Raw genomic sequence first — 72,089 nt, 5'->3', positions numbered from 1 at the left:
ATGCCTTAATTCACTGAATAATGACTATGCTTTTATGGCAGAAATTCAAGTCAGATGAAGGACTGTAAGAGTACTCTGTGGGAAGTAACTGTACTTCCCCAGAACTGATGAACTTTGGAACTGAGGTAAGTTGAGGGAAAAAAAAAAAAATGGAAATCAGGCATCCTACTGTATCTGTAGGAAGCACTCATACTGATAATGTAATAGATATTGATGCCTGCCCAAAGAGATAAATGGTTGAAGAAGAAAAGAGACATTTTTCAGCAATTCTCGATTTCATATTATTCTTCGCTTAAGTACTGCTTGAAAGCTAGGAAAATGATTCAAGAATACCATTACCTCTGGAATGTATCTAATTGGATAAATGGCAGCAGGTCATAGTTCCCACTGATGGAGAGGTACTTACAGTTATGTCATAGTTTTGTTTAAGGAAGCTTTATAATGCTCACTGAATTTTGTTATTTTTGAAAGACTACGATAATGATGCTTTTATCCTTATTTCTTGAGACATATATTGGCACTTCAAGCACTGTATCCAAAACCTATCATATTCCATTACCAATGGAAAAAATATAGGATAACACCTACTTTCAAATAACAAAAAGAAAACAAAGCCTTTCTGTGTCCTATATGTTTATCTAATACTGAGTTATTCTTCAGAAAACAAAACTTTAATAACCTAATTTTTTCAGCCACGCCCAGGGCATATGAAAGTTCCCAAGCCAGGGACTCAAACTGACCTGAGTTCCTGCAGTGACAACGCTGGATTCTGCACCACAATAGGACTCCTAACAACCTAAGTTTGGTCAAGTATGCATGACACTCCATTTCAAAATAATTATTTTCTTATGATAATCTCTTGATAAGGCTAGAGAAAGAGGACTTGTAAAAAATACTTTGAGAGTTCCCATTGTGGCTCAGCAGAAATGAACCACACTAGTATCTTTGAGGATGCAGATTCAATCCCTGGCCTCGCTCAGTGGGTTAAGGATCCCGTGTTGCCATGGGCTGTGGTGTAGTTCACAGACATGGCTCAGATATGGTGTTGTGGCTGTGGCTGGCAGCTGCACCTCTGATTTGACCATATTCTGGGAACTTCCATATGCCATGCGTGTGGCCCTAAAAAGCAAAAGCAAATAAAAAATAAAAAATTAATTTTGGACAGGTGCTCTATTTGTAACTTCACATATTTAATAAAAATTTACTTTTGTGGTTAAATTTTTAATAGCAAAATAAAAGCATTCTTCACTACAAATCCAGTCAGAATATACTATATAATGGAAGAAAATGGACAATAACTATGATAAAATGAAGAATATTCTAGATTTTTATGGATTTTTATTCCATTTTAGTTTTATGTAATTTTTTTATTACTCAATCAATTTTATTACCTTTATACTTGTACAAAAATCATCACAACCCAATTTTATTATCATTTCCATCTCAAACCCTCAGCGCATTCCTCCCACCTCCCAACTTGTCTCATTTGGAAACCATAAGTTTTTCACAGTCTGTGAGTCAGTATCTGTTCTGCAAAGAAAAGTTCAGTGTATCCTTTTTTTTAGATTCCACATGTAAGTGATAGCATATGATCTTGGTGTCTCACTGTCTGACTAATTTGACTTAGCATGATAATTTCTAGGAGCATCCATGTTGCTGCAAATGTCATTATTTTAATGGCTGAGTAATATTCCATTATGCATAGGTACCACACCTAGTCTTATGTCATTTTCTGATTGATTCACAAGCTTTGCTGTCTTTTGAATTTGATACTGTTAAAACAATTACATAAAGAAAAGGAGAGTGGTTATTCTTCACTTTCAAATGGAACACATTTGTTTTCACCTCTAAATATTATAATTTAATTGTAAAATATTATGCTACACATAGTATTTGAACAGTACGCATGATATTCTAAAGTTAATTTAAATCAAAATATTCTAATTTAAAATTTGTGGAGGTGGTTTCATTCTTGATACTTAGCAATGTGTGATTTTGTATTTGGATAGTACTGTGTTCAAAGGAAGCAAATGTTTATTTATTTATTTATTTTTTTTCTTTTCAGGGCCACACCTGCAGATGTGGAAGTCCCCAGGCCAGGGGTCAAATCAGAGCTACATTTGCCAGCCTACAACCACACAGCAATACCAGATCTGAACTGCATCTGCAACCTACTCCACAGCTTGTGGCAATACCAGATCCTTAACCTACGGAGCAATGCCAGGAATTGAACCTTTATCCTTACAGACACTGTGTTGGGTTCCTAACCTGCTGAGCCACAAAAGGAACTCCTCTGCGTGATTCACATACAACTATGCTCAGAATTTTTTGACAGAATTCATCTTTTGTGTGTACACATGGAAAAGGGTAGCAATGTGCCAAATTTCACAGTGAAGACCTACAAAATCAATCACATTATAGTTATACCTAAAGAGAAATTATATATTTGGTTATTTTATTTTGAATTTGTAAGCTGTTTTAAGTAGAACTAAAATTTTATTCTCTTGTGAAATTATACAAAGGAAAATTAGTGTGACAGTCACTCAGTCTTACAAAAAGAGTGTTATGTTGCTTTGTTCAAGTTATTTATGCCTGGTGAGTGAGTGGACCCAAAGCCAGAATTCTACCATCAACCAGGAGGAGTTAGGAGGATATAAAGACAGCTGAGAAAGGGAAGTTGTGAATTTCTCATTATCCCTGCTGTAACCTGCACTGCACATATATGGTATTGATTGTGCTTATGCATTCATGGGAAATGCAGGGGGCCAAGAAAATTGTATCTCTGTCTGGGAGCACTTTATTTATTTATTTTTAAATGTCACTCAGTACTACAGATATGTTTCCATATCTTCTACCTTAAAGGAAATCTATAGTTCGACTATATCCAACGCCATTTTTTCCATCAATACTGTGACAGACCCACATTGAAAGTTTTATATGTTTTATGATTTAGAATTATGATTAATATAATCTTAATAAATAGGTGGTCTTTTAAAGTAATTTCCATGGAAAGTTCTTTTAAAATTTCTGTTCTATATTTTGCCAAAAACCCAGTCAATATTTCTCATATATGTTTTTAAATTGGTAAGTTAGTATATAATAAATGGAGAATTCAATTTCTTCCAAGAAATTAATTGAATATCCTGCTTTCTCCCCTTTTCTCATTAACAAAACATAAATTTATAGATATTTGAAGAAGTTCTAGAAATCCTATGTGTCACATAATGAAAACTGAAGTTTCCTAATTTCATAAATATAAAAATTGTATACGTTCTTGAGCTTGAATATTAGAAGCTGCTCTTCTTGTACAGGTTACAATGATCAAATCTAGACATAACACGGTAATTAAGGGTCAACATTACAGATTAACAAACCTTGTGAATATTTACTAAATTTGCCAAACTTTTCAATGAACTAAATTAAAAATCTCACTACTAACACCCGTCATATGAGTGTAAATCACCTACATTGCCAACAAAATAATTTAAGCAAATATACTAGATACATATTTGTTTTAATAGGTGGTATGTCTTTGGATGTGATTTACTCTATTATCATACATATGATTTATATGATAATTGAGTAAAAAGTCATGATAAAATATATGTCAAAACCATTAATTACTAGCACAGGAGTATATCTTAGAGTCTAGAACTATGGAATGCAAAGGAGCATTACAACAAGATCTGGGGTTTTGGAGATTTATTAAAAATAAAAAATAGTTTCACAATAAACTTGCATTCTATGACTGTTTTTTCAATAAACCTGTATTCCTACAAATTCTGTCTTTTAGGCTCCCATCTTAGCTTGGATATTGTATTTCACAGAATCACCACCCTGGAGAGGACCAACATACAACTTTAGTGTTGTTTAATTTGTTATAGTAGTGTAGATTACAGTCATGTTTAAAAATGTACAGTGTACAACTAAATTCCACCAACCTATGTTCCCAAAGATCACAGCCTCAATTTTTTTTGATTGTTTTACCCATCTTTTCCTCAACACTTCCTTGTACTCCAACTAGATAGTTGCAGTTGGTTTGAATAAACAAAATGACCTTGAAAAGTGAAGAACAGTCTTAAACTAATTCTTCTTTCTCCATGGAAGAAAATTTTAAAGAGATCAAATGTCATTGAATGTACTATGCTTTCTGAGGAAAGAGTGGCTAACAAACATTTAATTCAACAAGAATACTACATACAGAGATGTTTATTAATATTTTATTATACTTTAAAATGATAAATATTCAATTTTAAGTATCTTTCTTACTCTGAAGATTATCAAAGCTCTTATTTCCATAAAACTGCAATTTACAAATTTGGCAAGTGAAAAATGCTGCATTCACTAATCAACAGACTTTAGTACTTAGAATCAAAAGCCACAAATTTTGTTGATTATGGCCAAACTTTGTACTTTGGAGTTCCATCATATACTTAAATATATTATTTTCTTGAGCAGAAACTCCAGCAGCAAAGCCCTATTGTATTAAATTACTCATAATTGCTTACGTAGCACTCAGTACCACCAAGGTTTTCTTAACATGAGGTACTTAATAATTTAACATGTGGTATTTAATTCCATGTACCAATGGAATTAACCTCCTTCCAACGAAGGAAGCCCTTACAATTCAGCCTGTCTCTAAAAAGTTTAAGAGTGTGGACTATGACTTAGGGTAGAGTACGCCATGCTTCAGTGACAGGCAACCTACAGAGCTCTATAGCATAGGGCTCTGTTTTTTTTAAGACACTCAGGCATCCAGGCTGACAGCAATTCTACCACCTTGCATGGCAATATCTGAAACATGTGTGCTATCTCAGTTGCTGCAACAGGGAAAGAAAGGGAAAATTGAATGTGTATTCTTTACCGTGTTCTTCTGCAAGTGACATACATCATCACATAGAGGTTACTGGCCAAAATAAGAAACAGGACTTTGCCTAACTACAAGGAGGACAAGAAAATACGCTGAACAAATGGAATAGTTTTTAAGCATTGGCACTGCTATAATTTGTATGGGGAAAATGGAAACTAAAACAGATTGGCAACTGACTATGATATAGATGTTTGTATACAAGGAGGCAAAATTATTTGAAACAGAATGAACTGCCTATATCCCAATCTAGCTAAGAGTGGTGTTTAAATAAATTAAGTTTCATAATATGAGCCCTTTCACATATTTCAAATGATTTTCTCAAAACCCCTGAGCAGAAAGTTAAGTATTTATCTGTTTTCTGTGATTTAAGAAGCTCTCATGGAAGCAGTTTTCCCCAAAACTCTCCCATAATTCTCACAACACTAAACTTTCCATATTTATAAATATGAATATACATCATTTTCTACTCAGTTTACAGTTTACAAGTTCAAATTTTTTGTTTTTTGATTTTTTTTTTTTTTTTTGCCATTTTAGGGCCATACCCACAGCATATAGAATTTCCCAGGCTAGGGGTCTAATTGAAGCTGCTGCCCTACACCACAGGCACAGCAACACACGATCAGAGCCATGTCTGTGACCTACATCACAGCTCACAGCAATACCAGATCCTTAACCCACTGAGCAGGGCCAGAGATCAAACCTGTGTCCTCATAGATATTAGGTTGGTTACCACTGAGCCATGATGGGAATTCCTACAAATTCAAATTTTTATTTTACAAATTTACAAGTAAATTCACAAATTTTATCCAATATTACATTATAATTGCTTTTGATAAAGAAATGAACATAATATGAGCTCTTGAAATTGTGACATTCATGTTTGTGGTAAATAGCTTACACTTATGAAAAAGCATCGAGCCAGGTAAGCAGTGGGAATGAAGAGCTTTGAGAAGGGTGGAGAAGTACGCTAATATGAAAAGTCACTAAAACAGACTTAAAGATTGTTATTAGTCATTACTCACTGAAAAAGTAATGCAAAGCTGCAAAATTGCAACATCCTCTGAACTTCAATAATAAAAGGTAAAGAAAAAAATGCTACACAGGGAAAACAAGCTATCATTTCTACCAGTATAAATTTTTAATGTTTTTTGGGGGGAGGATTAATTGCAACATTGTATATCAAAATTCCTAAAACTATGCATTAACTGGTTCTAATACTTCTTGAATATTTGTAGAAAAAAATGTACGAAGTTGTGCATCACTGCATTGGTTTTTATACCAAAATGTCACAAACAACCTTAAAAAGGAATAAATAAATAAATTATGAAGCATGTATTCTATGAAATACTATGAAGCTGTTAAAAGTAACTTTATGTCAATTCATAATAAGGAAGACTCTGCTCTCTAAGGCATAGGTTAAGTGGTAGAAGTATACAGTAAAATTACTATTCTAGGTAATATTTATTAGGTTCTTTCTCCTTGTCAAATATTGTTATAAACATCTCAAAAGCATTACACTTACATTCTCACAATAATTATGTAGTGTAGGTACAATTCTATTCTTTTTACATATGAGGAAACTGAGTTATCAAAAGTTTTTTGGGTTTTGCTCGAGAGTGTGGGACTAGTGAGCCTGGTGAAATATGAAAACAAGCCAAGGCAGCCAATTCCCCATCCTTTGTTATTTCTACTGGGAGATTATACACACACACACACACACACACACACACACACACACACACACACACACACATCCAGTAGTGAGTGTGTATGCAGGTGTGGGCATGTCAAACACAGATAAAGAGAGAAAAAATAATTCTATTTATATGAAGAAAAACACATGTACTCTAAACCGACGCATATGTTTTAAAAAGAATGGTAGGATGAACATCAAAAGTCCACCTGTGTGGAACAAAAACATGGGCTTTTTAAAAGCTGCTGCTGTCTATCTGTTTTGTATAAAGCTTTCTAGCAACAAAGACTTGTTGGGGTTAAGCATTTGATAAAAATGTTACTGACATAATGAGTGATGGGCTGACAGGCTTACCTTGGTATAAAGGGATGCACTGGGGGGAAGCACAGTGGAACACTTTACTTCTTTTATGTTCTTTGAATTATTGAAAATGCGACTATAACATTACTCATGTTTTACGCTATGATAACAGATTTTGAGAATCATCTCTAGAAAAAAGTTAAGTTTTCCAAGTCTTTTAGGTTCATGCCACCTTAGCTTGTCAGAAAGATTTTCAGGCTATCTCTAGTTTCTTACTTAAATAATGCTTAGAAGTTCTGCTTTGTATTAAGTATATGGTTTACTAAATTTAATAAATAGTTAAGTCCAAACTACTTAATATATTAGTTTATATTATTTTGGCAGATGTCTCTGTATTTCCTTTGAAAGTTTAAAATACTCTGGGGCACCCTTGCATTTCCACCCAGATTTCCGGGGGGTACATTTGCATGCATGTCGAAACCACTGTATTATAACAGTATTATATTTAAATTCCTTAGTTGGAAAAAAATTTTTCAAATATATTCTCTAATTCCAAATGCAAATTGTTTTAACTTAGATTTGTTAAAATCACCTTAAAATTATAAACTATTTTTATTATTGATGTTAATACCTATGCCCTTGGTGTATTTTTTTAAGTTTTAATGATAACCATTTTGTTTAGGGGTATGATCCTTTCCTGACCTATATAGTAATTGACTGTTTTTTATGAGATTCTTCTGTTTTTAGGAAAATAAGTTAAACATATAGTTCTTTGAAATGCTGCTTATGGTTTCCATGACCTATTCATTTCTATATTGATAGTGATGTTAACACGTCAAAATGAAGTATGAGCTTGATGTCATCTATAATAGCTGTTTGAATACTGACTGTTATAAAAATAAAGACAGAGGGGTTAAAGACTCACATTTTATCATTTTAAAAATATATTTTGTTTTTCTTATGATGTGCCATATTTTTATGATGTGAGAAAGCCATAAGCCTGTCACCACATTGTCCCCACAGAAAATAAATTCTGCATATATTTACTGGTGACACTGACATAAAGCAACATTTTTGAAAACTATGTGTGTAAGTATATGTTTTCAAATTATTTAACATTCTAAATTGAAAGACAACTAAAAAACATTAGAGATACTGAACTACTTGATGCATAACTTAATGGTAGTATAACCATAAATGAATTAATTTCTCTTTAACAACTCCGTGAGCTATAAAGTAACAATAGCATCTTCCTCAAAAGTCAAAGCTGGGGTCAACTGAGCTAAACTTTAGCACTAATGTCTGGCACAACATTAAACTAATACATACAGAATTTAAAAGCTTACAGTAATTAAATCACTTTTTAGAAAGTTGCAAGTTTTGTTTCTGAGAAATTAAATTGTTCATCTGTTATATTGCTAAATTAGTTGACATTTCACCAATATTTGCTTGAAAAACATTTACCAATATTGCTCTATAATGTGTCAATCATTGTAGTCAGCACTGGAGATGCAAAACTGAGCAAGATAAACAAGTTTTAGGCCACAATGGAGCTTTCTTTATCAGAAAGTGACTGAGAGGCAGGGATATGCAAAATTACTTAGAAAATAAGGAAAGATGGTATTTCAGAGAGCGATCAATGTGGTGATGACTTGGCATGAGAAAACCACTGACTTCTATTTGAACACGGAATGGAAAGACTAATGAGGCAACTTCTAAACTAAGGACTTAATGAGGGGAACCACTGCTATATCCTAGGAAAATACATTCCCATGAAGAGGAAACAGCAGTAAAAAGACCAAGACATGAGAATATACCAGGCCTAACTGATGAAAAAGAAAAATGCTAGTATAGATACAACATAGGGAGGAATGCTACAGAGGTTTCATTGAAGGAGGAGGCAGGAATCACATTTCTAAAGCATGACAGGAAGGTAGGATTTGTTCTAATTCCAGTAGAAAGCCTTTGGGTGATTTAATCAAGTGGTTGACATGATTGAATCTATTTAAAACAGCAATCCAAATCTAACTAATTGTTAAGCTCCTGTATTAATCTAAGTAGGAGATAATGGATGTGTAATAAATGGAATTAGTGAAGATAGAGGAAAATAAGCTCATTTAGGAAATATTTTGGAGGTAGAAGTAAGAGAATGGATTTTTGAAAGCCATAAGGGAATAGATAAATCCAGGATAATTTATGCCATACCAGAATGCTGGTGCCATAATGTGAGAATGGATCACTTGAGAACTGATGAAGGGAGTGGAGTGGGAGCAATTCAAGTATCTTCTTTTAGACAGATAAAATATGGATACCTATTGCATTACCACAAAAAGATTCTGAGTGTTCTTTTGGATAAATGAACATATGAGTCTGAAACTCATGGAAGATAGTAAATCTATAACCATAAGCCTGACAATCATTGGAATATAGATTATTTTAAAGTCTTGAGGCTAAATGTCATTATGTAATATGAGAAGAAAATAGCCCAAGATGAAGCTCTAAAGCACTCTAGCAGTTTGATGCCTCTGTAAGGAAATCCTTAGCAGTGGGTTTAAGTGGGGCTAGGAAGGAAGGAAAATCAGGATACTCTATTGTCACTGATTCCTAGGAATGGGTTTTTTTTCCAAGAAATTGGGAGTGATGTTCAATCAAATTCCAATGAGAGGAAAATTAAGATAAAAACATAGGATTAACATTGTGTAATATGTAAGATGCTGGTGTACTTCATAAGGATTCTTTCATTAGCATGTTGAAAAAGAAAACCACAGTAAACCAAAGAAATTCATAAGGATTGAAAAAAATGAGACAGTTATAAATATTATAACAGTTATAAATTTTAATCATATGGTCTTAGGGAAAAAAATGGACTTTAGATATAGTTGTGGCACTTAAGAGTTTTTTTAAGTAACACTTTAGTCGTTAATTATATTATTTGGCATATTAAAATATAGAAATGGCAACATTTTATTACTTTTTCCAGTTTTAATAAAATAATGTTCAAATTCTTTGCACTTCTTTAAATCCTCATTGACCAAGGGGAAATTTATGGTCATAAAGCTTATCTGCAAGTCATTTAACTTGAGCAAAATAGAAATATAATTTAAACCACTTTTTGAAATAAGCTGGATTTAAATTCATTTTCAAGAAATGTATATGTTTATTGATTATGCGCTTATCAAAGCTCAGTTCTTAGTAATTCAAATATATTAGTACTATCTTTTTTGTAATTAAAAAAAGTATGTATATGAGCATCTGTGTATGGAGACATACACACACACATACATACACAGGAGAAAGAAAGAGGGAATGAGCTTTAAGAACCAATCTCTTAAAATTATTATATGGAGTTGCCATCATGGTGCAGCAGAAACAAATCTGAGTAGGAGCCATGAGGTTGCTGGTTCCACCCCCGCCTTGCTCAGTGGGTTAAGGATCTGGCTTTGTCTTGAGCTGTGGTGTAGGTTGCAGACAGGGCTTGGATCCTGCATTGCTGTGGCTCTGGTGTTGGCCAGCAGCTGTAGCTCTGATTTGACCCCTAGCCTGGGAACCTCCATATGCCGAGGGTGCGGCCCTAAAAAGAAAAATAAATAAAATGATTATATATATCAGTTATATAAAAACATTAATATTTAACCACAATTTAAAAAAGAAGATACTTTTACTTGTCCTTCCCTACTAAATATAAGTCAACTTTTATATGTAAATGATATACTTCTTAACAAGCTGTTAGACTGCAGAATCCAGAAGATGCTAATGGACAGGGCTATATTGTATCAGATGCTAACTATGGAGTACTAATTGTAGAGTGTATTTCTTAGAAAAGTAAAAGAAAGACTAATAGTCATATTCAATAATTCAATGGAGGTCCATGGAAGTTAAAAAATATTACTTTTTCAAATATTTGGAGTAATACCTTATATAAAATTTGATTTGTATTACTCGAAATGGTCCAATATGCATAGTCAAAAAGGGATGGTTGCTTCTTGAAATTTCCTACTGCTAATTGGGTATGCAGCCAGATTAGTGGATTCTCAGTAGTAGATTCTTAGATTCTTAGGGTGTAGATTACTTAGAAAATAGAATGCTTTTTCTTAATGTTACTGATCACTTCTGTTAGCATAACATTTTGTATTACTAAATTGAATTACTTTTGGTGGTAACAGTTGGGAGACATTAATGAAGAAAAAAGAAAGCCTCATGATACCATACGTTATTCCTCATTGAAATTTATGATAATAAAATTAATCAGAGCTTTTAACCACTGAGCCAGTGTTGGGGGAGAGAGAAGAGGAAGAGGCTATGTGAAATTCTTAAACCTGAACTACATTTATGTTTTAGCCTAAAACTTTTTATAAGCTTAAGAATCTATGAAGAATTTGAACTTTCTGTAAAGAGAAGGAGACTATTTCCTATTATGAAAATATCTGAACAGAGAAACAGTTGGAGAAAAAGGATCAAAACTTTAAAAGTTGAGCTACATCATTGAAAAATGAAATATTCCAATTCCAAAGTGAGAACATAAATAGTATTTTTTAATGAATAGAAAAACAATGATGCAAAGTAAAATTAAAGGTCAAATTTGTTTTATAAATATTTGTTTTATAAATTGTTTTATAATTTTTTTTATAAATGGAGAAATCAAATACTAAAATATTTTGGGAAAAAGTCTCAGTCTTTATATATAATATGTGCATACAACAGTGTATTAAAGAAGATTAAATCAAATTAAGATAAATAAATATCTGGATTTTAATGTATTAATTATACCTACCATTTGTTTGTTTACATAATCCATTATATCTTTATAAACATTATATTTTAAAGCCTTTTGTCAGTTTCTCAAAGCAAGATTTTTTTTCCCATTTAAAAGGGAAAAAGACTCAAAATTGGATGATAACATTTGAAAAGACACACAACCAAAGCAGTATCTTTTCCATTTCACCACATACTGTTTCTTATCCCCCAACCAAAATCTCTAGCAGGCACATATTGATTTTTTGGGGGGAGTTTATGTATTTAAATCCAATACTGTGTGATGTAATTATGTAGGAAAGATGTTTCTTATTTCACAAAGTATTCTGAGTAAATAAAAATTAATTCATTGTTTTTTGAAAGTGATGTTTTAAGTGCATGGTATGTTTGCCTTTGTTTTTGATTTTTGAAAAATAGATTAATTGGTCATAGTTGATAATTGAAGGAAAGGATCTCCTCTTGATGTGACAAATATAATGCTTTCTTACTTAGGTTTGGGAATTAGAATACTCTGATATCAAGGTTTTATCTTTCCTGTATATGTTATATGAAATGGATATCATATATAGGAGAAAATATGGAACCATATATGATATATATGATATAAATGGGTACATTAAAAGAAAATTCTTGTCAAAGTAAGTTTTAAAAAATATATATTTTTCCTTCAAACACTAGATCTTCAAGTCTATATAAAATATAATTCCTTCATCAAATTATGTTTATTCTAAGGCTGGTCATAACAATCTATTTGCATAAAATATATTTATGTATTAATATAATTGAAAACAATAGTACATATTGTTCTACAAAGATGATGTGATGTGTAGCATGTGAATTATATAAATTATATAACAAAAAATATTTATCTCATGTGCCCATTTCAGCAGATATTTTCAGCTTTCCAACAAAACATCATCTCTCACCTTGACCACCTGAATAAATTTGTAAATGATCCCCTTACTGTCATTAAAGCTGTTACTTCTGCTCTCTTCTCCAAATGATATTTTTAAAAAGCAAATTTATTCTTGTTTCTCTCTAGCTTAATATCTTTCGCTCTACCCCTATTAAATTTAGAATGAATTTCAACATGCCTAGCAGATATAGCCTCTTGCTTCATTCTTGGGCTTAATTTCATTGCACTCTCTGCCTCCTCATTCATTAATCTCTAGCCACCCTGCTCGTTTGTCTCTAAGGGCCATCACTGCTGCAAGGACTTTGCACATCCTTTTCCTTTATTTTGAATACTTGTTCCCCTTTCCTTTGCCTTGCAGTCATCAGATATAACATCTTTTACTTCAAATTAGATTAGTGTTCCACTTTTTGGTGCTTCTACACATTATTATCCTTATTATAATTTTAACATAATTTTGGAAAAAAAATGTTTTCTTTAAATATTAGAGTATAATGGTGGTTGCCAGAGACTAGGGGGGGTGGGAGAATTGGGGATAAGTACAAACTTGTAACCTGTAGATAAATAAGTTCTGGAAATTCCATGTAGAGCATGGGGGTTACAGGCAACAATACTGTGTTAAAATTCAAAGTTGCTAAGAGACTAGATCTTAATTGTTCTCATCACAGAAAGGAAATGATAATTATGTGGTGGTAATCAAATTGCAATATATAAATATATCAAACTAACATGCTCTATGACTTAAAGTTATACAATGTTAAATGTCAAGTATATATTTTAAGTCCTTTTTTTGGTCTCACCCATGGCATGTGGAAGTTCCTGGGCCAGGGATCGAAACTACACTGCAGCACTGACTCAAGCCACAGCAGTGTCAATACTAGATCCTTAACCCTCTGAACCACCAGGGAACTCCAATTCTACCTTTGTTTATTTTTTTATGGACACTCCTGCAGCATATGGAAGTTCCCAGGCCAGGGAATGAATCAGAGCCATAGCTGCGAACTACACCATAAATGTAGCAATGCTGGATCCCTGAACGCATTGAACCAGGCCAGGAATTGAAGCCATACCTCTGCAGAGACCCAAGCCACTGAAGTAGGATTCTTAACCCCTGTGCCACAATGGGAACACCAATCTTAATTCTCTCTCTCTATCTCTCTATCTCTCTCTCTTTTTTTTTTTTTTTTTTTTTCTTTTTAGGGCCACACTAGCGGCATATGGAGATTCCCAGGCAGGGCTCTAATAGGAGCTACAGCCGCTGGCCTATGCTACAGACACAGCAACACCAGATCCGAGCAATGTCCGAGACCTCCACCACAGCTCACAGCAACATCGGATCCATAACCCACTGAGAGAGGCCAGGAATCGAAGCTGAAATCTTATGGTTCCTAGCTGGATTAATTTCTGCTGTGCCATGATGGGAACTCCTTTTTTTTGTTTGTTTTTTTTTGTTTTTTATGGTTTTCTTTGCTGTTTTGTTTGTTTAGTCCTTCCGTTTATGTTCTTGTTTTTTTGGAATGTCCTCATGGCTATTTCAAAACTCAAAATGATAAAATGCAGTTCTCAAAGCCTGAAAAGTACTTAGGCAAGTGCCAGTATTTTCTATATTTCTCTCTCCAAAATTGGTGCAAAGAATTATAGTATATAATGAAAATAGCTTAAAATCCAATTAAAGATTTTCCCCATAAAGAACAAATTAAATTTGTATTCACTTTACAATACAGAGGTAAACTTATTTTTTTTCATTTTGGCTTCTATATACCACAGCAGAGACAGTAGCATTAAAGAGAACTAAAAAATAATTTTTGAGGTCAATTTCTTTAATGATACGATTTATCAGGCTTAGTAAAATGTAACCCTGTAGGAAAAAGTACAGTTGACATAGCAATATTTCATAGGCATTACAGCCATTGGAAAATTGCCTAATTTAAAAGTAAGATATTTTGGTTATGGTTGATTAAGCTATTTAAACTACCTCTGCTATTATATGCTGCTTGTCCATAGATAATCTAAAATAAATATATAAAACAAATATAAAATAATTACATTTTGAGGTGAATATATATTCTTCTGATATACTTCAGTGTATATTTTTATTGTTTAAAATGCATATTATTTTGGTTTTTAATTCTATTCTGGACAGAAACTGAGTATTTTACATAGAATTTAGTCACTTCCCATCTGTAGCAGTAGATTGATTCACAATCAAAAAGCAGCTTTTTCTTTGGACTTACTGTTTTGGTTATATTTCAGTATTAGATTATTTATAAATGCAAATTTATTTGACCTATAGAGTTGAATCTAAAGATTATAAAGGGTTATATGTAACTTTAAATTAGCCTCATCAGTTCCAGAATTATGCTAAATAATATAATGTTTATGATTACTATTTTAAATTCTTAGATGGAAATTATATTTCTTTGTGCATCAATTCAAATAAATATCTTTGATAAAAACTATAAATTGCAAATTCCAAACAGTCTGTCTTCTTCATTTCAGTGACTTCATTAACATGAAGAAAATCTTTAAGTCTATAGCAAGCAATAGATAAGACTTGCCATCATATTTATTTTTGTACACTTTTATTCAGAAGACTTGTTATTGTTGTATTTCAATCACACAGTGGCTCCTCCTATACTTTCGGCCTAATTAGTACTCACAATCCATGCATCTATATGTTCCTTAAGATTCTTCTAATACAAATTTTTTCAAATACAAGTTTAGGTTACTAAATGCAGAAGTTAAAAAAAACAATCTTACGGAATTAATGTGGCTTTTACTTTTCATCACATTTTATGTTAAATTCTACTCTAGGTTCCCGAAGATTTTGTAGTTATTTATCTATATTTTTGGAGGCAAGCGATACAAAAATGGCTTTGTGTGGGATGAGTCACTCCAAGGAAGATGACTAGAGACAGCATATTAGCGCTGCTTCACAAAGCACCTTATTATTCAAGCACTGAAAGGGACAAGAAATTGTATTTGAGTGAAAAGGAAAGGAGAGGCAGAAGAGGAAAAACATCAGTACAAGCTATAACAACCAGAAAATTGGATGAAAAGAATGAAGTCAAAGGAGGAATACCAAATGCAAGTATAGCCTGCTGCACTACTTATCAGCTGCACACAGGCCAAGCTCCTCGAGGAAATCCAATTTGTTTAGAGGAAGTGACCAAAAAGATACAGCTGGGCAAATGATCTGATGTGCCCTGTAACAAAACATACTGGAGAAGAGGCTTTCCACAATTCAAAATGTTTCCCACTAGGCTTTGTCATTTCTAAGAAACCACCCACTTTGAAATGGCACAAAGAATCCTTAATTTGGCCAGTTATTATTATGTATCATATTTTTAAAAAAATCATGCAGTGGGGAAATGTACTGACTGCTGGAATAGTGAGTTCACATTTTGTTAATCGCCGAATATTTTAAAACCTTTAATATTTTATTATAAAATATTTGAAAATATAATCTTGATAATTTAAAGTCCAAACCTAAATAGGGAAAATAAAAATAAAGTAGTTTGGCAAAAGTGATTTCAGATGAAGCTTCAAAAATGAAAATAGGTTTTATGTCCTTTAGGTTAATGCTATCCTGTGGCCCAAGTACTACACTTAGGGGAATGTGAATGGTACAGCAATAACCTATAAAATAATTATAGAAGTTGAAGGAGGCACAGTAAACATTGTCCCAGTCATCTTGGACATAAAAAAATGAGGTATAACCACTAAACATGACAAATGCAGGCTTAAAGAAATAAAAATAGTTTGCATCAGGAGGTAATTAAACTTTTCATGGAATCACCAAATTTCAAGGCAAGTTTATCTACAGATATCACACTGGGTTAGTATAACCACTGGAATCTTACAACTGACTTGTATATATTGCTGTATATTTTTTTTCTAGTTCTATCAGTTTGGAAACAAAGCAATAGAATTTGTGCTTTGAATTCCCATATCAGTCTTCATATATTTACATGCAAACCAGAATGATCTTCCTCTACTCCAGGTTTCTTTCAATTGTAATTAACTTTGTTCACCATTTCTGTATTTGTTGTATAACTGCCAGAATGTTGCCTCTATTATTGTTAGCTGCCTATGTGTGCAGTAGAAATTAATTGCATCAGAGTTGTTTAAAAGTATTTCAGCATCAAAAATTCTTGAAAGCATTTGCAAGCTTAATGTTGGGCAGAATGACCTGTAGCTATAGCTATATTTAAGCCTATGTTGTTTTTATGCTGAAATAGAACAATTTTTCAGCCTGATGGAAAAATGCACTAAGTACTCTCAAAGTATCATTTTCTAATATGTATGAGTTAATATTCTGACAATTTCCCTTTATAGCAGTTATATAGTTTTTCATGTTTTCTTTCTCTATATTTCCACTTAGAGTCTCATTTCATGTGTGACAGTATGCAAAACCACTGAATTTCTCCTTATATAATGGAAATATATTCAAAATTTCTAATGTAATATATTCCCAAAGCACTTGAAGTGATTAAATGGAGTAAATAGGGTGGCTGTTAGTTTACATGTATTCTTTTCAAATTTTTTCAACAATTGACCTTACTTACATATATCCAATCCAGTCATATTTATTTGTTGCCTATTATATACCAAGCACAGTTTGAAGGTATGGGAATGCATCTCTGAACAAGACAGACAGTTCTCTCTTTCCAGAATGCTGTTGTTCTTAGAGGAAAGGACAAATAAAATGAATGTGATCAAATACCTAACTGAACTACCCATGGTAGTCTGTACCTCTTACTTCCCACTATCTTACCCCTCCCTCATCCCTTGTCTCATCCCTCACCTTACATGGGGCCAATGGTTTGTTCTCTGGATCTGTGAGTTTGCTTCTGTTTTGTTATATTCTTTCATGTTTTTTTTTTTTTTTTTAAGATTCCACTTATAAGTGATAACATATAGTATTAGTCTTTGTCAGCCTTATTTCACTAAGGACAATATCCTTCAGGTCCATCCATGTTGTTGCAAATGGCAAGATTCCATTCCTTTTTTATGGCTGAAAAATGTGTGTGTGTGTATATATCTATCATGATGACTACTTTGTAATGAAACTAGCTGGATGTGGGGGTGGATGTGGGGGTGGATGTGGGGGTGGTAGTATTGATAAAATATTAAGAAGGAAGAAACTGACATTATTTATCACCTAAAATGTTTTAAGTACACTCAAGTATTTTATGATATATCAAAAATATTCTGATATATAGGCATTATTTAACCTATTTGCAGCCAAAATAAATTAGTCCAAGACAATTTAAGCAAATTTTTCAAAGTAATTAGTTAGGGGAACCAGGAAAGGAATTGGAACTTCTTCACCTGATTTATTATATAGTGCCTATCTGTACAAAATTAACAAAATGGTAATAACTCAGTTTTTTTAATAAACAAATCAACCACTTTTAGTAAAAATATAGCAGTGAAGATTAGTTAATGGAGAACATATGTGGATATTAAAGAATTTTAATAGATTGCCCTGTGATCAGTTACCTACCCCTGAAAGAATATTCCAATGTAAACTATTTCTTAGTTTCAGTAATTCAAAATTTTCTTACCTATAAAATTGAGATTACACTTCTGTTACAGGATTAAATGAAATATTACATATAATCAGAATTTGACAAGTATTAAATATTAGTCATTATTATTTTTAATTTTTATGTAAATAATAAACTTAATGAAGATGGACTATTTTAGTTTATCCAAATTATATGGCCATAAACACGAGGTCATCAGAAATAAGATTAATCATTTTTCCATTACTGAAATTACTAATCTAATCATATATTACATATTTATGGAAAAAATTATTTCCTTACATGTGGTTTATTCAAACATGAATACTGCAATGCTAAACACAAACTAAAATATTTTTCTGGTACTAAAAGAGAAAGTTATCCTTCATATATTTTCTCTTCAGCATTTCTTAAAATAGTATTTGTAAATTGTTTCTATCTTTGAGATGTCGATATCTAGATATCTTTTAAAACTAAATGAATCTCTGCCCAGTTTTATATTATTCTAGACTTCTCTTTCTTGGGGACCTTGGAGACTCATATTTGAAATGGAAATTAAAGGAGGGTGGCACTCCTCTTGCAGGTTAGCCTAGGTACTTAGTTCCAAGCTGTAATTTCTGCCTGTTGAAAAATAAGAAGTTTATAGCTCATTTGGATAATAGATTATATCTGGCTATATAAACAGAATGCTTCTTTTAGTCTTTCTAATCTCTTCAGCAGGTTACCTGTGATGAACTTTACATTCTAGTTTAATATCTATTTAGGGATAAACCTATTTCATTATATATTTTTTAATTTTGTGAATAGGTTTACTTGGTTGTTAGGATATTTTATTTTTAATTATATTTCTCCAACAATTTGACAATGAGGACAGGATTGGTCTGGCAGTTCCTGAATTGAGTGGACTGGCTGAGAGTTTTGTGGTAACACATCAATCAGGTAAGAGACTCAATTTATAAAAAATCTCCCTTCTGGCTCTCACTTTTGGAATGCAACCAGACAAAACATTCTGTCCAAATTCAAGATTTTGTTATGCAGTAAGCATTGATAATACAAGATCTTAAATTCTGTCAAAATCACTATTAGTTTCAATGGACAAAACTATGGTAAGCCAGGAATGTATCCTGCAGGTCTTTCTCTTAAATAGCTTACCACTCTCCATCACATTTGGAACAGGTGTGCATGTAGGAATCTAGTCTTGCAGTAAACCAGAGGACGGTGCCCCTGATTTAGATACACTCATCGGAGTTCTTGGCAGGAGTTTTCTCCATATAGATGGAACGCTGCTAATTGTGGGGGTGAATATCATTCTAAGAGGAAAGTTGAAAAACAGCCAGAAGAAAATATTGAGAAAACTAAAGAAAATGTGATAATTAAAGTTACTTTCTCTTTCACAGAACCTTTCTTCTTTCCCTCTCTTCTGTAATCCTGCATCTCTTAGTCTCTGTGTTCCCCAAACTCAACCCCTGGGAAGAGAGGGGAAATGCTCTTTTGTATGAGTACTCCGAGTTACAGATGCATAATATCTTTAGCTGGTAATGAACCACTTGCTTTGAGGACACAGGTTTGTGAATCTTATGACCTAGCTGGGATCACTTCATATATTAGCCCATATTTAACCTCCAAGTACCATGTGGCTAGGAGCTAGAAAGCAGAAATGATAGAGATGTGATCAGAGGATAAGGGAAAACTTGAATAAAATGTTGTGCCCTTATGTGAAGTTAAGATGGTTAGCCATCAATGCACTAGTCACGTGAAAAAGGCAAATAAATATTAGGTAGAAAAATTCCAACATAAGGAAAAAAATCAAAATGCCATAAATTGTACTTTTTTATCATAGTAGAAGGAAAATCAGCCCTTCCTTTTCAGACTGCTAGTGGAGCTGATGCCGCTGGGAAGCTACCCAGGGCTCCTATATAATCCACCTGCCTTCCTTACCTGCTGTTACTACTCATTTTAAGTTTTTTCTTCTTCTTCTCCCTGCACCCTCTTGCTGACTGCTCAAACTCAAGTGAGCAAAAAAAGGGTAGGATGCCAAAAATAGACTATGATTTAAATCTTAGCATCAGATACTCAGTTTAGGGAAAGCATAAGACACAAGACAAAGAATAAAAATTTAAAAAATACAGTATTTTCTGCTGAGTTAGAATTATTTACTCAATAGAAACCTTACTCTGTATCCTCTGAAAGGAGGTAAGGAGAAAAGAAACACTGTATGTCATCACTGCGAGAGGCTAGGATACTATAAGATGGATTATAGAAAGAAATGTTGAGAAACACTGAAATGGCAGGAACAAGGGATTCAGGAAATCCCAGAAGGCCAAAATCCTCAGCTAGGGAATAAGTGGCAAATCAAATGGTTTACAATTGATGGATTGAGGGAATCTCAGAGGTTATACCTGGTGAAATATGTTTCAGTAATTTTCCTTTATGCTGCCTTATTGCTTTCCTTTTCTAGTACAGACTGGTGCTATTTATTCTATAGAAGATTTTTGCTTTTGATCTGATGATAAATCAGTATCAGTTGTTGGTATTTTCAGTCAGACTTCCATTTTGTTTTCTTTTTTTAAAATTTTCCTTTTCTTTAGTGGTTTTCATACAAATATGTTGATTAACTGAGGAATATGCTTTTTTATTCTTCCTGCTTCACTTGTAAACCAACTAGGGAGACATTTTCCATGCAACTTAAAGGCCTTCATAGTCTGTACTCCAGATGGAATGCTTATGAAAACACCCTGGGTAAATAAGGAGCATTTCATTTGGTTATTTTTGTCCTTTCTGAAAGAAAAGGGGTAAGCGTGTCAGTCTCACAATGTGCTGGAAAAATACCCTCAATGGAAAAAAATCCATTTATCACTTAGGACCCTGGAGAAGAATGATACTAGTTTAATTTGATATATAAAATAAAATAGCTAATAAAACAATAAGCCATGATGAACAAAAAGTATAATATTCTTTGCAAAGTCCTCAATTAGGAGTGACAAAGTTATAAAAAATTAGAAAACAAGGGATAAATAAGGGAAGTCACTCTAATACTCCCACACTTTTAGTAAAGAAGTTAAATTTGATCAACGTGATCACCACTCAACCATTGAATGGATTTGTGTAAGATCTTAGGAAAATTAATTTGTTGTCCTAATCTAAACTAATAACTACTATAGTTCCTAACCCTGCAACTACTGTTATTTTGGTGCCATTATTTGCATAAAAGTTTTTCTCTAGTGGTCAGTTTTTTGTTTATTTGTTTTTTACTTTTCCTCTATTCCTCTAGTGAATGACCATTAAAGTTTTGTTGGCTTTTGCTTATAAATGAGTCCAGTATTTATGGCAAAGGAGTTTGCAACATTTCAGGAAAACTTGAAGAAATTTGTCCCACCAGAGAGATGTATGAATTATTTACTATGTAGATGATTTGCTGGTGCCCTTGGAAACTGAATAGCATTGCAAAACTGAATTTTGGACTCAGCCACAATTCTTTGCTTCACAGGGGTATAAGACCTCACTAGACAAATTACAATACTGCCAAAGTGAAATAAAATATTTAAGGCATCTGTTGTCAGCTGAAACCAGCAAGTGTTACAATCTAAGAATCAGCTAATTCTTCATATGAGATGGGCAAAAAAAAAAAACCAAAACAAAACAAACAAAATCCCAAGTAGAAAATTTGGAAAGCAGTAGGGTATTATAAACAGTAGGTCCCATCTTATACAAAAGCTGTATAACCACTGATGGAATAATTATGAGGTAATTCTCTAGATTCTTTGGGTTAGGTTCCTAGGAGCTGAAGAGATTCTGAATTGAAATGGACTATATAGTCTCTCTCTCTCAGCTTTGAGGATTCTAAGACTTTGAGAAGTCTTCCCACTTTGTTAGGAAAATAAAAGTGCTGCTAATGTAATTTTAACTTAAAACTTGTGAATAGACTAGAGATGAGTAGCCTATTTCTCCCTTCTTCTGCAAGTAGTGGTGCCAGCAATGCCCAGATGACTCCAAGAGAGTAAACAGAAGTTACACTTTTGAAAAAAAGTCAAGACCTACTTTGGGTTACCTGACAGCTACCTTACAGATGCAAAGACCCAGCATTCATCAATGTACTGTCAAACTAGTAATGAGTGAGTGTTATTTTCAAAGTATATAATTTCCTTAGGAAATGCAGTTCCCTAAAACATTTTTTTTAATCAGATCCTGATCAAATAGATGATCATGACTGCACAGTGATAATAAAGGGCATTAACCCCTGACTGGAATTATCTGATATTTCTGTTACAAATACACATTATGTATTGTGTGTGTGTGTATGTGTGTGTGTATATATGTGCACTTGGTATCTATCAAGCAACAGGCAACATTTGGAATTTTTTTTTTCCCCCATACTGCAGCATATGGAAGTTGACAGCTAGGGCATCTAATCAGTTGCAGCTACTGGACTATGCCACACCCACAGCAATGCCAGGTCTGAGCTGCATTTGCAACCTACACCACAGCCCTCAGCAGCAGTAGATCCTTAACTCACTGAACAGGGCAAGGGATTGAACCCATATCCTCATGGATACTAGTCAGGTTCGCTGACACTGAGTCATAAAGGGAACTCCCGGAAATACTGATTTTGATGGAAGCTAAAATGTCTCATGTAAAATTCATAGCTGATTTGTAGGAGGCTTTGCAATTAATTGCCTGCTTAGATAACAATCATCTATTGTAGAGCTTACATAAGGCAGAATAACAAAATTTCTAAAGATGATGATTTTACTGACAAATCTGGAAAAAAAGTTAAAACATGGAAGACTCCAAACTTAGAAGCCTCACTTTTAATCTAAGAATTTCATATATTTAAAAAAAGTTTCCACAAAGGAATTAAATGGATTTAGAAAGAAAATAAAAGAAACTCAGTGAGTAATGTGAATTATCTGATGAAATAATTCCTGTATCACAGTTTTTATTTGATTTGTTAAAATTGTAGTGTCACCAATAAAACTATCTGAGTAACGACTTTTAGTATACCTACCAAAAAGTGAAATTATGTCACTACAGAGATATGATATTTGTCAGAATTTTTTATAGGCCACTTCTAAGATACAAGCAAGAATTTTCCTCACCAACTTTACAAGGAACCTGGTAGCAGTTGGGTTTCATAGAATCAACATTTGTGGAAGGTAAGCGATTTGGTCTAATTATGGTATATGATGTGTCTGGATGACCTAAAATCATTTTTCTTTTCAAAAGCTGATTATCAGACAGTAGTAAAAGATCTCCTAATATATAAAATTCCTACTTTGGGAATATCAGAGCATATTGAATCAGACAAAGAAATTAATTTTATTTCCACTACAGTGTAGGAAATACACAAATATTTGTGGATACCTATTAGCTATCACATTGCTTTATTATCAGTATTTGGATAAACAGAATGCATGAACCAGATTCTAAGAAGGAAAAAAAACCCAACAAAACAATTCAACAACCCACTGGCTAAGATTCAACAATCTTCCAAGTTAAAATGGCCTGGAGTTTTACTACTATACTAAACCTTGGTAAAAAGTATAGTAATCCTACCAGCAAGAAAGTATCTCTCCCACCTCTCCCTTTGAACATATGTTTGACAGGTCTAGAAACTTAGATCCAAGATCTAGTGCTGTGCCTGATTCAACTGAATCCTCCATAATTGTTTTAAATATTTAAAAAAGTATCTCCCTTTCCCAGCAGCCAAACACAAAGTTATAAAGCCTGGAAGGATCAACAGGGAGAAGTTGGTCACTTATATTGGGAGATTTCATCTCTATAAAAGCATTCCAGAGGAAAGGTGGGCTGTCCCATGCTGAGGGATAGTTTCAAGTGTTGCTGATCATTCCGAAAGCTTTTAAAGTGAAATGAATACCCTGTGGGATTCATGTTCCCTATGTGAAGTCAGTACCTCAGGAAAACTGATTATGGCTCTCGTGAAATACTTGAAATCTAAGTTTCCCAGAGTAATTTATACTTGTACAGAATTCAACTAAAAAAGAGGTATTCTAGAGAACTTACTATGATTCTATTATTTTATCTTAATATATGATTCTTATATTTACCTTAATGTCCTATTCAGTGATGGTCTTATTCATAGAGATAGTTAATGTCAATGACTTTAAGGATCAAATTTATAACATTTAACTTGCTCTACTCATATTCTTTCTCTACTTTCAGCAACATAAACAGAAAGAGTCAATTGAGTATGGAGACTATGAGACTACACCAGAAAAGGTAGAAAAGAAAAGCTTTTAATTAATACATCTGGCAGATACAGAGAGAGGCTGAGAAAGACAGGTCCAATGTCACCCAATTAACATTGGAATGTAAGTTCTTGCTGGTAAAATTATAAACAAAGGTGGATGCTTGTTATTTATGGAGACATGATTAACATCATAATATAGCTATTGATTTTGATCAATGTGAAAAATGGCCAACGGGTTGTATTTGTTCTAATGACTTAAAACAATTAAAGCTATGTACATTAAACACTGGGATTTCAGTCTGAACACTTCACTGACTGCCTTGTAATAAGACTTTGAAACTGGCTGATGGCCATAGTTATCTTTGTGTTTCACATCTGGGAAAAATTATCTGGGAAGATAGAATACTTACTGAAGCACCAAGACTGGTGTAAATGCAGTGTTATTTATGTGGTAGATGAAAACTTGAGAAAAATTTGTTGGCTTTATAAGAAAAACCCTTAGATAAAAATTATCAAGCTCAAGAGTCAAAAGACATCAACAAATTGAGTAATTAATGCATGATAAAGAACAATTTTATCACAATGCTAATCAAGATAAAAATTATCAAGCTCAAGAGTCAAAAGACATCAACAAATTGAGTAATTAATGCATGATAAAGAACAATTTTATCACAATGCTAATCAAGAATCTGCCTACCATTATTAGTATGATATATTTAAAGATAATTCCCCCAAGAAAAATAATATATTTGATTTTTAAAATTCATCCTATTATAATTCTTTTGCTTTTTATTAGGGTCTTACTAGTTGTTTAGACAGCCAAATTTTTCTGTAACTGCCCAGAGTCAGGTGGAATTAGAAATGGAGATAGTGGGGAAAAAAATTATAGCTTTACTAACACATATGAATAAAATAGGAGACAATGTAAAGTTAAATACAAATCTAAAAATAATGAATTTTAGATTTTCCTAGTGCCAAAAGCAAAAGCAAACTAAACTCCTCCCCCTCCCCATTGGGTTTTTTTGTTTGTTTGTTTTTTGTTTTTTGGTCTTTTTAGGGCTGCACCTGCGACAAATAGAGGTTCCCAGGCTAGGAATCAAAGATGCTGGCCACAGCCACAGCCACAGCAATGCCAGATCCAAGCCATATCTATGATCTACACCACAGCTCACGGCAACACTGGATTCTTAACCCACTGAGCAAGGCCAGGTCAAACCTGTGTCCTCGTGGATGCTAGTCAGATTCATTTCCACTGAGCTACAACAGGAACTCCCTAAACTCTTTTTTTTATATTTTCCTTTAAATAAAATGTATATTTGTAAATCATTTCTTCATATCTTTGAGATATATACAAGATTTCAAGAAGATAAATTTTTTTATCTGACTAGTTTTGCATTCAAGGGGTATCTTTCTTGTGGGTCTTGGAATGTGAACACCAAAAGAGTGTATTGATCTGTAATCTACTCTCTGTGGGAGGTTATCCAGGGCACTTGGCTCCAAGTTATAACTTCCACTAGTCAAAGAGATACACAAGTGCAGTAGCAACATTAAACTAATTTTCTGAAATTGAAACCAATAATAAGGGTAATAATGTATTTTAGAACACAGACTATATTTACAAGAACAAAATCCATAACACAATATTCTCCTTTTTTTATGTCTGCCCTCATTACTCATCATTGAACTCACTTCCACTACAGGGTTTCTCATATACCCATAAATACCCACTAAAGTACACATACCATCTTATTTCTGATCTTGTTTAAAATATAGCATCACAGTGTCTTTGTGTGAGTGACACCTACCTTGTAAACTTGGAGAAGTCCCATTTAAAAAAAAAAAAAATCCACACTGATGACATAACAAAAGTTAATTGTTGTCAAACATCTTGGAAAAACTAATTTTGGTGAGGTCCCCATCATTAGATGATTTCTCAAAACTTCAAGTTATAAAAACATGGCTTCAAATGATTTAGGATGACTTAGTATTTTTCTTTTCCCACATTTTAGTGAATCCCTATAGTTTAAAATATTACTCTACCAGTAAGTAAATACAATATAATAGTTAAGAAAAAGGAAGTGTTTGATTTAGTTCCTGAACGGGTATTAACTTGCTATCTATAAAAGACTACATTTTCTACATCTAAATATTTCTAAGAGAAAATGTTTACAACTGTAACCTAGAGTAGTAATTACTGCTCAAATTATTGTGTCCATAGCATTTTGTTTATATCTGTTAATTTCACATTTTCTTTCAACAAAACTATACATTAAACTTTAGAAGATCTTAATTTTGATGCCACTGGATATTAAAAAAAAATGTTTTGGGGTTCCTGTCATGGCGCAGTGGAAATGAAACCGACTATGAACCATGGGGTTGTGGGTTTGATCCCTGGCGTTGCTCAGTGGGTTAAGGATCTGGCATTGCCATGAGCTGTGGTGTAGGTCGAAGACTGGGCTTGAATCTGGCATTGCTGTGGCTCTGGTGTAGGCCGGCAGCTACAGCTCCAATTAGACCGCTAGTCTGGGAACCTCCATGTGCTGCAGGTGCAGCCCTAAAAAAAAAGACAAAAAAAAAAAAAATATGTTGTCATAAATACAGTGTCTCCTATGACTTACTATTGGATAGATGTTATCAACATTTTTTGAGTATGAAAAATATAATGGATCTAATAATGTAAGAGGAGAAAGACAGCAACAACCAGGCTATGGAAGAATGAGTAGTTCATTAGTATAGAGATTCTCATTTCATCTGCATCTTTCAGAATTAGTATACAGTCTAGGCTACTAATGGTGAATTACCATTTTTGATATTGTTATATGAATTTCTTGAGATAATATACTTGAAATCAGTAGTTTTGTAAATTCAGGTAAATTATTTTGCATATAATTTATACAAAAAACATTTTGATATGCTAAACTTTTATTTGCCAAGGGACTGACTTCCTTCAGAAACAATAAAATAGCAGCTTATTAAATTGGCTAGGTAAAAAAAAAATAAGTTGTTTTAATTATACTAATGATACTCTTTGTCAAGAAAAAAAAATATTTTTCACTTAGCTAGAAAGAGTCAATGCAGAGGGGAGCCAAAGCCTACATATTTTTATAATAAACTCAATTATACAGATATGTAAGGTCAATTTGAAAAAAAAAATAGAACAGAGTACAATATTAGTCATACTAACAGTAAAATTTTACTTTGAAACTTAGTTTCATACAGTTCATTTTAACCTCAGTATAACCTGAATAAGGTGTATAATATATAATTTTGAAGGTAAGCCTAGTTCTAGACGGGAAAAAAAGCCATGTATTTAGTAATATGTGGCAACTATTCAATTTGCAGTACTGGTGTCCTTTTGGATATGAAATTCTGGAAATAATTTCAAGGTAAATAGGATCAGTCTGAGTTAAAGAATTTTAGGAACCTCACTCCATCAGTTTCTCTAGCACTATGAATTCCAAGATATGGATAGTTCCTGCAATTCAACTTTATTTTGAGTCTCACATTTATGTAATTGCCTAATTTGTATTTCCACCTGAATTTGTCAAGACATTTCAATGATCCCAGTGACTTTCTACGACAAGCTATCAAAAGCAAAGAATTGGGACATTTATAGCTACAAATACACAGGTGCTTGGGAGAGAAACATAGTGACACATTTGGAAAAGTTCTCGACTACCAGTTCCAACAAATGTAGACTGTTCTAATCGGCCTAGATGCCAGATAGACTCATTTCTAGAGGATGCTTTACAACTAAATTTAATGATGTGGTTCTGGCCTAGTCATGTTGATTTCTCATGCCACTCTAGCATAAGGCACAGAAAAGGGTTCCCACATTAACAAGAGTAATAGAATCTGATTGTCACAAGAAGGTGGAATGGTTGTATATAATAGAGATGAGCAGGAATATATTTGGAGTTCAAGTTATTGTTTTGCGTATCATTTGGTAGTTTCAGGTCCAGTTTTAAAGGGATATTGGCATCATTAAGGGCCTGGGTCGCTCCTCCACCGAACATCTTCAAGCAGAGAAATGCTAAGGCACAAATGAGGTGATCTCACATAAATGACAGAAGTGACATGATGAGTATAATTTTGAATTCAAGTTCAAACTGCTGCAGAGCAGACTAGGTTGCTTTACTAACCCAACTCAATTTTTTTCTACAAGTTTTGACTGAAAATAAATTTGTTGAAGCTCAGTCTGAATGGATAAACTTAATGTGAAGAGTAAATGAATCTGAGCAGTGCCAGAGATGAATGAATGCCAGAGGTGCTATGCCTAGATCCCTTTAAGAGTCTGGGACACCCATCCCAGAACTATTTTAATTACTGGATGATGATACAAAATTACATAACTGCTCCCTTCTCCAGAATGAATAACCTTAAATGGAGCTATCTGGCCTAAGAAATTATTCACCACCATGCAGCCAGTATTCCATGAATGAATGAATGATGACATACTGTCATGAAAGTATAAAAAGACCACATTAGAAATGAATAAATATGCAAGTATGTTAAACCATTAGAAAGTGTTTGGGACATATTAAGTACTCTATTATTTCTCTAATACATTATTATTATTGATTATAGAAAAGTGAAATATATTAGGACAATCATCAACCACACCAATCATAATTTCGCTCATTTTAAAGGACAACATAGTCCATTGTCTTAAAATGCTAGTGACAAAATTGATTGTATTAAATAAACTGATTTAAATTATACCTACTAAAAATACCTAAGGAATATCACTATAAATAGTATAAATTATTTTTTCATTTAGGTTTACTGCATATATTAGCATATTTGCTAAAGCCAAAATGTATTATAAAAATGTAAATCAAGGAGTTCCTGTCATGGCTCAGTGGTTAAATAATCTCACTAACATCCATGCAGATGCCAGTTAGATCCCTGGCCTTGCTCAGTGGGTTAAGGATCCAGCGTTGCCATGAGCTGTGGTGTAGGTTGCAGAAGTGACTCAGATCCGGTGTTGCTATGGCTGTGGTGTAGGCCGGCAGCTACAGATCTGATTTGAACCCTAGTCTGGGAACCTCCATATGCCGCAGGTGCAGCCCTAAAAAGCAAAAATAAATAAAGTTTAGGCATTAATGGAGATTTTATATACTCAGAAAAATACTATAAGTATTAGAATGGAAAAAAAATAATGAACCAGATTCTCTAGTTTGGACGAAAATGAAATTTAAGGGTAATTTAGTTTCCTCAGAAAGTTTCACATCTCTCGATTTTATTTAGTGTAAATACGAAACTCAGAATTTAGAAAAAACAATATTTAGGCTATTATTATAAAATACTAAATTATATAAGCATTGAACCGGGATAGAGGAAATTGAGTTATATATTTTGTGAGTCTATAAATGTAAAATTAATACCATAAAATAAAAAAATATAAACTTTAATCTTAGAAAATATACAATTAAGTTTGTGAATGTAAAGTATTTTTTGTATGACAAATACTGATTTTTAAAAACTTTTATAAAATTAACTATGTAAAGAGAAATATGCATAAAATTCTCTTAAACACTTTAACATATCATGTATATATAATCAAATTAAGGTACTATTTTCAGATTTCTTACACCATCTCCCTGGTATTTTAATCTATTTGAAATACTTACTGAGTAAACTATACATTTGAATAATTAAATTATCATTGAGCTTGTGATTTGGAGAATTTTTTGAAATGTACATGCCTCACAACAAGATATAAATTAAAATCAATGTCATCATTAGTAACAGTACATTAAATTATGAGTTTCAAAGGAGATAGGTGTATAAATTAGTTTGAAGGTATAATGAAGAGCAAAGACACTTATACTAAACACCAGGATCGCTGGAATTTTCAATCATCCTTCATCCAACAAATACTTGTTGAACTGTTACATGTTCTAATAGTACAGTCATATAAGTTGTTAAAATTTGAAATAGTCAAGGATAGGTTACTTACTAGTCAATGTCCTAACCCTCCCACTAATGCTATTCTCCAACACCTCTTGAGCTTTATTTCAGAACCCCCAACTCCCCACAATTAAAAGCTTAAATTCAAGTAGATATAGTGGTCTCCTGGAAAGTTCTTCAACTCTTGACTCCAATTTACTGTGAATAGCCTATATTAGTGTATCATGTTGTTTCAGCCATCCTGGATACTATCACAGATTTGTACTGAGTCAAATACATTTCCCAGAATTCTCTTTCCCTGTAGGAATGTGAACAGAAATAGTTTAAGATATTCAAGATGGAAGTTAAGCAGTAAACACATTCTTCTTTTAATCTCAAAAAGTCAGTGCAGGGTGTGAGAAATTACAATTTATAACCTGTATCTTCTGCCATTGGTGTGAGGCAACAACCAGGTTCCTCTACCTTTTGATGGATTTCTTAAGATTGTCCAACTACTGGACCAGGTTTATGCTTTGCTTCATGATGAAGGGCATCAATAACTCCTGTGGAACATCTCGTTGAAGGTGAAGGGTCCAGGTACTGAGTGACTGAGGGAGGTTTTAGAATATCCTTGTGAGTTCCAGCACATCCTCACTGGCTCAAGGTTTTCCTTGCTTCCCCAAATTTGTGCTTATTTTTCCATGCTGCCAGCCCTACTGACTTCAGGTTCTGGCTTAAGGTGTAGAAAATCAGCCTTATCTAGACTTTTTAATTTTCCTCAGTGATGCCTATAATAAATGCTTTTATACATATTATTTAGTGAGTCCTGCTTCTCTAACTTTCTGATACAGAATTTAGTGCAGTATGTGTTTCTAGTGGAACAAAACTCTAAAATGGGTTATTTGAATGGCGTACAGTTTATCTGCAGTAAACAGTGTAACAGGATTAGGTGTTTGTTTCAAACTTAGGGAATAAAAAGATGAACTCAAGCTCGGGGGTCTTGCTTCTTTGAATACTCAACTCTGACAGCTCCAAGGTTAAAAAATCTAATCTTGCTTGTTACTGAATCATACCACAAAAGAAATTCCAAAACTCTCCAGGTCTATTACGTTAAAGTAAGGAATCATCTTTATGGGAGTAGGATTTTGAACATTGGGAAGCATCTATAGTTAAAATCCAAGGAACTTAAATTTATAAATTGCTCTTATTCTCCTTCAACAGTAGAAGTATCTCTACACACCTTCTACAAGGAGATTAATCTACCTTTGTCTTAAAGAACTATAACTTCTTTTGAAATAATTGCTTTATAAGACATTGATGACACTCTTCAGTATTTACCCTCTTATATCAGTTTTCTGTTCCTTTTGTAAACAAACTACAACAAATTTTAACAGATGTACATTCCCTCTAGGAGTTCTAGGGGAGAATGTATTTCCTTAGCTTTTCCTCATACTGGAGGTTATTTATCATATTCCTTGGATTTGGGATCTCTTTCTCCATCTTTACAGAAGCAGTGTGGCATCTTCCAGTCCCTCTCTATGTTTTCATATTCTTAGTCTGACTCATTGCTGTGAGCTGTGGTATAGGTTGCAGACATGGCTTGGATCCCGCACTGCTGTGGCTCTGGCATAGGCCAGCAGCTACAGCTCCGAATGGACCCCTAGCCTGTGAGCCTCCATATGCCATGGGAGTGGCCCTAGAAAAGGCAAAAAGAGGAGTTCCCATCATGGCACAGTGGTTAACGAATCCGACTAAGATCCATGAGGCTACGGGTTCGATCCCTGCCCTTGCCCAGTGGGTTAAGAATCTGGCATTGCCATGAGCTGTGGTGTGGGTCACAGATGCTGCTCAGATCCCACATTGCTGTGGCTCTGGCGTAGGCCAGTGGCTACAGCTCTGATTAGACCCCTAGCCTGGGAACCTCCATATGCTGTGGGAGTGGCTCAAGAAAAGGCAAAAAGACAAAAAGAAAAGAAAAGGCAAAAAGCCAAAAAACAAATTGTGGTACATATACACAATGGAATATTACTCAGCCATAAAAAGAAATGAAAAATGGCATTTGCAACAAGATGAATGGACCTAAAAATTATCATCTGGGTGAAGTTAGTCAGTGAGACACAAACATCATATCCTATCATTTATATGTGGATCTAAAAATAGGATACAATGAACTTTTTTGCAGAACAGAAACAGACTCACAGACTTAGAAAAACTTATGGTTACCAAAGGAGACAGGTTGTGGGGGGAGGACGGACTCAAGTTTAAGAATGGATATATTGTAAAATTAGGTTGTGATGATGGTTGTACAATAATAAATATAACAAAATTCATTCAAATAAATAAAGTAAAATAATTCTAATATTTTCACACTCTTTCCTCATTATTGGCTATACCTAAAAATTAAAGTGTGAGAAATATTAAGTAATGCTTGCAGTGGACTGTAGCCCATGTTGAATAACGACACTTTGAGAAAGTCTAGCAAATGCTATCATGTAGTATTCAAGTAAATATAACCTTCAAATTTCCTTGCAAACTGTCCAAGTTAGAGTGTAATTTTCTCCAAAAGTGTGTTATTTTTCATATTACCACTCATAGGATTTGTATAACATGTACTACGTATATAAACATTAATATTGATGTTTGCACAATGGCTAATCTTTCACAATTGGCAGGGCCACAAACACACACTAACATTGCAACATCTACAAGCAGGACTCACTGACTAGATCAGAACCATTTCTTTTCCTGTCTGGTCCTTTTCTGGTCTCATACATGTTCAAATTATCCTTTGACAGGACTGCATCATGTCCTGATCTTGCTTTGATTTGATGTCAGTGGATCTCTTTGAACCAATAAGGTCTGTTGATTGTTAAAAATATAATTCTCACAGAAAATGTTACTAACCAATTCTCCCCAGGACCGTGGGGAGTGGGGTTGGGGGTGGGGGAGGAATGTCCTAAGAATGCCAAGATAGAATTCTTACCTGGAAACTAGAGTTGTTAGGGTTTTTACATCAGTTCCCCAGGTCAAGGAAGAAAAGCTACCCCCTTCTATATATAGACAAAATTAAAAAGCAAAAAATTCTTAATCCCCTCTCTTTATTTGACTGCCCTGAATTATGTAAGCATTCTGCCTTTCCTTATTCTACTGACCCTACCTTGCAGTTCCCTGATGTATTTTTTAAACTTATCTAAATGTTCTGTTGTGTAACATATTTTTTTCCTGTGGGTGATATTTTGTAATCCTCTCTGACCTATTTCTTATCCAAACTAAAGCCAATTATACTTTGTCTTTCAGAAAATAAAGATTTGAATATATGTGTGTGTGTGTGTGTGTGTGTGTATGTTGAGATTCTTATAAATATATTGACTTTTTAGAAAAGTCATTCAACTTCCTATAAAAAAAACAGTGCTTTGGCAATATCAGCTGAGAAAATGGATGTAAAGTGATGTTATACATTATGAATGAATACATATATTTTATATGAGAGCTACAAAAGAACAGAACACACAAAAGGAGTCTTTTTGAAGAAAGAGGGTAAAGAGATTATTCTGTGAATTTGAAGACATAAAATATAGAAAAGACTTATTCTTATAGGAGAGTCAGGGTATAAAATTCAATTTGAGGCAGTTGTGACATCCAAGTAGTCATGTGTTATACTAGCTAGAAATATAGAGTCAAATTTAAATTGAAGATCCATTTTATTTAGAGAAATAAAAACACATTGATGCCAAAGAGAAATTTCTCAGCGAAGGCAAAATAAGGGGTGTGACTAAAGGAAACAAAAAAGCAACAGTTAGTTATAGAGAAATTAAAGATGGTATTAATACAGAGGGTGACAAAGGATTAGCTGGGAGACTAGTGAGCATCAGTGAATGTTGAAAATGTTAAAAAGGATGAAATTTGAGGAAATAAATTATATTTGCACTTGAAGAAGATAGCGCAGGTGATGCGATAGGATTGGTTAGAAGCAGAAGCCAGTTTGCTAAATATAGATAAGAACACACAGTAGAGCTTTGAGGACATTCATTGTGGAGGAACTAAGTGAACCCCAAATGTCTACTAAGTCTTTCAGATATATCTTACTAGTCAATAATTCTTATGTAACAACTGAAATAAAATAGACATTTAGTAAATCATCATACCATTTACTTCTCTATAATACAAATTATAATTGTTGATACTGGCAAGGAAAAAAACACATTCCCAATTAGTTTGTCAGTGTTTCTAAATGTATAGGCCCAGAAATCAGCTGAAAATTCTATTTATAATATTTTTCAGTTAAAAAATCCCTTCCTATTAAGAACCAATAAATGCACGACAAACATACCAATGCTTTTAAGGAAAAAAATTATAAAATACTTCTGAAACCCACCATCTATCATTGCTTTTATATTTTCCTATTTCCCAAACTTCCAGAAAAAAAAACCTGAGCAGATGCTTATATTTTCTTCTATCATAAAAAATCACTGCAAAAAAATAAAGCACATGAGCAGTGTTCTGATTCTCAAAATCTGCAAAAGGCTGAAAAATCAGAAAACCTATTTTTTAGTTTTGTTTCCTCTAAGAATAATTACTGAAACTATAGCCTTTAGTATAAAAATTCTTACTTCTAGTACCAAAATAATTTTTATTTGTTTTTAGTGACATGTATTCAAAAGACAATATGGGACTGGATAAATAAAAATTGCTGCAATTTTCCCATGAGTGCCATTTGAATCAACAATTGAGGCCTCTCAGCACCTCTATGACTCACTGTTGCAGGATGATACACTTATTCAGAAAGCTTAGTCATGCGTGCACCAAGCACTGCTTGCTCAGCAGGAAAGAAGCCCTTTTAGAACTATGGACTCAGCAGGATCACTAGATATAAGCTCCATAACAGACTCGAATGCCATAAACATTCCTTTCTTGTGACCATATAGCAGTTTTCAGTCTACATTTTGCACTGAAGTATGGGTCAGATATATAAACATATATGTTTTGTAATATAAATGCCATATATATGTATATGTGTGTGTGCACATGTGTATTTATGAAATCTATGATGATAACGTACTGGTAAAGCAGACGCTTCTCCAATTGAACATGTTAGATACCAAATAGTCATTATATCATCTTTTCGTTACCATTCAAGAGTAATGTGAATTTATAAACCAACTTCATTAACTCTCTTAAAATATACTGAGCACTGTAAATTAAGCTCTGTGCTAATGCCTCTAAGATTTTAAGAGTAAAGTATGCATTGTTTTAAAACCGTAGGGGCTCAAATTTAGTAGGGCACATGGACAAGAACATTAATAATTAATATCTAGCAACAGAGTGTGGTACCATAGTATCATAAATATTTTTGATTATAGAGTTTACATGTGACTTTATATCAGGAAACCACTTCTACCATCATATTATAGGTTCCTTTCTAAATTTTAACTCTTCTGAAAATTCACTGAATACTACACTACTTTTTTGTCCAGGAAAATAAATCATTTCCTGTCATTTTTCTGGTAATAAAATCTTGGGAAATAAACTTAGAAAGCAATGAAAACTTTATATGCCTCAGATTTTCTCTGAATAAGATTTTATCTATCATACAAAAATATTTTCAAAAATATATAATTGTGATATTTCTAACAAATAAAAAATGGATATTGGGCCTTTGGTCATGTATTCCTTACAAGAACCTTTTTATACATCAACATTTTACAGATAAGAAATGTTTAGTATTATCAGATTGTAATATTCAGGAGATTTATGATGTTTTTATTCACTAATTTTGATAGTTCAATAGTTTCCTATTAGTTTCATAATGAAAGTGTTTCATGGCCTGATAGAGAATATGAGGAAGGAAGATACTACTTTTCACTGCCCAGAAAGTGGGAAGGAGGAATGTGAACTAAGCTTGGCCACCAATTTGATGCTCCCACATAAAACCTCAAATCTTCAAGGTGGTATAAGACAATGAGACAATTGAAAGTTATAGTTCATATGCAGCAAATGGAAGTCTCATTCATCACTGGCGGGAATGCAAAATGATACAAACACTTTAAGTTTGGCGTTTTTTTTTTTTTTTTTTTTAACAAAACTAGACATATTAACCCAGAAATTGCACTTCTCGATCTTTGCCCAAATGTGCTGAAAACTATGTCCACACAAAAACCTACATACTAATATTATTCATAATTGCCAAAACTTGGAAGAAACAAAGATATCCTTTAGTAACTGAATAAATTGTCTTACATCCAGACAATATTACCCAGCACTGAAAAGAAATGAGCTATCCAGCTATGAAAAAACATGGAGGAATTTTAAATACAAACTACTAAGTAAACAAGCCAATCTCAAAAGGATACACACTGCTTGATTTTGACTATAAGACATTATAGAATATAGTAAAAATATGAATAAGTAAATTCTTTTTATCTCTCTCAGTTTTCCTAATGAGTATAAAGTGGTATGTCATTGTGGTTGGAGAAATTTGCATTTACCTAATGATTCATAAAGTTAAGTATCTTTTTCTGTGCTACAGGCCATTCGTATATCATGTTCAGAAAAATGTTTATTTAAGTATTTTGCCTATATTTAATTTTTTGGTCTTGTTACTGAGTTACAGGAATTCTTTCCATGTTCTGGATATTAATCCCTCATCAGATATGATTTGCATTTTCTACTATCAGTATGTTGCCATTTTACTGTGACAGTATCATTCACGGCACAAGTACTTTTAACTTCTATATAGTTCAACACCTCTACTTTGAAGGAAACTAAACATTGCTCTTCCCACTTTTGGGTGGCTACGTGGCTGCTGGTTTTCAAAGCCATTAAAGAGGTCAGACAGGGGGCATAGGAGTACGGAAAGTTAACACATCACACAAGAGGCTGTTAATGCTGGGATTCCATTGTTTTTGAAATAGACATTTCTTACTTTATGAAAGAGTTTGATTTCCAGCGTTCTGAAAAAGTTATCTGTTACCATTTTTGCCAGTTTTTCCCATAGTTTTTATGGAGGAAAATTTTCAGATTATCTTCACCATTGTCACTGAAGTCACTGTCCTTAGCACGTACACTAAGTGACATATTTGTCAATAAATTATGAGAAATAAAACCTCATAGGAAAAAAATGGTATAAAATAACGTTAATTTACAGGCTTAAAAAGTCATCATCTTAGAGTTCCCATCGTGGCGCAGTGGTTAACGAATCCGACTAGGAACCATGAGGTTGCGGGTTCGGTCCCTGCCCTTGCTCAGTGGGTTAACTAACGATCCGGCATTGCCGTGAGCTGTGGTGTAGGTTGCAGACACAGCTTGGATCCCACGTTGCTGTGGCTGTGGCGTAGGCCGGTGGCTACAGCTCTGATTAGACCCCTAGCCTGGGAACCTCCATGTGCCGCAGGAGTGGCCCAAGAAAAGACCAAAAAAAAAAAAAAAAAAAAGTCATCATCTTATGTAACTCAACCAGAAGCTTACTGAATATGTTGAAAAATTGCAGCCATTCATATATTCTGTAAATTCAGCTTTACTTAATATTTCATAACATTCTCTGATAATATTCTTTTTGATAAATTATTAGGTTTAAAAATAGGTGAACTATTTTAGTAATGTACTTTAACAAGGTATAAATGAGATGTCATTAATAATATCCTGTTTACTCAATCCCTAGCTTCTTTACTACTTAATATATTCTTGATCTAGTGAAATATTTCACTTTTTAAAAATTTTTAAAAACATTTGTAAAGCTGTATTAGATTGATGCTTATTGTCTGTTTTTAATATTGATTTGGTTTTATCCTATGGTAGATAAGAAGAGTTCTCAGGAAGTAATATTTTTATTAATATTTTTACCTTGTAGTATGGATATATTAGTATCTACCTCATTCTTATGCCTCATAGGATAGTCTACGTATAAAAAAATTATTGCTTAATATATTATCCAAATTAAACACAATATCACTGAGTTTCTTATTTCTTCAGCATGTGCTTCCATAGTACACAGCATTTTGGTGTGTCTACTTATCTATAGCACACTGTACCCCAAAAAATAGAATTTACATAAAATTTGTATTCTAAATTGTCTCTTCATTTTGGCATACAACAATCCATTATTCCGAAGTAAACCAAAGGAAGGGTGATTTCCTTGGAGAAATCAAACATCATCACTCACCTGCCTGATTATGTTTAATTTACACAATTTAATGTTAAAAAGTAGTTTTGTGATTTTTGGAATTATCCAAGAAATCCTTATGGATAAATTTTTTAAGATTTTTTTATTATAGTTAATTTGTAATGATCTGTACATTTCTGCTGTACAGCAAAGTGACCCAGTTATTCAAATATATGCATTTTCTCACATTATCCTCCATCATATTCCATCACAAATGGATAAATTCTTTTTATTTTTGTTTTTAATATCTAATTTTTGCTCCTTCATACATATTTTTAACGTGAAAAAGAAAAGCAAATATTAAAATTAACACTTAAAAAAAGTGTTGGTGAGATTTTGTGTGTGTGTGTGTGTGCGTTTGGGTGCATGCAGGCAGGTATGTTCATGCTTGCATGCATGGGGGAGGAGGGGAGAAGGATAGGGAGGATGGAAGGAGAAGAGAGAGAACCATTCATTATTTAATTAATTCCTTCCTTTGCTCTCTTCCAGCCAACAGTTACAGTTTTTAGTTGTCACTTGTTATTTAAGAATCAATTTGTAAACAATTTGTTTATACTGAAGAGTCCCATAATATGTAAGAATTCATTCTATAATATCACAAAAAAATTGAGTGTAAATTCTGCTTTCACCATTTATAACCTTTGTGGTCTTAAGGGTATAAAATATCTTCTCTAATCCTCTACTCCGTCATCCACCAAGTTGTTATATTTTTATACATATTTTGTAAAGGATTCAGGGAACTAGATAGATAACACACAAAAAAAGTATTAGTTTTGACATTTACTGGAAATTATTTTAAATTTATGTTGTTCAAAAATTATGGTAATTTTCTTCGATATTGATGTATAAATGATTCTAGAGTCTTTTAAAATGTTTTTAAAAGCAATCTCCATGAAAATTTGCATTAATATACATTTATACTTTTATATGTATTTGAACAAACATACCATTACAATATTGAATATCTAGTTGTTTCATTTAATATCTTCAATTAAAAGATGAAATCTGTTAAGTTTTATTTTTGCGACTCTGTCTTTCTGGGTCACTTGGTGCTTCTATGACACATCTAGCACTTTGAGTGTACTAATATGGCCCCTGATCAAATGTTGAAGATTCTTTTTTTGTTTGTTTTTTGTCTCTTTAAGGCCACACCTGTGGCATATGGAGGTTCCCAGGCTAGGGGTCCAATGGGAGCTGTAGCTGCTGGCCTATGCCACAGCCATTGCAACGCCAGATCTGAGCCATGTCTATGACCTACACCACAGCTCATGGCAATGGGGGATCCTTAACCCTCTGAGTGAGGCCAGGGATTGAACCTGCATCCTCATGGATGCTAGTCAGATTTGTTTCCACTGAGCCATGATGGGAACTCCCAAATGTTAAAGATACTAAAGGCCATGGTCGAGAGCTATTTCATTCTCAAGAGCCATTTCATTCTAGAAAGTCAATGTGTCAACTTTCTAATGGAATGTGTTAGAAAACATACGTTTAGGTAAATTTGGAACCAAATCAACAGAATCAAAATGTTGGCACTGGAGATTTTTGTGATTTTACAGTTCATAATAGACCAATAAATAATCTGTATATCAATAATATAGATGAATGAAAAAAATAATCTATTTTCACCATTCATTTCTTTAGAATCAGGTGAATCAAAACAATGATTCACATTACACTGCAGGAAAGATCAAATCTCATTGATATTAACTAAAATGATACTTTGGACACAGAAAATATCATTAGTTATCTAAATGTGATAGTGACATGCTAAAAACTAAAGAACTTTGCATAAATTATCCTTTTATAAATGTTCCTTAATAATGAATGAAATGAGAGCCTATCTGCCAACATTTTTCTTCTTTTTAAAATTAAATTCACACTGAATGTACATATTAAACCTTTAATTTTTGGATTTATTCTACACACCCAAAAAAGGTAATTTCTTTCCTTACTTAGGGTAAATTATTTTAACACATCTCCTACCCCTATTAACAGTGTATTAAATAACACATAAATTAAAATTCAAAAATTTCCCTACCAGAGTCTATTGTTCATTAGCACATCTAAAACTAAAGAGAAATGATATCAAACAATATGTTAAACTGTCAGTTAAACATTTTCCATCAGTTCTGACAGATCTAATATACTAAAAGCTTGTTTCTAAATTTTTTCATAAGTTTTACAGCATTTTGATATTAATAGGCAATTAGGTAAACCTCTTTAATTAGAATATATTAGACAACACAGGCAAAACTGAATTATAAAGATCTCACACTAATTTGCTTGAGGGAAGCACATACCTGCATACCAAAGGGAAAACTTACTTTGAAAACAGAAATAGCTTGATTCACTTAAAAATAAACTTAGAAAAGAATTATATTTTCTATTCCTTTTGCCTCTTAGAAATTGTAGAATATGCTCCATGTCTTTAAGGAAGTTGTTTTAATATATTTTGTTTTAGATTTCAATGTGTGACAGGAAGTCATCTTCTAATAATGTCAGTTTATGTTTTTAATTAGCCTATTTGCTTTGACCCAATTATTGGTTACTTTTCTTCAGTATATTACTTGGATATTATCCTACTTTTGATATCAGAATATGTATCATTCCTAGATCAACTAGGGAAACAAAACCAGTAGGAGATATATATTAAGAATTATCTCAGGAGTTCCTGTCATGGCTCAGTGGTTAATGAATCCGACTAGGAACTGTGAGGTTGCAGGTTTGATCCCTGCCCTTGCTCAGTGGGTTAAGGACCTGTGTTGCCATGAGCTGTGGTGTAGGTCGCAGCTGCGGCTCGGATCCTGTGTTGCTGTGTCTGTGATGTAGGCTGGCAGCTACAGCTCCAATTGGACCCCCAGCCTGGAAACCTCCATATGCCGTGGGAGTGGCCCTAGAAAAGACAAAAAGACCAAAAAAAAAAAAAAAAAAAAGACTCTCAGGTGATTGTTGTGACTGGTTATTCAAGTCAGAGTTTGGTCAGGAATGTCAGGAAAGGCAAACTGGGACTCTCTGGCATCAGCTAAATCTATAGTCCCTAGTCAGAATTCATTCTTCTTAGACACCTCAATTCAGTGCCTTTAAGGCCTTTCAGTGATGAAATCAGGCCCATCTAGATTATCAAGAGTAATCAGAGTCAATTGATTTGGACTTTGACCATCTCTATAAAGTGCCTTCACAGTGTCACCTGGATTAGTGTTTGACTGAAAAACTGGGGACTTCAGCCTTGCCAACTTGACGTTAAACTGACTATCCCAGTCTAACTCTTCCCATATTAGTGCCCATCTCCTTGATTCATAAGGAATCTCCAAATAAAGAGAATAAACATTTAATATTTCTATTTAATACTACTATCCCACTTACAACTGAGAACATGCTAACCATTTATCCAGAGAAGGATGCAAAAATCTTTGGGTAAATTTATTCTTCTTTGAAATTCTATACCTTAAAATACTGTGATAAAATTAACTGTTATACAGTAGATAAGAAAATAAAGGAAAACATTTGATTTATATACAAACATTCATAACAAAATTAAGAACAAATTCTCATAATTTTATATTCCTCATTTCAGCAACTGGTTATGGGGTTATACCAAGTATTTAAAACTATCATCATTCACTACCATTCCATATTCCCCTTGCCATCAGCAATCACTTTAGTGGGTTATGGATCTTTGCATGGTGGGGCAAACTAAACAATAACCTCAAGAGTTCTATCATTAGCAACCCTGTATTAATCGGATTGTTGAAGTTTTTCATCGATTTTAATCACAAAACAAGGTAAGAGATTTTAAGGGATCACTTGTAATCCAGGTGTACTTTTTCTGATCTCCATTTTATTACACCTAATTTCCCCTTGGCAATCACTTAAAATCCTCCCATCCAGTATAAACCCCTTTTACTGACTGTAGATTTAGAGACATAAAAAAATGGCCTAATGGAGCTTTTACTTAAGTAGTTGTTAAAGTTCTACCTGTATGGAATCACTACTGTCTCTTCTAGTATAAGCATTTCTTCCTTTGAAAATGTACACTTTTAGACTATCAGAGCCTAAGGCTTTGGGAATGATGTTTTTGATTTTTAGTAATTAGTAGCAGTTTTGAGCCAGTGTAAATAATCTTAGAGATGTATGATTATTTTCTTTTCCCTAAGGCACAGTCATTCTGGTAAATTTCTGTAGTCCCATGGAGATATCTTAGAGATTGATTCAACAGTATGAGTTTGGACAGTTTGGTCAGGTCCTTTTTCAAAGAGACCCAGCATCCCCTTCATGCAAAGCCTTCTATATCTGCAAACTGTCTCTTCTGAGACTTGAATTAGGGGTCTTGACTCTGTGTTCATGATTAAAGTTAGATTTCTGCTCATTCAGTTCTGAACTCTTTTGCTTATACAGTTCAAATAAGTGTTTAGTAGACTGTCCTATTTATGATCTTAAAGACACTATAATCAACTTGTCAACTGCTTTGACTCCTACGGTAACCACATAATCCTTGTCTTTAATGATTAAAATGTCACCATTTGGCCCTGCCACCACAGGCTCCAATTACCCCCCCTGAATTTAGGGATCCTATTTCAAGGCTAACAATTCCCATTTTGATTTCTGTCCTAAAGAAAAGAATGACCATAGAGCTCTGTCAGGGTAGGTGATGGTGGGCGGAAGGGGGGCCTCCCTCACAACTGTGGCAGGTGTATCCTCCAGATGTCCCTGGGGCAGGTGAACCATTTTTACAGGATAAATCCATTAGCATTCCAACCTCCATGAACTTTTGCTATTTCTAATAGATGAAATAAGTTCTGGAATTTCAAATTTTTACTGTAGATGATGGGTTCATGTTTCAGTAGACAAACCACATGAACTCTTATAGTCATTTTTAACCTTCAAGCAAAAGCATGAAATCTGGTTTAGTGGCCACAAGTCAAAAAATGTGACTTGATTTAGGTTTATATTTCTTCTAGCATGATCTCGCATCCTTATGAACATTTTCTACACATATTTCTCAAGTTTCTACTTGTATAAATTTGAAAAACCATTAAGTTCTTCTGGTGTATACCACAACTCGCTGAGGGTAACACTTTGTTTCTCACTCTTTGCAGCCTTATGGAACTTGTTACTGGTCTAGAAAAAAAGAAGGGTAATGGGGGTAGTTCCAGAAGAGGATGATTGGTTCCTTGCATGGACACAAACTCAGTGGAGACCATGACAGTTTTTTTGAGAAAAGAAGTGTTCAACTCAGCCAGTGATGGAAGAGCCATTTCTATAGTCAAAGATGACGTGATAAAACCTAGATGTCAATGTTCCTAGGTTCACTAGGATCTAACTATATGTTGCCATTTCAATTTTCAGGATGCCATTTTCCCCTCATAAATGTCCTAACACATACCAAAGCTTCACTGCTAAGTTATAAATTCAATCTGGGTTGTAATTTAGATACTCACAGAATCTGACTTTCAGAAAGCTTGGTCTGAGGCTCCAGGACATAAGTTTTATTTGTAAGTAGATACAGAAGGTCTCAGGTCATGTATGTGGAAATTATGCTGAGATCATCCCTTTCTTCTCCTTATTTTCTCTAGCTCAATTATGAGCAATTAGCCAATACCATTATAGTCCTTGGTGTGATTAAACATTCCAAGTATAGTATATCTATACTCAATAGAACCTCAACTACTATAGACATTTGAGTAGGAATAGCCAATGATATTATTTTGTTTATGGCTATTGCCACATCATGCCATGAACTATAAGTGCACAGCAAATTTTAGAAGACATGTAAGCAATTATGAAATCTCATTCTTATAATTATTTTCTTCTAGAACCACTTCTGGTTATGGAATCAGTATCGGTGGGTTCGGAGAAAGAAGTATCAAGAGATATATATTAAGAAATATATTGTAAATACCTGGTTAACACAATTATCTGAGCCGACTATGCAAGTCTGAGATTCCTAAAGCAGGCCATCGAAAATGCAAGCTGGAGCTCATAGGTATAGACTGGAGCTATTAAAGAATTGTTCTTCAGAGAAGTTTCAACTCCTCTCAGCGTTTCAGCTAATAGAATCAGCTACACATTATGAAGAGCAAATTTCCCTTATTTAAAGACAACTAAATATAGCTTCATCACATCTACAGACTTCTTTAACATGAACAACAGATTTGTGTTTGGGAAAAAAAAAACTGGAGACTGTAGCCTTGTTAAATTTACACAAACAAGATGACATAACAGTTACATTTTAGTATTTCTTTTTATAATACATACCAAACATAAAATATAGGAGAAGATTCACCTATTTAGCATACCTACCTCTATTTATTTTTAAGATACTCTTCTTGAGGTTCACAACTTTAAGTGTTAGAAAATACAACATTGCATCACACTTTTCTTGTATATCACCTCAAAGTCCGCTGGCCCATGTTTGATCCTAACCACGTTGTGGCAACCAAATTTGCAGGCTAACATCGTTAGCCCCTTGCTTCCATGCCACTATACCGTTCTAGATTTCTATCCATATATTCTGTAACCCTTTAAATACAAATCTTGTACTAACACACTGGATCCCTGAGTATTCGAACATCCAAAACAGTGAGGAAATTGCACTGCACAAAATAACCCTTGGCCAATGAGGAAAATGAACCAAGAGAGACATGCTTCCCTCTCTGCCTATAATGTTATTGCTTTTTTGGTGTTTTGTTATACAACTCCTCAAATAATCAACAGGAGCAAGCTCCAGTTAACTACAGAAGAAATGGTATCAACAATAACTTTGTATTAATTTTACTTCTCTATTTTACTCTTCCTCTGAAACTTCTTCACATTAAAATGTACAGACTCAAACCTTGCCTCCGGTTCTTTCTTGGAGAACCCAAAGCTAGCACAGTCAGTACCAGTGTTAGCCCTAGAAAGAACTTCAGAATAGAATTTTAGAATATGACCTCTGTCTCTGAGATTGGTGCTAGGACCCCACTGATGTTGTGTGTGGGGTGGTGAGAACCTTTGAAGTACAAGAGAATTGCAGTTATTGATGTTTTCTCATGAAGGACAACATGGACCATTGCTCTATGTGGAAGCAATGGCACCTGAATGGAATCTAGTTGTAACTGGGCCAGGGAAAAATAATGAAATTCCAGCTCAAGTACAAAACCCAGCAAAGCTATAGATACTGCTGGGGGGTATTTCCCACACTCAGCTGTACTATCAAGATTGAAAAAGCAGCAGGCAAAACTACTCACTTTGGTTCTGTGACCAGTGGAGTTCTAGCTATTATTTTAGAAGAAGCCAAGTCTGGAACTACCCCCTCCACACCACTTAGAATTAAAATAGAATTCTAAATAATATATGAATCAAGAAAATTCCTAAAATAAACAAATACGATATTTCAAAACATGTATCTTATTCTAAAAGCTCAGAGTGAAATTCATAGTTAGAGCTACCTGTAAGAAGGGGATCAGTCTGAGAATATGTGAGAATATCAAATTTTAGAGGAAAATACAAATCAAACTAAAAGAAAATGAGAAACTAAGGACAATAGCAAAAAATTAATGGATTGGTATATAATAGAGAGAGAAAATAGCTGACTATCAGGAACAGATTTACTCCAATAAAAAAAAATTATTCAAAAGCACCACTAAGTATGATTAAATTAACAAAAATTATGGATCAATTTTGTCTGATTCAAATTCACTGTTAAAAGTCACTAGCAGCCCCCCCAAACCTGCACAACTTTAGAGCTCACTGGTGAAACATTTGAAACATTTAATAAATAAATAACACCAAATTTCATAAACTTAATAAGAATAATGGAAACATTGCCCAGTTTTTTTGTTTTGTTTTGTTTGAGGCCAGAGTAACTAACCTTAGTACAAACCACTAATAAGGAAATGAACATTATCTCTTGAATATAGATGAAAATTATAAAATACTGGAAGGTCAACTCCAAAAATACATAAAAAGATAAATCAAAGCTAAGTTATTTTTGCCACAGGAATATCTCTTAGAATAATAGTCAAAACTCAAACAATATAATAATGATAGAAGCAGAAAAATCCTGATAAAAAGTCAATATATTATCCAGACAGACTACAGAAAAAATGCTAAGAGCTGAAGGCAATAAAATTTTGAAAGGAGCAGAGTAAAGCTCCTCATAACATATGGAAAAAAAACCAATGAAATCAAAAGGCTGACTACTCAACAGAAACAATGAGTTTTAGAAGGCAGAGCAAAGAGGGAGTCACAGGCTTAATCTATTGGTTAACCAAGAATCTTATAATCAGCAAAAATATCTTTCAAAAATTGAAAGCAATAGGATTCCAATTTTGGCCCTGACTTGTAAGAGCTTGGAAGTTTTCAACCCCATTCTTACAACAAGAAAAATTCTGAACTGAGAATCAATAACTTTTCTTGAATCCATCAGAGAAAGAAGAGCACAGGACAAACTAATATTGAAATCTGGAGAGACAAAGACAAAATATTCTAGATAAAGCTTACCTGGAACAGAAGCTGCTGGAGCCATAAACTGGTAGGAATTGTCAAATGTTAATTTTGACAAATTGCCAGAGGATGTGTGTGAAATAGCATGAATCTCATGGGGTTTGCAGCTTTAGACAAAACCCCATATTGTTGTGGGTTTTACCTATAAGAACTCCTCAGGGTTCTAAATAAAAAATTCAAGATAACAAGAAAAAACTCACCTCATGCCTCTGGCAGGAAGAGAGGAAAGCAATCATTCTGAAGGGTACTGAGAGTGTTTTCTATAACGAAGGCCTAATTTCCAGCAAAGTAGATTTTCAAGAGCTTTAGTTCACTGGTGGAAGAACATTTCCCTGATTTCAGCTTCTTCCACCTTCCTTTCTCACATAGAGAGGGAGAGAGAACGAAGAGACACATGTGAAAGTTGCAGTTGAGAGATACAGGCTCACTAAAACACTGAAATTTAACCATATTATCATTTTTTTTCCTCCCCCACTACTTACCACTGCACTACCAGGACTCAAGTGTATTAACAGTGGATGAGAGCGGAAAGACCTGCAAGGTTTAGCCTCCGTTAAAGAGTTGGTTTTAGAGAAAACAAGATACACCTAGGAAGACAAAACAAGAACACCTGAGAATTTTGAAGCCCTCTGCATTTAAAGTTACAGCAAACATTAAAAAAAAAAAAAATCAATGTTCAGCAATATTAACATAGAATCTCAGAAGAAATGTTTTTTTTTACAATGTATCCTACCACCCAGTGTTGTGAGTTGTATTGTATCCTCCCAAATATATATCTTGAATTTCTAACTCCTTGTACCTGTGGCTATCATCTCATTTGTAAACAGGGTCTTTGCTGATGTAATCAGGTTAATAGGAAGTCATACTGGATTACAATGGGCCCTAATCCAGTGACTGGTATCTTCATAAAAACAGGGAAATTTGAACAGAGAGACACCTGAAAATAATACTGTGTAATGATAAAGGAAGATATTGGGTGATCCATCTGCAAGCTGAGGGATAATAATGGTTTCTGGAAAATTCAAAAAGCTAGAAAAAGGCAAGGTCAAATAATTCTCTAGAGTTCAGAGAGAGAAAGGCCCTTTTAGCTAGTTTATTTTGAATTTCCAGGCTCCAAAGCTATGAAAGAACAACTAAGTTTCTCTTTTTTAAAACCACTCAGATTGTAGTTTGTTATGACTGACCTAAGATATTAATACAAATTTTGGTAATGAGAGTGAGATTCTAGAGTAACAAATACTTGAAAACTTTTAAATGATTTGGAGTTGGATAGTGAGTAGAGTCTGGAAGTGTGTTAAGGCTCATGGTAGAAACTTAGTCTAAAGTTTATATAGAAAGGAAAACAAAATAGAATAATCATAATAACTGAAAAGGAAGACAAATTTGGAGAACTGACACTACCCAACATCAAAATTTACCATAAAGTAACAATAATAGAGACAGTGTGGTATTGACAAAAAACTAGAAATCTAGGTTAAAGGAAAAGAAAAGAGAGCCCATAAATAAGTCTATACAAATATAATCTACTAATTTTTGACTAAGGCACAAAGACAATGGAATAAAATATTCTATCCATCAAACGGTGCTGAAAAAATTTGACAGTGAGATGCAAAAAAGCTAATCTTGACAAAGAATTTATAAATATAAAAAAATTACCTCAAGATAGATCATAAACCTAAATGCAAAATGCAAAAAATCAAAATTCTAGAAGGAAATATGGTAGAAAACATAACTGACCTCAGGTTTGCAAATGAGTTTATAGACACAACACCAAAATCATGATCTATGAAAAAAAAGGAAAACAGAAAAATTGGACTTTATTTATTTAAAATCTTATACTCTGTGAAAACACTATTAAAAGAATGAAAAGCAAACCACAGGTATGGGAAAACTTGCAAAACCCTTATCTGATAAAGAACTTGTATCCAAAGCATCTAAAAAATTATTAAATCTCATGATAAGAAAATAAAACAGCCTAATTTAAAAGGGGGGTAATATGAACAAAACATCAAAAATAAATGTACATATAAAAGATACTCAATATAATTTATCATGAAGAAATTGTGAAATAAAACAATAATGAGAAGTGGCTGTACATGTGTTATAATATCTGCAGTAATAAAAAATAAATCTGACACTACCAAATGCTGGCAAAGAGAATGGAAAAGTTTAACTACTCTGGAAGACAATTTGGCAGTTGCTTATGAAAATAAACAGCCTCACCATGCAATTCAGCAATTGTATTCCTACCCGCGTGGTTTAAAAATTTATTTCCATACACAGTCCTGCAAACAAATGTTTCTAGCTCTTGCTTAGACTTGGGAGACCTTAAAACTCAGGAACCTGTAGGGAGGAGAGAAGCCTGACTAATGTTCAGTCAAGACAAAGCAGAGGGTATGAAATGGGCAATAGAGAACACTCCCTCAGTGGAGATGAAAACCTTTTCTACTCCAGGAAATATGGTTCCTCTAAATGAGAACTGGACCATGATGGACAGGGGCTACTTGGTAGTTTTGTGGGTCAAACCCAATTTTACTATCACCAACACCTCCAGCAACCCAACCCTTTCCCTAGGGAACGTGCTCCCTTTGGATCAATGTCACAGGCAAAGCCCACTGAAAGTTTCCAGGAAATAAAAGATAGAACCTGGGTAACAAAATAAAGTCTAACTTTTTTTTTTTCTTTGTGTTTAGTCTAATTTCATTTGCTCAGACAGGGGCTCCGAAGAGACCTTGCACTTGGCACTTCAGACCTAGTTCCTAGTGAGACGTGGCTGTGTGGACACTTCAGCTCTGGATAGATGGTGTGCAGAATTGCTGGTTCTGACCTGCAAGAACTCCCACCCCCACCACCCACACTGACAGAAAGCCTATAAAGCAGCCTGTCCATCAGGGAGAGCTTGCACTCTAGAGTGCTAGCCTGCACCTCTCCTTTGATCAAAGAATAACACTTTGCTTTGCTTCTGAATCAAACTGGATAACAGAAGGATCCCTGTTTGAGATGGATTGTGGCCTTTTTGCCTCCAGTTCACCCAAGCTCCAGCGGGAGGATGATGGAGGCTTGGTGAAGTTCCTATGAGCGTGACTAACGCTGGTCTCTGAGTTCACTGCGTGGGAAGAATGCAGTCTGCCTTCAGCCCAATTCAGAGGAACTCCTTCCAGCAACCATATACTGGCGTGTGGTGCTCCTACGCGTGCGCACCCACGAAGCATAGCCGCCAGGGTCATCTGGACTGCGCCCTCTGGGGATCAGAGGCCAAAACTCAAGCACTTCTGTCCACTTCCCCTGGCTGGCCTTCCCTCGGATCCGGAGGCCGGGGACCTGTGCACTACAGGGCGAAGCTGTCTCGCCAGCAGCGCTGTCCTCCTGACCCCTGTACGAGGCAGAAGCGGCCACACCTGGGCTTTCTCCCCTTCTTGCCACATCTCGCGTCAACAGTAGCTGCTCCACTGTCACTTCTGGTTTGGGGAAAGAAAGGGGCCATACCGGGAAAGGCTCAGGCAGTGAGGACTGCCTGACAAACAGAACGAGGATGCTAGATTCCAGTTCCTGAGGTGGACTGGTGAGACCCATAAGCAGCTTCGAAGACAAGGAAGCCATTATTGGTTCCTGTGAGCTGCTGCCAAGAACAGGGAATGCCCACCACCCACCTCCTCTCCCCATCCGCTCTTGAGGCAAAACTTGGGTAATTCCTTATGAAGCGATGTTCCATGTTCTCCCACATCAGCACAAAATACCAGCTGCCTGGGGATCTGGTGAGTACCCTGTGGGCATCCCTCCTGCTTTTAGCTCCTGCCAGGCTGGAAATATGAAAACTTCTCTTCATTGAGAGGGAGGAAAGAGAAGACCTCCACCTCAGACAGCCGTGCCAACCCTTAAAGGACCACATCGGTGGCTAAGCTGCTGTCTAACTTCCTGTAGGGTAGACAGCAGTTAGAAGGTCCTGTCTAACCTCCTGTAGGGTATTCTGACTGAGGAGGGATTGTCTCAAGCTCCGGCCCTTAAATATTAAAAATTCAATTCCTCTCCTTCCATTTATGTTAGAGTCCATGCTGTTTGGACTCCACCTATTTTAGTCTTTTGAGAAAGTTATGAACAGTTTGATGCTGCTTACAAATTTCCAAACTAGAAATCTTATTTGCCCAAATACTCCTAACATTAGGCATAAACTTGAAAACTGGAACTAGAACCAGATACCTCTACCTCTCACCTTGGTCGAGGTTGCCCACGGGGTGTTTAATAACTCAGATATAGAGGAGGAAAAGTCAGGATAAAAAGGCCTGAGGGCAAACCCTCCTACTGGCTGTCCTTCTGTGTCCACCAATCACCACAGGAATCTAGACTAACCTCTTCATGGAGACTCAACACTGTTAAGTGAGCCCCAGCCCCCACCCAGGGAAGGATAGCAAGCCAGAGGGAAAACACAGTTGAGTATGGTATTTGGGTGCCATGCTAGGACCCTAAATATGTCTACATGGATGAAAACCAGAGCACTAACCCTTTGAAGATTCAAGCCAATGGCACAGATGGGTGTATTTACAAAGAGGGTATTCATTCTTGGGTAAACACCCAAATTCAGCGAGGGTCTGGGCATCCCAAGACCTAGAATTGCTTGCCTAGAGTATCTGTTAGCTGGCCAGGGAGGGGTCTGTGTGCTGGCCAGTATGTCACATTGCTTTGCTGTCAATGCAAGGGACTGACTGAGGAAAGTGCAGACCTGGTATGGGAAAAATCAACTTGGCTGATAGAAGCCAGCTAGCCTTATTTGGCAGGACAAATTTGGAGCAGAAAAACAAGCCCTCCCCAGCATCACTTGGTTTCTACCTTTCCTGGGCCCATTAATAACCATTGCTTTCTTGCTAATATTTGGGAATCTATAAAACTTCAAGTGATATTTAGGGATATAAACAGTTTGGGCTAAAGCCTGGTGAGATTCAAAATATCTGAAGGTGGAGGTTCCATTGTGGCTCAGCAGTAATGGACCCACCTATTATCCATGAGGACCCAGGTTCAATCCCTGGCCTCACTCAGTGGGTTAAGGATCCTTCATTGCCGTGAGCCACAATGTAGGTTGTAGACATGGCTTGGATCCAGCGTTGCTGTGGCTGTGATGAAGGCTGGCAGCTACAGCTCAGATTTGACCCCTAGCCTGGAAACTTCCATATTCCATGGGTACAACCCCCCCCCAAAAAAAAACCTGAAGGTAGCTAGGGAAAAGTTCTGCTCTTCTACCTGGTGTTATGACAGTGCTCAAACTAATCAGGAAACAGTTACAGAATAAGGACTGTTGCCTCTCAGTGCCCCAGAAGAATGAGGGACAGGACATAAGACAGGAGGGATTTGTCTCAGCAAAGCTCACTGAGGCGGGGGGGGGGGGGAGGGGAAGAGGGAGGTATAAGATGGAATTTAGGTGATAAGATCTAACCTCTTCTCTCAGCCTTATCTATAGGGGGCCATGTGCAGAGGCCTTGACTCTAACACATAGGATTAGAGTTCCCAGCGTAGAACCGCTGTGCCGGACACCCCACCTTGGTGGGCTGTATGCAGAAGCACTGCACACACACACTTCATCGTTTTTCCTACCCTGAGCAGTGAAATTATTTCATGTATTTGTCATAGAGGTAGATTTTCTTGTCAGAGTCTGCTTTCTGTTACTCACCCCTTCAAATAGAGCCCTCTAATCAGTGTCATTTACACCAATAGAATGAGACCAAGTTTGGTTCAGAAGCAAAGGAAGGTTTTAAGCTGTTCTGCATCTTATGCAACAATTTCATGTTACTTGCCTATGCAGCTTCAAACAGTTGGTAAAATTTGTTGTACCTATTTTTTTTTTTGTACTTGTTTTTTGTCACTTGTTTTTCACTCCATTATAATTTGTACTCCCCAATCCCATTGCTCAAAATGTATTTTTCTGTGATAAATAGTTACTTATGTGGCACTAAATTCTACAGAAGTTTCTGTTGTTGAACACTGTCTTGTTGAAACCCTCACCTTTCTTGATTTCTTTGATTTCATCTTCTTTTATGTCACTGGCCTCTTCTTTCTGATCCCCTTTGTTCCCTTCCTGTATCCTTTTTGAATCAGCTTTTCTTCTCTACTATATGGCAGTTTCCATCTAGCATAATCCTTAGTTGGAAATTATTGCACACACCCAGTGGGATAATTCAGTGTATCTCATTATATACAAAGCTGGCCCTAACAAAGCTCTTTCCTATGTGTCAGGTAGAGTCTTCTTATCAAAATTTGGATGTGATTATATTGCCCTCTGCTTAAAATATCTTATTTTCATTTGTCCTCAGATGGAAGGCACATGTATTAAAATAGAAAACAAATCTTGCTGTATAGCACAGAGAGCTGTATCTAGTCACTTGTGATGGAACATGATGGAGGATAATATGAGAAAAAGAATGTGTGTGTGTGTGTGTGTGTGTGTGTGTGTGTGTGTGTGTGTGTGTGTGACTGGGTCACTTTGCTGTACAGTAGAAAATTGACAGAACACTGTAAACCAAAATGGAAAAAAATAAAAGTCATTTAAAAAATTAAAAAAGTAAAAAGAAAAAGAAAACAAATCTTGATATGCTGACCCTACCTATCTGCTTAGCTTCCTCTAAAAGTATTCCCATCTTGATTGTAGTGTTCCAGAAATGCTACAATTATTTCATTTTGCTGTGTACTATACTCGAGGTTAAATCTAGCACTGGACCTTTGCACATACTCTCTTCTCTCAGCCTAGAACATTTTGATTCATTCCTCCATTTGCCATGTTAATTCCTAGACTATCTTCAATTTCAGCTTTATCATTTCATTAGATAATATTTTGCTGATCTCCCTAACTATACATTTTCTTAATAACACATTTTCATAATATTAAGGGTCTTATATTTAGCACTTTAACAAATTTTAATTTTATATTTATTTCTGTGATTCATTAATATATTTCCCTTAGTAGACTCTATGCTAAAGTGAATAAGAAACTGTCTTTTCTTATTTTTTCCTTTTATTATTTTATTCCAAGTCTAGAAAGAACCTCATGTATGGAAAGAGTCCCCTAAATATCTGTAAGATGGATTAACAAGTAAACAAATAGATGAATAAAATAAGTTCCATGATATTTACTAAACATCTTATTATTCTCAGCTATATGTTATTATGGTATGTATTTTCATGATATTCATATACAGTGTGAAGTGGTCTTACATTTTGGAAAATAAAATATCTTTTTCAGACTTTCCTAGTTATTAAAAACACTTAAGCCCAAGAATTATCCATGCCAATTCTATAGAAATCTGGGGGGCAAAGATCTAAACACTCTGTATTTTTAGTTATATATCCAGGTGAATAGAATATTCTAGATTTTTCCAGGAATAGGTCTCCTTCCTGGAACCATATACGTAGTATTTAGAAGGGAGATTGTTGCTTTTACTTTAATTTATACCTAGTGGTTCGCTTGGTTAAAATGCTACCTGTATAGTACATATCCTTCCAATATTAATAACCAACATAAGTAAAAAAAATAGAAATGTCAAAAGGTCAAAAGAAACTCCATAATTGACTGTATTGCTACTCAGTTAAAAGACATCTGGGGACATTAGTCAGTAGAACCAGTCTCAGAATAAATTACCAGATTAACAAGGGATATGGTTATTCAGGGAATTGCGTGAGATGATAATAAAATATCTGGGAAGATTTAATGATGAAATTTTCCCCAAGGAAAAACTGCTGAACAATCATTAAAAGTGTTCTCTAACATCTTTTAGATGTTTTATCATTTCTCCCAGTGATTCAAATGTGAATAATCACATTTCTAAAAAGGCATGTAATGATATCTATAAGAGAAACTCCAGGAGTTTTTATGCCTGAAAAGATATAGGTTGCATTTTAAGTTTCCTGCAAAGAGCAATCCTTTTTTGAATTAAAATGCATGTCACCTCATATTCTAATATTGCTTAAATCTAACATTTAATGAATGTACATTATGCTCTAGACATTCTCTTATGATCTGTCTTGCTTAATTTTTATAATAAACTATACATAATTCACAAAAAGGAAACTGAGGCTCAGTGGATTGGAATGCATGTGTGAGTTTCTGTAGCCAAGATGGGGCTGAGCCAATGTATAATTAATTGACTCTAAACTCTAGATATGTTTCATTATGCCATATGATCCCTAGAATGCCAAGGCATTTTTCTACTTAGAGAAAGATAAAATGTTAATACCCAGAAGATTGTATCTCTGTTCTACACTGTGCATAATAACTAATAAAACTGCTTACATTTTAAATTATTCTCTGTCACAGTGTTACCACTTAACCTGAGAAGAACACACTCATTTACATTCCAAGGACAGTTTGCGATTTGAATTAAACATAAGTGTACACAAGGAAAGCATCCCATGATGTTTTCTGAGAAGTTAGCTTCTAAGCACTTATTAACTAATATATTTCCTTGGCAGATAAATGGTAAACTAAAATATATTGTGCTGTCAGTGGAAAGAAACTGAACTGATAACTATTCTGCATTCTAGTCTCAGCTATAGTAATAACTTGTTGTATGACCTTGGAGAAGTCATTATTTCATGTTTCTGGGTCATATGTTTTACTTTCATTATAAGGGAATTGACTAGATAATCTATAAAGTTATTTTGAGCCTTAAAAATATTTTTTAAACAACATGATGATAGAAAACTTCTTACAGATAGCACAATTCACCTACATTCCCCGCCTTAGTAAATCAACCCACTTGGACAGTCTTAAAAACCAGAAAACATTTTCACCCTCTTTCTTTTCCCTTCTCTCCAATGGAATAATAAGACATAAGCACAAAAAAAGGTTCTTATCACATAGACACACTACAGATTGTTCTTCCACAAAGCCCTTCTATCCCATTGCTCCTCAGCATTTTTCATAACTGATATGCGAAGGCAGTGAATTTTATTAGCATTCCGATAACCTGACATACAGTATGGGGGCATTTGGAGCTTGGGTGCCAACTGCTCAAGGAGTTGCACACAAGTCTAGATAAAGCAGCTACCAGACAGAGTCGAATATTAGTGCCTGTGCCTCTACAGCACCTGAGGGAGGTGAAGCCACCTGGATATCTGGGAAGTAAGTTGACTTTGTAGCTTTTTATGTTGTAATTTCGTGTATTTACACTTAACAGAAGTTATTTGTTTTACACTTCCAAAATTTGGCCTGAATTTGATCACTTTACTTACAGAGTTTGAGGGATATACTTCATATCCATGACTGTCACTCTTAAATCCTACCTGATCACGGCTAAGATTTTGTTAACTGCTTCTTGATATCATTCTTCATCTGATATCCATTTTTATAAGGTAGAAATAACAAAGCCAACTCATCATTTCTGAGACCATCCACACATTCCATTGCAATCAGTTTAGCCTTTTAACACCGGCTTCTTTGTCCATTTTGAATTAGCCACCCTACAGCCTGTGTTCCCTAATTAAGGGAAGCCAGTTCTCACCTTAGTTTCTTGACTTTACTCATTCTCTTTTATCCCATGTTGTACATGGTTACCTTCTGTCATTATTCATTTCTCAGCTCTCAGAAAATCTTTCTTGATACCTGTTTAACGTTTCCCAATTCTCTCTAATTATCACCCTGTTTTATTTTATTATTTTACTTGTCACTGTCTTATATCATTACCTTTATTTAACATTATTTTTTATCTATAAGGTTGTATCCTCCATGAGAACACAGATTGTCTTGTTTAATTGTGAATTCCTAGAGAAATTATTTTAGTAACTATTAGATTATATAATAGAGAGGATGAGAGGCAGAGTTTGAGGGGTGAATTAGTAAAGGAGCAAAGACACACCAAAGTATAGCTAGAGAGCTCTGTGGTGCTTAGGACATTGCATTTTTCTTGCATGTGTTTATTGCATTTGTTCATTGCATATTTTCTCAATGCATTATTCATATGTGATGTATATTTGCTATGAATTATATGACCTCTATGATCTCTTCCCACTATACCAACTTTTATATCTAGTTATATAGTTATATTTTCAGGAGAAAGTAATCATTTCAGGGTCAAAATTATGAAAATGTATAAAACACAGAATACTGAAGTTATCCATTTTAGATTAATATTTGCTTAATAAAGAGGTGAAAAACTCCTATTTCCTCAAAATGCTACAGTTGTTTCTATACTTACATAAAAACACTTACTTAGATCTAGTTTTTTTTATTATAAAAAAAGTTTTAGGTAAGAAATAGTCTGGCTTGTCATGTTTTACACATAATAGTAGTTTATTTGCTGATACAAGTTATTTGGACTTTTTGTAACCTTACTCCTTCTATAAAATAAAATATTGGAACTTGGCTTGTGAGTAGCAGAAATTCTTTAGAATTGCTTCCCTCAAGAGAATGAGTTCTCAATAGAATGTTGTTTTGAAAAGATGAATAGTATTTCTGGAATATAGAAATCTTTATTGAGATATATTTTTGTTTTGTTGTGTTGTAGTGTTATTTTTTTCTCCAAGCATTATTTGAAATATTAGTTCAAAAACGATTTAAAACTTACTTGAAATAAAGACAGAAAGAAGAATAGTGAAGTAACAATGATAAAGTTCCAGAGACAGAAACTAAAAGTAGTCAAGGGGGAAATATTAAATAAAATTGCTAAAAGAAAAGAAAATAAATTGATAAAAGAAATGTCACTTTAAAACATCAGAATAAAATGAAAGACAGATAGGTTTCAATTTAATGACTGCTTGGTGGCTTATATTAAATAGATTGATTTTCCCAGTCTAACATTTAATAGAAAATCCTCTATATTCCAAGACAAGGCTAAAATTTGAGTTAAAGAAAACTTTACACATTAAAGACTTTACATGGTGGTTTCCACTGAAACACCTCTGAAAACTTCTTAGAAACTATTTATAAAACTAGAAGAAAATTCCAGGTTTTATTTGATAACTTTCATTTTCTTAGCTCTAGATTAAACTTTATACATCAAAGCCTATTAAGTAAATTAAAGATATTTCTCTACAACATGTTTAAAGATTTTTAACTCATTTTATGGTTGTGATAATTTAAGTCAATTGTAATGATATCACCTTTCATTACAAGAGAAATCTAATTTAAATTCACTTTACTTTAAAAAAAATTCTTGGTAGTACTAAAATTATATAGGCCATAGTTTCAGAAAACTGGGTAGAAGATGTTGAAATTTAAAGTATTGTTATTAAAATAAGTCAAAAATAATAACAAAAATCTGTTTAGCAATAGCTTGCTTTCTTGACCAGTATTCACAGCTTTTTCACCACTAATCAATTTTAGCATTTTCTTACATAGCTTCCACATAGTATAAGCTCTTGTGTACCAGACACATCAGATTTGTCAATATGAATTTTATGGGGGTTTAATACTTGTCTATGCTATGTGTCTTAAATCTTAATCAACATAAAGAATTAGTGTTCTTATAGTATAATTTTTTAAGTAAAAATAGATATTTTGTTAAACCTATTTTTATGAAAACTGTAGAATTTCATTTTACAAGCTACCTGGGATATCCTAGGTTATCTGATAATGTTATAATCCATAAAATTAATGCTTTTAAAGTGATATTCATTATAAGAACACCAGTGACACTGCATTTAGGATCCACATTGCTCCAATATGTCTTAATTAGTTGCATCTGCAAAAGACCCTATTTCCAAACAAAAATTCTTTCTGAAGTCCACTGGACACATATTTTGGGGTGTACTTTTCAACCTATGGCACAAGACCTAGGAAAAAGAAAAGATCCACACAAATCGTGTTAAACTCAACAATTTTACAGGCCAGTTTTAATAATCATTCAAGAAATTATCTTTTAGAAACCGATCAACTGTCTAGAACAGGAATTCTACCCAATTTACATGAGACCCATGTAACATTGATACCAAACTGGATAAGAACACCACTGCAAAGGAAAAACAGAGGCCAATCTTGATTATGAACATAATCCTATACACATATAAATACATTTAAATATTAGGTTAATGATATAGCAATGCATTAAATATATTTCTGTCAAATCAGAGAAAAATTATCATGGAAGAGAGATTCCTATATAACTAAATACATTAACAGATTAAAGGATATATAATATATATGCTTCCCTTAATTGACTTAAACAATTCTAACTTAAATATTCATCATCTATTCATTGTAAGTTTTATTCTGCAAAGCAGCTTTAGAGGATAAATTTCTCAATATGATGCTGGACAAATAGGGAAATTAAAGCTTTAAACTAAGGGAATATATCTAGCTAGCATCCATTTATTATCTTTTAATTTTCAAGAGGCACTTAAGCGGGTGTCTAAATGTTTTCTGTCTAGAAAGAGAAAATGTATAATTTTTATCAGAATAATCAATGTAAGTTTGCACAGTAAATTATTCATCAAAAGGAAAGATGTCCTTTGTTTGATTCACCTAAATTTCCTCTAACTAGCATCCTTGGAACAATATTGACTACAGCACATTTGAAATTAAGCACGGAAATAGTTTTACCATTGCAGGTAATGGCTGTTTTCCATGGAATCTTTCTGCATGTTTTTTGGAAGTAATTACAGAATATCACATGAAAGCTATTTTTTTTTCCTGTAAAGAAACAACTTAAATGCAATTTAATTACCACAATTACAGAACATATATAAATTTAACTCAAGAAATTCATCCCACTCACAGTTACTCTTATGTAATCATCCTCTTAAATTTCCCTTACTTTTGCAACCAAGCATAGTAATTAGTCTGACACTTTTTATATTCACAATATTGTGTAAACAACTTATTTCCTCCCAAGTTTTGCCATTAAATGCAAAAGAGATTTATGGCCCTGGGTTTCTTTTCATGTTAATAAAGAATGAATGAGGGGATTTCACCCTGTGGTGGAGTGGCTTATTAGATCTGGCTTGTCTCGAGGTTCTCGTTCAATCCCTGGCCTGTCACAGTGGGTTAAGGGTCCAGTGTTGCTGCAGCTGTGGTGTAGGTCGAAGCTCTGGCTAGGATTCGATCCCTGGCCTAGAAACTTCCATATTCTGTGGGTGCAGCCAAAAAAAAAAAAAGTGTGAATCAGGATTTTGGATCTGATCAGTTTCTTTCTTTTTGAATCCAAGCCACAGCAGCCACCTATGCACAGCTGTACAATGCTGGATCCTTTACCCACTGTGCTGGGGATCAAACCTGCACGTCTGCAGTGATACAAGCCATTAGAGTCAAATTCTTAAGTCACTGTGTCGCAGTAGGAACTCTGGGATCTGATCATTTTCTAATTCCCAGTCCAGTGCTTCCTTCGAATCAGTTTGCTTCACCAGCAAACGTTTTGAGAAGAAACATTCTCCTTGTCATTGCAGTTTTACTTCTAAGTGAATATATATAAATATATATATATATATTTATATATATAAATATATATATATAAATATATATATATATATATTTTTTTGCCTTTTCTAGGGCCGCACCCACGGCATATGGAGGTTCCCAGGCTAGGGGTCTAATTGGAGCTGTAGCTACCGGCCTACACCAGAGCCACAGCAACGCGAGATCCGAGCCGCGTCTGCAACCTACACCACAGCTCACAGCAACGCCGGATCCTTGACCCACTGAGCAAGTCTAGGGATCAAACCCTCAACTTCCTAGTTGGATTCGTTAACCACTGAGCCATGACGGGAACTCCCTGAATATAATATCTTCATCAGTAAATATTTTTGCTTTTTATTGGTAGTGTAGCTTAAGTAGCGATTTTATCACCATTTCTACCAGTTAAGCCAGAGATGTAATATGCCATGTAATTTAGATTTTAATTTCCCTTATAATTTACTATACCAAAGACATGACCTTGCTTTTTAATTTAGTGTGCTATTGCCCTTCCGTTTCTAACAAACTAGTGAAAAGTCTTAGTTTCTGAATTATCAGGAATGTATGTTAAACTGGTTTTAACAAAGAGAGAGTATACTCCTTCATTATCCAACTAATAAAAATGCCAAGAGCTCAACTAAGTATTACTAACTGTATGTTTTATTTTCATTATGTCCTGAAAGTTAGATTTGTTAATACTAAATTGCTTTAAACTGTTGGCCTTTCTTTTACCCAGAGAGATCTCAAGTTCCATGTGTTGGGAGTGCAAGTATTTTTTGAAAGTATCATGAGCCACAAAATCTCATGATAGCCATGGGCAAGTATATATCCTAGGAAAGAAATAAATCCCATTATGAGTTGCCATGCTTCTTTTTTGGAGTGCATGAATTTGGGTTAGTTCAGCCAAAAGGGGAAAGGGCCTACTATCATCAAGTTGGATCTGTGATGGAAGTATGAATATAGTTAATTAGGAAAAGAAAGCACCTCTCCTCTTATTTTTGCAAAGATAAGCATTCTGAGAGTGTTAAGCCTTGTAAATTGTACCAGGTAAATGTAAATTATATAAATGATACTTAGTAGCATGTGAAAGACAGTTGACAGCAAGCTAACACCACAGGGCTTCAAATGTGCAAAGATCTTGAACAAAATAATATGAAATATTATCTATAGCATTGTTTGACACAAAACTAGTTGTTTGACATGTTTAAGACATTCCACATATGACACATCTCCAAAAATACTTGCTTTTCCAACATTGTAAATCTGTTCTGGAAAATTGAAAAGCAAACAAGCCAAACCCAAACAATAGACTAATAATTAGAAGCAAGTAAAGAATAACACCTCTAACTTTCAGGATATAACTGAAACATAAATAGTCACTAATAATAATAAAAAATAGTAAATTATATAGAAATCCATTGGTAATGTCTTTGAAGCTTTAAGCATATGGGAAAAATATGGAGAGATATCTAGTTAAGAATATTCTTTGCAGCCTTTAATAGCTCATCAAAATGATACTTATAAGGAAGAGTCTCTCTAGAGTTGAGAAAATTCTCCTAGTCTGATGAAGGAAGAGAATTCCCAAATCAAGCTTCACCATCCTGAAATTCTGTTTTTAATAAGTTAATTCCCTCAATATTGGGATTTCCAAATCAAATCTCAATTAATTAGATATTCCTTAGGGATATTTTTACAGACCAGATTCTAATGTACTAACTCAAATAATCTGGTTCCTATAAAATAAAATTAATGTATTGATAGTAGAAAGATAGTTGTAGTGGTTTCCTAATGTTAAGCCTACAAAGTAGAATACATTTTAAGATTATTTAAATGTATATTAAGATTCACAAAGCATACTATCAACTATTCAATAAATTTGCTATCCAATTTTATAATAAAAATGTTAAGGATGTTACTATTCCTTGCCTTGAATGCATATGAGGTATAAAATATACTGGCTCTAATTAGATACTGACTCTAATCTAATCTCTAAAGGTGTGAGCACTTTACGCAAAGACCTTTGAAGAGCATGGTGCTAACTTTTAAAAGTATGTTTGTTGCATCACAACACTTCCTGAACCTTCAGAATCTTTTCTTAGGACAGTCTTACTCCTATTTAATCTAAACTAGGATGGAGATAAGATAATTCACATTTTTGGAAGAAAAAAATTTTACCCTATTATATAGCCTGAGACCAATCATCTGCTCTGAACTTGATTCCTCATGTGGCATTTTTCATAAATCAAATAAACCCACAATGAAAAGCTTCTCCTTTGTTTTTGAATCCCATACTTCTCTGCACTTCCCTACCTCACTAGACTTCTGAATGCTTAAAGCCCATCTGTATAATTTAACCATTTATCATGTCTTTGGGTCATATAACTCCCTTCTCATCGGTACTCACACAGTATTCAGTGTTTAATACAAAGTACTTAAAAATTGTTAATCCAAGTCCATACACTGTATATGTTGTAGAAAGTCTGCACTTTAAAATAAAAATGTGTTTTCAATAAAGGACTAGCTCACTAGATAATATGTATTTTCTAATATGAGATTTAGCATCACCACTTTTAAGAGTCCAAGGAAATGCAGAAGAGACATAACAGAAAGCTTCTGTTAAAAATGTCTTTTAAAACTTTATCGAAGGTATAACAAAATTATAGAAGCTAAATCAAAGGAAAAATAAGTCTATAGCTTTCATTTATTAAAAATCAATTTTCAAGGAAATAATTTTGTTATTGAATTTTATTTGGGTCTGATTCTTATTAGGTTATTGTTTGTACTGTAGTTATAGAAAACATGTTATTTAGACTCTTGATGTATTGTTATGACTGCCTGAGCTTGCAAGGGAATGCCTGTTAAAACCCATGTTTTCATATGCTCTTGTAAATATTCCTACTGAAAATAGAGAGTGACTACTTTCTATCATTACTCTGTGTTATTTAATCTACTTACAGCTAGAAATATATAAAATTGATTTTATATTTAAACAAAAATATAATTGATTCATAATCACTCAAAACATGAGTTACTTATGTGTATCATACTAAATATTATTGAAGAATAAAAACAAAACTATATTTATTCTAGTACCCTAAGGCAAGTATGGACTCTAAATTTTTAATTTAACATTCTTCACTATTTTAAATTTCATGTATTTTCATATGTTTAGTGATTCATATTGTACTCAGTTCATGAAGGAGGGATTAATGCAAAACTACATGTATGTTTAGTGTTACTTCAAGTAATATTTTTTGGAGAAAATAGTTTTCTTGTCCATGAAGCTCCCAATAAGGCACAAAATTCATTGTAAATCTATCTTAGATTTAAATTTTATTACAATGTTATTGATCACACCATTTACATTTATGTTGTATCTGGCATCCCAGTATATACTCTATGATTTTATGGATTGCCGATACAACATATGAACAATTATCGTAAACTCTTCCAGACAGAAGGACTAAGATAATTAGATATCACTAGCAGGATAAGTGTTCCTTTCTGCAAACATTATGTTAAGATGAGATAATATAAGAAATGGTCACATAGACACACATGTGAATATCACATGGGGAACTAATTTGAAGTGGGTATTAAGTATTCTAAGAGACCCTCACTAAGAATAACCAGGTTTTACAAAAGCCACACTCTTTGAAGTGATGATGGTTACCTAAATGGTAGGGAAGTGCCCAAGAAATGCCTCTTCACAGAAATGTTAAATACTATAGTTAGAGCTGGGAGCACCAAGAAGCAATCTGTAGGCAAACTCTTGGGAAGGGGAAAGGTGATTGTCCTTGAGGGCAAACATTAATGGAACAATAAGAGAGCAGTGATTTCTGATACAAAAATTACAGCAAGTAGCAAAATGAGATCCCTGAGTCTGAATTTCTTGTTCTCTTCTCTCTGTCTCTCTGGTTCTCTCTCTGTCTCTCTCTCTTTCTCACTCACCCATTACACTCCCTGAGCCAGGTCATCCATTGCATCCCAGAAATTACCAATTTGCTGGTGCCCCTCATTGCAATTAACAGTAGAGGCAGATTTTTCTATGAAGGAAAAGGTTCCCATTTTCAGCTCATAGGCTAAATACTGAAAGATGAAGGAATAAGCTCATGTTCAGAGATTATCAAACACAGAAGAAAGAAGATTAATAGTTTTGGCCATCAGAAACAAAATAACAACTAAGAAATCTAGACCCTTGAAGATTGTAGACTTAAGTACCTTGTATCAAGTCAGAATTCTTCAGAGAAAATACAACCAATAGGAGATTAGGGAGGCTAAATCCCACAATCTTCCCTCTACAAACTGGAGACTCGTGTAGTCTGAAGGTCTGAGAGCCAGAGGGCCAATGGTTTAAGATTCCCGTCTGAGCCTGAAGGCCTGAGAACCAAAAACACAGAGGGCAGAAAATGATGGTGTCCAGCTTGGGAAATCAGTCAAAGAGTACATGTAAACTTTCTCTCCCTTTGGGTTCTGTGTAGACCTGCAAGAGATTAAATGATGCCCACCTACATTGGGAAAGGCCATCAGCTTTATGTAGTCCTCCAATTCGAATGCTATTATCATCTCAAAACACTCTCATAGACACACCCAGAAATGATATTTAACCAACTATATGGTATCATGTGTCTCAGTCAAATCGATACATAAAATTAATATATCACATATGCCATATATATGCATGTACATATATATATATATGCCATATATATGCATGTACATATATAGTTAGCATATATGTTTAAACATAAATTGTCTTTAAACACAAAAGACCCATAAGACAAAGAGTCTTCATTTAGATGTTTGTCACTCAGAAGGCACAGAGAGTCATGTAAAATATTTTTACCTCTGTACTTGTAGAGTCACATAAAGAAAATGGGAGAATGAGGTGGAGACTGTGTGAAAAAGCTGAGAAGCACCCTATCTCCTTTCCCCATAAATGCTTCAGTGGCTCAGCCATGCCAAAGCTGAATCCTTCTCCAACACTCCTGTCTTCAGATTTAATTCTGTGTAGTTTCAGGCAAGTTAAATCTATATCTCAGCCAGTTTAAGTCAATCCCAATCCATTCATTCTTTCTTTCGGGGGTGAGCAGTGCAGAGATGAGCATGTAATTTATGCTGTACCATCAAGTGTGGGAGGTATCTATGAGCCTGGACAGCTACTATGAAAGGACAGTCAAGAAAACCATGAAGAGATTGTGGTGTTGCCTTCCTAATGCTAGCCTTGATACTTTTTGTTTCAGGAACTTTCTTCATGGTTTAAGCCAGTTTGAGTAAGTTTTCACCTCTCTGACATGAAATATTTCTAGTGAATAGATATAAAATTGGCCATTTTATACATAAATTATTTTCTTATAACAATAAATAACACCTTATTTGTGTAATACTCTATACTATATGGTATAGTAGCTACTTATCCATTGAAATTATATGAATATAAAAGCAAACTCTTCTTTCTTTATCATAAGAGTTTAGGAAAGTATAGCGTAAGATTAATCTTAATCAATTATTTTTACATACTCATATACAAAAAGGCAACAAGATATGCAGAAGGCCAGGGTAGATTCTTCCTTTCTTATTTTGTCTAAGGAAATTTTCTAGTCCAAAAGGCTAAGGACATCATCACAAGCCCTTTAGATATTAGTAACTAAGAAACTCTAGAAAATTGATAGCCATTCTTTACAGGTGCACACATAAGGGGAGTAGGTATGGCTTTGCTGAATCAGCATGGTATTATGAACTGACAATCAGCCTGAAGAAGACAGCTCATTAGCAACCTAAATCACGAAAACACCACAGAAAACGAAAGAGCTCCATGGATGACATGGAGCAGAAAGCTGTCAGTGAATACTGCTTCTTCTTCAGCACAATTGCCTTTAAAAGAAAAATTAATGGGAAAAAATAGCAAACCAGATCAATAAAGTCAGCATGACCTTCAAGATGGCAGGAGGCAGAGCCTGTTATCCAACTAAGCTAATGGTTTCTTGGGCAGTCAGAGACTCCACTTATTTTGAGGATTTTTTTATTTGAATCTGACGTAAACATTTTATACACAACTTCGAAACATAATTATTTAAGAACTGATCAAACATGTTCTATATTTGACAGGAAATCACAAGGAACCATCATTAAGGCCATATAAAGATTAAAAATGCAGAGAGTATTTGAAGCAGTTTTATAGAAGTGTAAAACAAGAATTTTTAGCAAAAGGAAAGAGTAGTTGGGGCATCTATACAGTTTGTGTTAGAAAAATAAAATAGAGTATGTGTTCAAAATATATAATTGGCAAGTTCACAAGAATATGTCAACAGAAATATTTATGCTTTATGATTAAAATATCTATGTAAAACCAGTGAATAACTTCAGACACTAATAACCTCAATGATAATATTTTCCATTTTCTTTGACTCTGTAAAATCTAAATGCAAGTAAAGAGTACAAACACAATCAGTAGTAAATTAAGGTATAAATAAAATATATATATATTTATGTAGATATATAAAATATGTTTTGTGAGCAAAATCAATATGTATATGCATGCATATATAGAGATAAATGGAACATTAGATATGTGTATATAAAACCTGTCTATATATATGTGTGTTTGTTTGTATATATCTACTTATAAAGAATATATTATTGATTACTATACTTAAATATACAATAGAATTTTTGTTATCAGAGAAGTACAAAAATTTATCATCTTAAGTCACAAACCTCAGGAAAAAATATTACTTTTTAATCATTGCACCTCATAACAGTTGTCATACATTTACCTGAACAAAAATAAGTAAAAAAAGTTCAAAATGCCACAAATAGACTTACAGTAACACATTGACACAAAATCCTTGTAAGCTTAGAAAAGAAAAATTATAGCTAAATGCAATTTCATCCTATAGAAATAATAGGAAACATAAAATTGAAATCTACATTAATACTCTAAATATGCATAAAAGTATTTCATATATTGTCTTTTCAAGGTAAAGCTATGAATAAAATATAATATGACCATTGGAAAACACACAAGTGCAAAGTATGGCATTTATTTTTGTAGGAAAAATGTGTGTGCATATGAATATTACACACTCCAAAAATTATCATGTCTTCAAACTTTTTCTAAAATTAGAGTGAATTGCTTGGTTGAATCCTATTGCAAATCCTAAATCTCTTCTTATTTAAATAAATGTAGAAAGAGATTATAGACAAATGACAGATTTCACTTCAATCAAAAATAGTTTGAAACAATTAACTGCACAGATAATTCATATTTATAGGCAATAATCTGCCATGTGGCACCAAAAATAAACAAAAATGGCATTGTTTTAAAATATAATTCCTCAAGTCAGTTGGCTAAGGAGAAATAAAGCTAGTAAATTTTTAGATAAGGAAATTCTCAATTAGTCAAGAATATTGCTATAGCTTCTCTACAACACAAACTTCCTTCAGATAATTGGTTCAAAATAAAACTTACCTCCTGTAAATATTAATAACTTAAAATGAGCCATAAAATTATTTAAATACAAATAAAATGAAAGGAAAAATAAAATATGAAGTATAAGAAAATAATATTGGTTTTTGATCATTAATATTATGAACAACCATGTCGTCATTATTCAAAAAATCATAAATCTGGGGAGTTCCCATCCTGGATCAGTGATTAACGAACCCGACTAGCATCCATGAGGATGCAGGTTCGATCCTTGGCCTTGCTCAGTAGGTTAAGGATCCAGCGTTGCTGTAAGCTGTGGTGTAGGTCACAGATGTGGCTCAGATTTGGCGTTGCTGTGGCTGTGGTGTAGGCTGGCAGCTACAGCTCCAACTGGACCCCAAGTCTGGGAACTTCCATATGCCACGGTGCGGCCCTAAAAAGACAAAAAAGAAATAGAAAAAAAAAATCATAAATCTGTATCCTACATAAAAATTTAAAAATGTAATCTATAGTATATCAAGAAATAGAGAATGAGAGATCAGAAAAAAAAACTTTATTGACAGAATTAAGAAAAGAGAAAAAGAAGAATAGATTGTCCAAAAAAATGAAAGCAAGCCGCAAAAGATCAAATGGAAGAAGAGATCCCAAAAGAAAATTCAGTAAGGAACATTATATAATTCTAGGCTATGTTACTAAGTCAGATATCATCTTTGGCTTTAGGTTCTAAAAGTTTTAATTTTTCAAACTTTTTAATCTCAAATTTTTACACTGTAAAAAATGGTTGAGAACCCCCAAAATCTTTGGATGATGTGGGATAAATGCAATAATATTTACCATATTTGAAATTAAAACAGATATTTATATTTAAGTAATTTTAAAATAATCATAAAATAATCATAAAAAATCCAATTTTTGTTAGCATAAATAGCATATTTTTATTTAGAACATATTTTTTTCAATCTAAAAAATTATAAAAAGAATAGCATTGTTTACATTACCATCTCCCTTAGTTGAAAACAGGTAGATTCCCATAGCTGCTTCTATATTCAATATGTAACATGTTATTTTGATTGAATGGTGTTTTTTAAAAAATATATCCTCACAGAAGTATGTAGTTGGAAAAAGGAAAGAAATTTTTAAAAGGTCTATCAGATAATTGTGGGAAGTTTCCTTTGATACTACAGCAAACATGCTGTGGAATCTAATTAATGATGAAATGGGTCTATTTTGTGCCTTGAATGTGTCTTTAATCAAACACAATTTTGCTTTTGTTTTTCTATTTTCTTATTACCTATCCTTCCTAATCTTTAAGAATTACAATATATACTATGGTGTAATTGAATGTGTATGATGCCTAGTCACTATCATATGAGTGGATAATGTAGCGATTTAGCATTGATGGCATAAGAATTATTTATACTCAGAACCAAGAAGCTAGGTCTAGGTGAAATAGCTTATCAAACATTTGACTAGAAAACATTTGTATAGAAAAGTTATCCTGGAATTACTTGGCTATGTGGCCAGGCTACAGGAAGTCTGAAAAGCTCCACACTCACTAACGTGGTGGACTCCAATCTATTCATTCTTATCACTGGCAAACAGAGTGAGTGCTCAAAAAAGCCAGGAGGAGGGAAACACGGTAGCTTGTGTTCATGTATATTCCTTAGGCTGAAACCTATGAATAAATAACAAAAGTTGCACCTATTTTGTACACCATGTTTATGTGTGTTTGAATGTCTCTTTTTGCCAATCCTTAAATCTAGTTTTCTATGGAATTGGTTTGAATATGAAACCAATATGAATATGAACTTACCTTCCCTACTATTGTAAGGGAAGGTAAGTTCATTTGTGTCATATTTTAGATTCCATATATATATGTGATATCATACAATATTTGTATTTCTCTTTGTGATTTACTTAGTATGATAATCTCTAGGTCCATTCATGTTGCTGCGCATGACATTAATTTCATTCTTTCTTAAGGCTGAGTAGTATTCCATTGTATATATGTATCACATCTTCTTTATCCATTCATCTGTTAGTGGACATTTAGGTTGCTTCCATGTCTTAGCTACTGTAAATAGTGCTGCAGTGAACATTTGTGTTTATAGTTAAACTATAGTAAAATTATAGTTTTGTCTAGATACATACCCAGGAATGGGATTGCTGGATTGAATGGCAGCTCTTTTTTTAATTTTTTGAAAAACTTCCATACTGTTTTTCATAGTGACTATGCCAATTTACATTCCCACCAACAATGTATAAGTGTTCCCTTTTCTCCATATCCTTTCCAGCATTTGTTATTTGTAGAATTTTTAAAAATTGAAATATAGTTGATTTACAGTGTTGTGTTGGTTTCAAGTGTACAGAAAGTAATTCAGTCATACATACATATATATTTATTTTTTCCAGATTATTTTTCCTTATAGGTTATTATAAATTATTAAGTATAGTTCCTTGTGCTATGTAATAGGTATTTGTGGTTTATCAATTTTATATAGAGTAATATGTATAGGTTAATCCCAAACTTCTAATTTATCCCTCCTGCCTGTCCCCTTTGGTAACTGTAAGTTTGTTTTCTATGCCTGTGGGTCTGTTTCTCTTTTATTTACAAGTGCATTTGTATAATTTTGTTAAGATTACATGTATAAGGCTTATCATATGATATTTGTCTTTGTCTGGCTTACTTAACATGATAATCTCTAGGTTCACCCATGTTGCTACAAATGGCATTATTTCATTCTTTGTTATGGCTGAGTAATATTCCATTGTGTAAATATACCACATCTTTATTATCCATTCATCTGTTGATGGACATTTAAGTTGCTTCCATGTATTAGCTATTTTAAATAGTGCTGCAATTAACATTTGGGTGCTTGTATCTTTTTGAATGGTTTTCTCCAGGTATATGCCCAAGAGAGTGGGATATGACACAAGTGAACTTATCTATGAAACAGAAACAGATTCAAAGACATAGAAAACAGTCATGGTTGCCAAGGGGGTAGGAGGGTGAGACAGTGATGGATTGGGAACAGAGGCAAACTATTATATATATAGGAACAGATAAACACCAGTGTCCTCCTGCATAGATAGGCAACTACATTCAATATCCTGTAATAAACCATAATGGAAAAGAAAAAAAAATAGTGAGGGAAGGTAAAATTATAACCCAAAAAGAAAAGGCACTCATGATGTAAAAACCCAAGTATGTAACTCTCTTAGATTCCTTTAAGCACTTATGCATGACATTTGAAATATTTTTTGAAATAGCATAAAAACTTTTATAAAATGTGGCAGGATGCATACATGGGAAGAGTTATCTCCTCCTTCTATAATTAACAATTTTGTAATTATTTAAAAAAGTAAATAAAAAGTTATTTATGATGTTTAAAACCCAGTCATAGCTTAATAACAGTAAACACTGCTATTTCTTTTCTCTCTCAGATGTGATTTTATTTACTTCAAAATATATAACCTACATAAAATATATGGGAAATTTAGTTTCTTCTAGAGGAAATTCTAAAGCCTGTTTCTAGGGTTGCAACTTTAAATGGGTGGCTAGTGATATTCAAAATTCCAAGATAGTATTATAAATGATAATCTAAAAGGTACAGTGAAATTGAATTTTGACCTCTTAGTCACCTCTGGATAAAAATGATAAAAGACCATGGGGACTAGGGAATTTAAACTGAAGGGAAAAAAACATCAATAAAATTAAGTAGACCTTCCTCAGTAGCCTGGAGTCTATCTTTATATCTGCGCTAAACTGAATTTAATATCTTTATTTTTCTTTTTATGTTGACAAAACAATCTTTACATTATTTTAAAAATTAAAGCCTTTCATAATAATTTCAGTTTAATACCTTTGAAAGAAATTATTTGGCTTTCCAAAGTTTTTGCTCTTTTTTTTTTAAATTTAAGTAACTTCAGTAATTCTTGTAATAACCAGAGAAAGATCACACTTTGAGAGAATTTTAATTCATTTTCTAAACTAGTTCAAAAAATTCCTTTTTTGAGTCTTAGTGGTTATTCACTTTTTTAAAAAATTTCATTAGCATTCCCATTGCTTATTTCTGCATGTCAGAAATATTTGCATCAATATTCTTAAACATCATGCTGCAGTCATTTCACACTATAGCAGTTCTAACTTTTGATGCTTTTTATTATATCCTAGGTCATTGAATATATATGTCTGTATATACATAAATATGCATAATGCATTTTTGCATTACTAAACATATATATTTCAACTCAAAAGCTATATATGGTTAAATGATGAAGGCTGATTTTGATGTGTAAAGAATACAAAGTTATAAAAGCAAATGATACTGTAGCTCTCAGTGTCATATTGGCTCATGGGCTGACTTCATCTCATGGATATATTTTATTTGATTTAGTTATTAACATTTTCAATGGGAAAGTTTTACTTAAACATGCCATAGGTTGATGTTTTGACTTTCATTATCTTTGGATAATTGATGCTGTGAAGTTGA

General features: G+C 33.8%; 1 long non-coding RNA gene across 1 annotated transcript; it reads right to left on the bottom strand.

The window, feature by feature from the left end:
* LOC110257219 lies at positions 38,790-47,368 on the bottom strand. The gene is made up of 3 exons (XR_002339528.1): positions 47,284-47,368; positions 47,002-47,157; positions 38,790-39,057 (listed from the first exon to the last, which is right to left on the bottom strand). It is a non-coding gene; the product is annotated as an uncharacterized LOC110257219 (long non-coding RNA).

The sequence above is a fragment of the Sus scrofa genome, chromosome 16 (genome assembly GCF_000003025.6).
Source record: "Sus scrofa isolate TJ Tabasco breed Duroc chromosome 16, Sscrofa11.1, whole genome shotgun sequence".
NCBI classification, from domain to species: domain Eukaryota; kingdom Metazoa; phylum Chordata; class Mammalia; order Artiodactyla; family Suidae; genus Sus; species Sus scrofa.
Note: the sequence above shows the minus strand (reverse complement) of the source record. Positions and strands in the feature narration are given on the sequence as shown.